The 72,089-nt window shown below is 42.5% G+C and overlaps 1 protein-coding gene across 1 annotated transcript; it reads right to left on the bottom strand.

Moving 5' to 3' along the window:
- Positions 1-11,940: 11,940 nt before the first annotated feature.
- UNC5D (unc-5 netrin receptor D) lies at positions 11,941-69,848 on the bottom strand (the record flags this gene model as incomplete). Its single annotated transcript, XM_034070456.1, has 16 exons — positions 11,941-12,145; positions 13,920-14,098; positions 15,443-15,607; positions 18,876-19,025; positions 21,806-22,033; positions 23,636-23,804; positions 26,128-26,212; positions 27,535-27,912; positions 29,696-29,881; positions 33,488-33,520; positions 37,942-38,106; positions 39,338-39,505; positions 40,304-40,484; positions 60,540-60,643; positions 63,482-63,625; positions 69,623-69,848. Coding segments are annotated over 16 exons (2,766 nt in total), but the record flags the coding sequence as incomplete, so codon positions are not given.
- Between the last annotated feature and the right edge of the window lie 2,241 nt (positions 69,849-72,089).

The raw sequence follows: 72,089 nt of genomic DNA, 5'->3' as shown, positions 1-72,089 counted from the left end.
CTCACTTTTCCAGTAACAAACCTCACTTTAAAGCAGATGCACAATGTGTTTTATAGAAATACTTGGTTTCACTACATTTATTCCATTCAAAGCTAAACTAGTTGCAAAGACTCAGTGTTCTTACTGCTTGAGTATGACTGTAGTTCTTGAAATCCCCAGTGGCAGCTGGCATAGGGATAATGGTGACTGAAGAGACTTGCTGCTGGGGTGGTAGAGGTGCTCCCAGCCCTGCTGCTTCCACTGGTGTGCTGGATAGTGTTGAATAACCAGCTGGGTCATTTCTGCTCAGTTGCTGTAATTTATTGTCTTACTGAATCCAGATTTCCTGAATGTTAATGAAAAAAATACCCATCACACCAGCTCATGCCATTCTCTTTTATGACCTTATTAAATCTTACACTTTCTTATCATGCAGTGACAATTACTGGAGTATAGGACAGAGCTGCTTCTCTGCATCAGCCATGGCATGTACGCTTTCCCCTGTCACCAGTGCTGCCTGAGTGATTTAGACCAAATGAGCAATCCTGGGAGAGATTTTTACACTCTTGACAGGATGATATAACAAGAGAAAGGCCATTACCAAATACAAAGGAATAAGCAGAAGGGAGAAGGCAGGTGAGGAATGGGGAAGTAAATCTTTACATCTGTCACTTCATAATAAAATAACCTTCATGTTAAGATTTAATGAGCTGGTTATCCCACTAAAGAGGGAGGAAAATACTGTCAGCCTGCCTGTCCCAGGCATTTTTGGTCCAAGACATACCTGGTTACAGAGGCAGGACTGGGGGGGGGGGGAATGTGTATACACACACAGCCTAATAAGGTGACTACCCAATGTATTCTCTCACCTTATTAATGTGATGTTTCTGCCTCTAAAATCAACCCAGTGCAGAAATGTCAGTGTCTGTAGGCAAAACTAAACTTAGGCTCTCTCTACGGTGGTACAGTGAGACTAAAAGACTTCAGTAAATGACTGTTTTATTTTGATATACTCCCAGAAAAGCTGTGTTACTTCTTCACATTGTAAGAATTTCTTTGCTCATGCATTGATGTCAGTAGTTACTCTTCAGTTACACTTCTCATTAATTCCATAGAAAAATGATGCTCGGAGCAGGCATGATTAAGAGCTAAGAGCCCTCCTTAACAGAGAAGTGTGCTTTACTCCTGGATAATTCAAAACAGACCACTTGTAGTATTTCTGTGATAGGAGGTACCAAACTTCTTAAAGGGCCTGCTCTAAAGCTTATTTTGAACTCTGGAGGGCATATTTTAAGAGCTAATGATTTATTCATATGTAAACCAGCCATGCTAATAATGTGTTCTGCCTATTCTAATACATAACTCAGTGTCACACTATAGAGGCAGTTGTCATATGGTCCTATCTGATAAATGCAGTCACAAAACTCTGTGTAAGACACATTGGTTTTGTCAGCTGCCTCAGCCATCTAAGAAAAACACTGCATAGTTTTTACAGTGTTTCTTAACAGTGTTGGTGAATAATATATTATTTATATACAGCAGCAGATCCAACCCCTGGGGTGCCAGGCACTGGGTAAGAAAGGTTGTCCATGCTTTGAGGAGTTAAAGTGCTAGTAGAAATTGTCTTTTATTCTCTCTTTTCCAGTAGGTTTTCCTACCTTAAGAAATGTTATTTGGCCTTTCTAGGCAAGCAGTATAATGGCATTCCATCAGGGAATTAACCATTGCACAGGTTGGCACTTTGCAGCTACCAGTGAAGCATTGCATTCAGTAAAGACATCATTCAGCAGTTCTCCAGTAAAGAAAGCAGCAGAGGAGGCAGCAGTTCAGAATGCTTGAGATGTGCCATCTGGCCCTGAGCATCGCTCCTCTCTGATCTGTCTGACGCTATGTAGTGTGCTTAGAGGCGTGGGGAGAAGTGCTGCTTCCTTCAGAGTATCATTCACTTGTTTTGAAATCAAGGCTAGGAGTCAAACAACTCATTGTAGAGTTCATGCTTCACCTTTGAGAGGACAGAGTATGCTGATCCTAACCAATGCATTGAATGAACCAATGGTTCAGCTATCCAATATGCTGAACGTTTTCAGCATGGCTTTTGGTGTCAGAGCAGGATTGTCAGTGGACAGTGGTGGGGCTGTGCAGCTTGTACAAAGCCTACCTGAGTTCCTGACTTGTGAGAGGTTCTCCCACAGTGGAAAACTAAACCAGAGTCACTCGAGGGCAGGTGGTTTCGATGCCACGCTGAGAAGTGTGGAGTTGATGGTAACAACTCCTAACCAGCACATCTTTTGAAGGTGAAGCACAGTGACAGGAGGTGACAGCTCTACTGGGTTTCAGGCAGGGGAGTGCTTCCAAGTGCATTATGGAAGTGTTTCAATTAAAATAGGTCTTAAGTAGTATTTTTCCTTCCCTCCTGGTGAAGGAAGAAACATTCCGGATGCTCCAACCACAGGCAATGCTAGAGTGTCCCATTGCTGGGTAATTGCCATGGCAGATCTTGGTAATCTCTGCAAAATGTAGCAATGCATCAGTGGTTTAGATTCCTGAGGGTTGTTTTTTACTAACAAAGCTTTCTGGAGGACTTGAGGCACTGACCGTTACTTAAAGTTGGAATCTGCTTGTGGCTGCTGTTACTTAGTAAATAAAGCTGACAGGGGAAAAAGCAAAGGAACTAAATCAGAGGAAGGGAAGATAGCCTTGAAGCTGTGGGATATATTGGAATACAGACTCCATCAAATCGAACCAGTACCTCGCAAGTAGAAGAGGAAAAAAGTATGTAGAAAAGCACAAACCTCCTCAGCAGGGGACAGATTGGGATTTATTCAGTTTAGTTTAAATTAGTCTGTGCTGTTTGTAACCAGGAGTAGTTCTCCCCAGCGCTGCCTCCTGTCACAACAGAAGGGTTAGAGGATTGGAGTAAGCAACCAAATGGCCTTAAAACAAAACAGAAACACATACAGGGAGAGAACCCATTTCTTTCTCTATCTTTTATCTACCAGCCAAAGCCTTTCTTCCTACCATGAACATGGCACCATTAACAGCTGTGGGAACACACTATACCAACCTCTCCTGGGCCCTGGGGCAAGCCAGTGTCACAAAACAAGTCAGTGCCCTGTTCAAGGGACCAGCCACCACAGTAGATGTGTGGGCAGCTCTTTATTCCTCACAGGTTCTGTGGAGACAGAACAAGACTGAAAACTAGACAGGGGTCTAGCACAGCCGCACTCTTCAGCTGAGCTGTCACACATTAAATGACCATATGCTTCTTTTACTAGAGCCATAGCTTCTTATGGAGATTTTATAATCAGAGTAACAAAGCAAATTCTTCTCAGTCATGCAAAATACCCTTGTATTTTTGTGTCATGGAGTGCATCAGTGCATTAGATGTGTGCATGCAAGGGGGAATGTAGCATGTAAAGGAGGAGGATGCTTCTGTGCTCAGTGGAGGCCATAATTCTGCTTTGAGAGCATCCAAGAACAGCTTCCACTTGCAGGGTAATTTCTCAGTGGCTGTTCAATGAATCACACTGCAGTGAACTTCTTACAATAACATATGTTATTTCTCTGCAAATATAATTAATCATGAATAATTTTATAATGAATGGCAAAGCAGTTAACATGGTAGGTCTGCTTATCATAAAGGGTGGTCATTACAGTATGTGGTGTATATCTTGGATGATAACAACTTTAATGCATGTAATAAAATGTTTAAGGGCTATCTTGGTTTATAACAGCTTGCCCTAGCATCCCCTGCAATGTATGTATTAATAAAACACTTTACACCATCTCACTTAAGGTGGATGCCATCTGCAGGGCCTCATTTTGTTGCACACGTATGTGTGTTAATGTGACAGCAGTGACTGGAGTGTAGATCAGATCTATCCAGAGAAGGGCTGTGTAATACTCAACACCCCAGTGTTGCTCTGGCTTAATCCGAGGGTTCCTGGTGTCTTCTCCCCAGACTGGTGACAGGCAGATGTGGGTGCCTCTGAGGAAGATGAGCACCAGTGATCCTGGTACCTGTGCAGGTTGTGATGTGTCAGTGATAGCAATTGGGAGCTCTCTAATTGCAGGACAGAGTGCACTATTTGCTGGCAGGGTATTTCCGTTCTTTAAGGTGGGATAATAGGATTATGATCTCATCTGTATGGGAAGGATTAAACAGGAGAATGAGTTCTTGTCTAAGTAAAGGGTATTACACATCCAAAGATTACATTTACATGGTAACAGGAACAGAACTCCAGTGATGTGGGATTCAAGGTACAGCCACTTACAGGATGTAGCAATGGAGTTACCTGCATTTTAGAGGGAATGGGCAGTGTGTATGCATCCACAGGGAGGTTCTGCAGCTGTCTTGCAAAAAACAGGCTAGATGGTGTTTTTGCAGTGCAAAGGACAAAGATGTCCTAGCCATGTGGGGCATGGACCTCTGTTCAGACAAGTAGGGCACTTCAAATACCTGAAACAACGTGTGAGAACATAATTGTCATTCTCTGGGTCATGGTTCAGACCAGTAAGAAAGCAGGCTGATATTCCTGAATGGTTTCAGTGTTGTCAGTAAAGGGTGAACTCAGTTCTGGTCCTATTCCTGTTGATTTTGCAGGTTTTCTGGAAAAAGGTGCCCTGTACACAGTTTTCCAGTGTAAACTCCCATCCAAGGCTCACTCTAAGCATCCCAAAGCACTCGTATCACAGCATCTTGTTCTATCTCATGAAATGAATGTGTCACTCATACAGTAATCGAAGATGTCAGTAAAAGACTCTTTATTCATAAATAACTGATATGCAGTAATTTACGTCTGTACATTTATCTCCAAAAGGCCATAGCCATACAGGATTGCAAACTCTACAGAAAACATCCAAACTGTCCATTATTACTTCTTCAGTACAATATAACACAGCTGTTTGGCATTACCAAATATATATATGTATATATATTTATATATGTACATGTGCTGAAAAAAGAAGCCAGTGCAGCCTTTTCCAAGGAGTCCTTCCCAAGTATTTTACTGTACAACATTCAGAATTTACATTGATAGAACAAGGCACAGAAAGTGTGGTATGAAGCCAAGGCCATGCTTTAGATTTCATGTTCTTCTCCTACTCCTTCAGCTTCATACTCAAGAAAGCATTCAAACCTCTGCTCTTTTTTCAGTTCTAAACACACTGAAACTGGGGGGAGGGAAGAACGCTCAGTCAGCTGAGCCCAAACCAGCACTGTCAGAACCCATTCCCTGCTGAAAGAAAGGAGCAGAAGAGAAGGTTGGTCTCTAAAGGAATACTTGTGGGTTTTGCCTTTAAGAAATGATTAGTATTAATTTTGTAGTTGCTTAGGTTGAGGTTTCACCTAAAGGCTGGTCAGAAGTGTTGAAGGTTGCTATAGCAATTTTGCAGTCAGCTCTAGTCATGCATACCACTGTTTGAACTCCCACCAACTGACCAGCATCACATCTTACTTCTTCCAAATCAACAAGAGGCCTACACTTGATGTTCTTGTACCAGGTATGAACTGAGATCAGTCATAGGGGGTATGGATTTAGTCAAGAGGAGGCAGCTACATCTCCCAAGTCACCATTCTATGATGTCAGTTGGCTGTTCCCAACTCTATACCAGAAGTATGTATATGCCACATCTCCAGTGAGGCATACATATCTGTGTGTGTGTTACTGATGGATTGGGGAACTGTGTGAGGTTCAGTAATGGGATCTGGGGTTTAGACTGAAAGGGGAAAGAATGCAAAAGTCTTCATGTAAAAATATTCCTCCATCCCCCTTCAACTTAACTTCAGTGCACAAATAGGGGAAAACTGAAGGAATTGCTTGGTAAGGTGTCATCACTGTAAGGTTCATATTCCAAATTTCAGTATGGGAAATACCAGGTCTTACATTTTTTAACCTGCAAAACCAAAGCTTCAGTCAGCTCAAAGTGTGGATTTGTTAGGAAACGTTCTTGTTGCCTGTAGCAGACATTGCTGTTAGATCCATGTCTTCCCCCTCCTGCTGTGTCAGGAAAAACCTTAACCAGGCTTGGTGCAGAACACCCTTCATTTTGTGCTACACATTTCCTTTTGGGATTAGACAATAATATTTATATACAGAGACCAGATAACACAGGGGTTTGACATCATCTTAAATCTGCAGAAGTACATTCTCAACCAAGGTTATCACACCAGGGGCAGACAGACTAAGTAGCTGCTGACAAAACCACGGCTCTACAGTAGGTGAGTGTCTAATCTCATTAGATTACAGTACACTACATCACAGATCAGGGACGGGTGCCTAATCACCACATCCCTTAGCTAAGTTTTCACAAGTGACTTCAGCTCTAGTTACCCTGTGACAGCAAGGCAAGGAGGCTACCCCCAAAGCCCAGCTCGCCTGGATTCCCTTGGAAAGCACAAACCAGTTAGTCAATACAACTGAACAGCTTATTTAAAAGCAGCTTTTGCAATAGCTTGAAAATTACAATACACCCCTACCCACCCAAGCCCCAGACAAGAAACACTAGTAGCATCTGTACTATTTACCTCTAATACAAAAAGTATAGTGGCAAATTCCTAGACATTTATGTTCTTCTTGGACAGAACAGTGAACATGGACACTGACAGGTTTAACTTGCGGCAGTAGAACATCAGTTCTGTTTTCTGCATTGCAGACTGTCACTATCAGATGCTCCTTCAAGTGATTGTTTAATCTTAGAGTGGTTTATTTATCTTTGTCCATGTTGGAAAGGAGATTTTTGCTACCATTGATGCTGGTATTGGTGATGAGAGAAAAGAGCGAGACTGTGTAGTACTAGGAAATGATTCATAAACTTTTGCCAGCATATTGAGTTCTAGTTGTTGCTACAGGTACAGTGTGTTCTAGAGCTAGTACTTTGAATTACTGTGTTTGCTCAGGCATCCTTTATGCTTTAAGAATATTAACTAGACAATCATTAGCTATCCAAGGAAGGATCCACGTGCCATTTCCCACGCTGCCTCTTCTGAAGCAGGAATAGTGTCAAGGGAGTGATAGTACCAAAACATAGCCCACAGACCACAGAAAACATTCTTCAGCAGGTTCAACGTGAGAAAGGTTCACAGTGAAGAATGCCCATTGCTGTGGGGAAAATGGGAGAGCTTCCCAGGAATAATGCAGATTAGGAAAGAAAGGCTGGAAGAGAAATCATCAGATGATTCCCAGTTGTTAAGGTCTTAGAAATAATTTCTTGGTTTCCACTCAGTTAATTACAACTCAAGGAAATAAAATGCAGCCCTCTGCCTTTATCTGTGTTTTATAGGCAGAAACACACTGGGGGGGGGGGGGAAGGGGGAGATAAATTCCAGTCACAAACAGAACTCTACAACAGTTCCTCACCTGTTTTAGCTTTATATGGATTAACTGTATTTTTTATAGTGGAAAATATTCCTTGGAATTGATCAGTTACTGAATGCTTTATTGTCACAAAGTGTTATCTTTCAAGTGAAACCAAAAATGGACCTTTAGGATGATGTTAGTACCATGGAATCACAGAATCATAGAAAGGTTTGAGCTGGAAAGAGCCTTAAGATCATCCAGTTCCAACCCCTTGCCATGGGCAGGGATGCCTCACACTAGGCCATGTCACCCAAGACTCTGTCCAGTGACAACATCCCTGTTGTAGTGATTTACATTGAGTAAGCTATTCCCTTCACCTGCTGAAGGCAACCCATGCACAGGCCTGTGGAGGAGGAGAGCAGCTCTTGCCAGAGCTGATGATAATCACAAAGAGGGTGCCCTATATTTTAAGAGAACTGGGTAGCTATCTGTTCTTCTGTCACAAAAAGCCCAGTAAAATTTTTGTGGGAGTCCATCTGGGTTTTATAGGTCTTACACTGGTAGATGAAGGCTGAATTTACCTGCAGAGCAGGGCTCCTTTCCTGGTGCCTTAAAAGGATCCTAATGTAAACCAGCAAGACTGTGCAAAAGCAATGTGGTGAGACTGTAAATGAGCTTTTAGGATGCTACAGTCTGGCAGAGCTGTGAAATGCCCCATTTTGGTGACAAAACTGTAAGTCATTTTTAAAATGCAACTCTTAGGCTGAATCTTGAATGACTCACACAGGAGGAGAAGTGCTGAGGAAGATGAAACCAGGTTCTAGCTACAGCAGGTTCTTTAGTGATGTGAAATCATGATGGCCATTCCCCTATGTCGCACCCAGGGAAGCGGGATGGAATCTCACTGGGTAACATAACATCATGTTTTCTTTCTCTTTATAGTTTATGAAGAGATCTTAAAAATACTTTTCCAAAAGTCATAATGTAGAATCTAGAGGATGGGAATACATTTTTAGTTCCTGGCCTCTCGCCCTTTTTCAGATGCTCCTTTACCGCTGGGTTTTAGATCATATCAACACATATTTGGATACAGATTTCCCAAAAATCTTCTTAATATAGATGTTAAAAATGTGCTTCTGGAATTCTAAGATTGCTAATAATTTATTTATGGGACTGGAATCGAAATTCTGATTTATTCTGTGAAGCATACTTAGAGCAGGCTTGTGGGGAGCTGGCAAAGGTTGCTTTCTAGTGTAACAAATAGGAAGCAAACATTTAACACCTTTTACTTGTATTGTTTAGCTCTTTGTTAAATCAACAACATCCATGTGGCAGCAGAAGCATTTACCTAAAAAGTGTTTTAATTTCTCCATCTCTAAAACTGTGCATAAAAAGAGAGAACTGGCATAACCCTCTAGAAGTGGCAAGTGCTATCAGCATCTCCAGTGCCACTCATGCCAACCAGCAGAAGGAGCACCTGGAAACAGGCAGGTCTGCTCAGATCCATCAGGTTATAACCTGGTAACAGACGGAACAGGAAGAACCTGGAGCCTGCTTTTCCACTCCCTGGTCTCCATTTCTTAACTGTCCTACTATCTAGCAATATCAGCAAGGATGTCCAGAGAAGCAGAACAGACAAGGAAGGGGTCTTTTGTCTACACTAGAGTGTGAGTGGGAATGAGGCATGAGAGAAGCCTGTGGAAGGATGCATGGTATGGACAAGGTGATGCAGCAGTGGTTACTTGGTATCCTGTTTAGATAGGACAAGGAGAACCTAGTGCAATGGTAAGGAAAGGAAGGGGTGTTTAAAGAACACAAGAGGAGGTCCTGGCACTTGTTTCTCCTGGATAGTGCTCGTGAAGGCTAAGTGTTTGAGTGGGTTCTAAAGGGATCAGCCAGGTTTTTGAAGGCCAGTATCAGTGGTTCTTAGACACAGTGGTTCACATGCAACTCCCTGCTGTGGAATTCCCTTATTACAGGGCCCATTACTTAACACTGTTTCCTGATCCCTCTTAAGGCTATCACACAGGTCTACATGGATTTTCACCTGACAGTATGGCCATTCTTGTAGGACTCCAGGTATACAGCTGGATAAGTTCCTGGTAGTGTGGTTTGGTTCCTGTTTCAAACCCCATTCCGGTGGGAGGAAGGTAAATCAGTAGTGTGGTGGCATTTCCAGTCCACTTAAAACAGTACAAGACCATCAAAACAAGAACAGGTTAGAAAGAAACCAGGAGCTCTTGATTCAGAGTCACAAAAATGGGATCAGTAACAAAGCTGCTGCTTTAGCAAAAGTGGAAACAGGAATCAAAACCTAAAGGGAAACAATAATACTCACTGAGTGATGTAGAATTGTAATCTTACCTCAGGCCCCAGACTGAAGGGTTTCTTTCCTGGCATTGTAAGCAACTTTGACATCTATTCCTTTTCAGTAGGTTAATGCAGACACTAGACTTGATAGGATTTTTGCATCTAACTGGGATTTGGTGTAGAACCCAGATCCCTTCCATCTGGAGGCCCCTTTGGATGTAACTTTGGAGGAGGTCAGCCTGGACAGCTGCTGGTTTCTCTCTCTCTTAGCTTTGCTGAGCATTAAGAGCAGCATTGGGTGTCTCTGTACATGGAGGTTTCTCAAAGCTGCCCAAGTCTGGGAAGTGAACACTCTGCATTTCCTGAGATAAAGCTTTTGGGTTGAAGCTCTGTGCTCAGCTCTTTCTGACCCCAGGTCTTGCATGTAGCTCACATTGAGGAAACAAGAGGGGATACATGGAGCTCTTTGGAATGACACGGGTATGCCTCAGCACCTGCAGGGTGGTGCTTTGCTCTTTGCTATGGTAGGGAACAGAAGCTAGTTTGAAAATTAAACAGCATCTGAGGAGAAGCTGAGCACAAATTAACTGCCCGAGAGTGCAGTTAAACCTGGAGCTGGTTTCCCAGACAACCAGAGCTCACTAAAGCTCTGCCGCTTTGCTGTGGATGCCATTCCCTATTTTTACTTAATTCCTGACATTTTGTCCAATGAAGAACAGGTTTCTGAGGAGGAGGACTGGAAGTCACTAGAAATATAATTCAAACACAGATAGAACCATGTGCTGCTGAAAACAGTGACAGCTTGCAGCCAAAGAAGCAGGTATTTTGGTCTCAGTCGCAAATATGCTTACAGCCATTATGATTTCCCACTGCAAACAGGAACTCTCATGTCAGGCTGCATGAAATACTAAAGTGCAGAAAATGTTGGGGGAAATCTTAAGTATTCATAAGTCTAACACTATTGCAGCCTGCTGAGCAGGGCAAGCAATGAGATTTGCAGTTTGAGAGCAGTGAGAACAAGCCAAGGTTTAAATCAAGATTAGCTCATCACACCTTTCATGACTAGAACCTGGGTAAGGAAACAGGTTCAGATGATTACAGATTTGCACACTAAGTACCTACTCTGTGGCCTGTCATGCTGCTCTTGGCCAAACACAGGGGGAAAAACCCAGAGTGCTTGTTTTCCATTTCCTGCACTTCCATAAAGCTCCTGAAATCCTGGTTTTGTTCCTGCTTTGTACTGATAGTGTTCCTCTCACCAAAGCTGACAGCCCACAGCCACAGCTCTTGGCTTATTTTAAAGAATACATAAGTATAAATAAAGGTTAAATTTGGCTCAGCACCAGCTCCACTTGCTCACAGTGACAGCTCTTTTTGGTTCAGTTGAAGCAATAAGTTATTCTTGTATGTAATGGATAAAAATGAGGAGAATTCTCTTAGCTTTACATTCTGGGTAAATCTGGTGGTAAATGCCATGTTTGTAACTAAACCACGTGGAACAACACAGCCAAGCTTCAGTCCTGTGAGATTTGCAGGCTGTACAGTGGAACGAAGCCCATTTTTGGCAGGAGCCTGTGGGGTTTATTGTTTCAGTCTGAAACAAAACCAAAATCAAGCTGTGCTGCCTGACTTCACTTTGACTTTTGAGTTTAGCCTCAGTACCTAAAGTAAGCAAAAAATGTGTAAACTTGCTAAAACAGGGCTGGTGATTTCCCGTGTGATTTTTGGTTCTTTAAATCCACCCCCAAAGAAACATTTTTGGACTAAATGAACATTTGCAGACCAAGAACTTGAGAAAATCTCTCTCAGGCACACACTAATTCCACAGAGGAGGGGTTTGTTCTGTTCCTTTGTTAACAGAATAAGCTCTGCAGCAGCAGTACATTCATTAAGTGATTGAATGTTTAAAAGGAATTTGATATCAGTTAAATAGTTACAAGATCCTCTAATTCCTGAACAGGAGAAGGCCAGATTTTCAGCTTTTCTGTGGCAGACACAAAGGGACAACTGATGCTATTGAATGGCATCTTAAACCCACTCTAAGTGTGGTTGAGTTGGAGCTGCAGGACAAAGGGGGCTCCAGGCCCCAAGAAGCCAAAGCTTTAAACCAGGATTAACCTCTAGTAGCTTCAAATATTCCATATTTCCACTAGGCTTTATATCAGTATTACTGTTTCCTGAAATCAGGATTTTTAATAGGGCTGCTTCTGCTCCTCCAGCTGAAAACTGCATTGGGGAACAGAGTGTCTCCATGCAGACCCTGATGTGCAGAAACCCTTATTTCCTCCCAGCCAAAGAGAATCTCTAGTGTCATAGTCAAAGCTGGCCATCAGTTCTTGGATGGAGAGAGTGACTAAAGTCCATTTTGCCTGCTGTAGTTGAAGTCGGGCTCCTCAACCTCAGTTTCTGTTATGTCTGAGATTTTGGAGTGTGTCCTTCCTATTTCTTCCAGGGCACAGGCTAGGGAGTCAAGGTCACCATCATGTTGATGTCGGGCTTCCCAGAGGTCCAGAATGACAGCAGATGGGCTGCTTTGTGTAGCAAAATAGGAGAGATTCCTAAAAAGAGGGGAGAAAAAGGTGAAACAGAGAGGGTGAGGAGCAGTATAGGGGTGATATTTGCAAAGAATTTGGTAAAACAAGTATCTTAAGCACATGACCTCCTAACTCCTTTTATTTATGGGCTTTGGACATACTGATCTGAATAAATACATTAACTACCTATTCACAAGCATAAATGTTATTATGCATTTGTATTACATTAAGATACAGATCTATAAATATGGGAGAAAACAGATAAAGCTATAGCACAGAAAAGGGAATTTGAACTTCAATGTCTGGCATTTTAAGCCAGCTCTAAGATAATTAAATATTTACTAATGACCATTTCTGTTCTGTTCTCATCAGTCAAAATGAGGAAGAAACCATTTTTTAACTCAGGCTTCCCTAATTCCCTTCTCTCTGAACATTCATCCCTATTGGAGATTGAAAGTGAACATACAGGGAATAGTGTGTGTATGTGTATTACAATTCCAAGGTTGAAGAAGTTCCTTGTAGCCACGCTAGGAATGGTTCCAGTGCACTGCCAGAACAGATTCCTGTCTACACTGAGGAGCTCAAGCCAGGCTGTTACTCTTGCCAAGTAACACCTTGCCTTCTGCAGAACTACTGATACAGCAGTGGCCTGTGTTGTGGAATAGATGGGGAAATATTATGGATTATGCTGTACAGCAGATCTGTGGGAATCTATGCAGTCAGGTGTTCATGCTCCACCATCTGGGTTGTTTCAACTGCTCAACAGCTTCCTTTTTCTACCTGTGAATTTGATTTTAGCAAAGTAGATGCTGCAAAGACCCTACAGGGGGTGTCTCCAGTGCAGAACCCACAGTTAACAGGTTATCACCACGCTGGTCTTACACAGTCAATGTGGCCTCCTGAGGAAGAGAAATCTCCTCCAGCTTCCTCTGCACTTGGTGAGTGGCAACAAGGGAGATTACAGTGCTTGGCAGTGGTAGTGAACACTGGGAAGTAAAGCAGAACTTTCTGATTCTCTCAGTGCTGCAACACTACAGATCTCTGTTTTCTTCGGTTCAGATGTGTTTGTTGAGATACCCAGGCAAAACAAGGCATCACTGAAGTTATTCTGCTTGACTGAAGTATTCCTCTGCCCTCTTGGGAACATATTTATGGTGGTTGTGACAATCACAGAATACTTGTGTGAGTGAACTGCCTCCACCAATTTAATTTAGCCAAGCGGAGAAAGCAAAATAAGTAGTAAATTAGTTTTTACAGCATCCTTCAGTTTTAATAATCATAATATTATTATTCCCAACAGTAGAACATTACTTTCTTTTTTAAATATGCCTTTTACTAAGAAAAAAAACCCAAACCAAACCCTGAAACCTGCAAAATGAGTAATTCATTTTGGAATACAAAATACAGAGATAGAAGCCAAGGCAACAGGACAGATGATTTTCCTCAGAGAACATGCACCCTCCTAAGCCCTTTAAAGCACTGCTTTCATAGTACACAGCAGGGCCAAAGTCCTTCTCTAGTTTGCACTTTACCAAGACCTCAATGAAGAGGAGGTCTGGTCCACAACAAAGAACCTGACCTTGGAAGCAAACCTCAGGTAGCGTTCAGATAAAGCAGTTCCTGGTTTCAGCAGCTTGTCGTATTCAAGAGACTGTATGAGCTAGAGCTTATCCTTGAGACTAAGGATGATAATCGCTATGTTCACATCTTTAATACCAGCAAGTAAACAAAACACCCAGAACAGCAGCAAATTATTCCCACTGCACATGTAAACCTCTTCCAAAGTGTCTTTTGTTACCTGTTAATGCTGTTCTTTTGTGCTAACATCTGCCAGTCTTTGCCTTTGGCGTTGGGTGTGTCAAACGTTGCACAGATCCGTTGCCTGATGGAATAGGGGATTTTAAATGCCTTTGGGCCCATCTGTGCAGGAAAGTTGCTGTCATCATGTGCAAAGAAGGTGATGGTTTCTCTTTCATTCTGCATGGAATGCAATAGCAGAACAGTTAGTGAGGGCATCATTTTTCTGTCCACCTTGGTCTGTAGGCAGCTCTCTAGCAAACTAGTAAGAGTAACACTAGGAGTTACACCAGAGACTCTTGCTTAGAAATAGGGAACTGAGACAGCCTAAAAGATGGACACAAATATCTCATTTGTGATTTTTAAAATACCTAAATTCTGTAAATACCTGTTTTTCCCTATTAGAAATCTCCTTGGAAGCCACGTCTGGCCCATTCTTCTCCTAGGAAGTGATAGTCTTGTTTAACAGAGTCACATTTCCATGCCTTACTCGTTGCAGTGAAATGCAGCATAAATATTGAACAACAATGATGCTATAGTCTCTTCATATAACATTTATGACACCTCCCCAAAGCCATCCATGCAGAGTAATAGTGCTGTAGATCTATCCCATGGTCTGATTGGTTTAAATTAACTATGCAGAACAGTAGTAGATTTTCATACCCTGCACATAGGAGATAAGCTACTGCTACCTGGTTAGTTCAGGGAATTGTAAAGCAAGGAGTAATTCAAGTATTCAGTTGTTATTTCTCTATTTATTTTCCAGTCAAATTCCCCTCACTCCACAAGCACTTTTTGAGATGGGTGTGAGAAAGCCTCCATCCAGCAAATCTCTGTGAGGGCAGAGCTGTAGCTCTGGGAGGAAAAAGTAATGGCAACAGCACCATTGTACCGAGATAGCTATAGAATGCTAGCAGTATTTTATGAAATAACAGTAGTGAACGTGGCTGTATTCTGAGTGTAGTCTCATACAGAATGGTGGTTGTGGGTTTCTTATCGAGTTGCTGCATTCTCTGCATAGTGCATTTGGCAATGGGCAATCCAGAAGTTTTTGTTTGGATTAATCAACAAAGAGGCTCAGTAATTTAAAAGAAGGAGCTAAAGTTTTCTTTGCTGTAGGCCACATCCTCAGCTTGAGCTTGGTGTCTTTCCCCTGTGAGCAAAGCTGCAGTCCTGCAGCCAGGCTGTACACAGCATGCGCTAATAGGGGAACAGAAAGTGGCCCAAACAGCACACAACCCATCCATTGTCCCCTCTGCAAACTCTTCAAACAAAACCTTCTGCAAGAAAACTATTGTCACCAATTTGAATATAAATGACTTTTAGAATTGTAGAATCTCTAGTGTAGAGTAGCAGTAGTAGTAGAATTGCAGAATCTCTGGTGCTTTGATTTCTAATGGAAGGATCTATATGGCTTTATATATATATTAATAGTTTTGAATGGGAGATAAACTACTCAGGGATAGAAAGGACAAAACGGGGAGGGATGAGGTCTCACAAGGCAAACAGGAGAGGATGCTTTACCTCTAGAATGGAGGTCTGGATCTGCAGGACCTGCTCGTGCCCCTTGACTTGCCGCACGCAGACCTTGCAGGCCAGCTGCGTGGTGGCCGGGCTGTAGCGCTCCAGGGAGAAGGCGCAGTGCAGAGGCTTGGGGCTGCTGCACCACACACGGGAGAACGGCACCTCCTGAGCAGACGTATCCCATGGGAATGCGGTGGGAGAGAGAAGGTGAGACCATCACAACACAGGAAAACCCCCATTCTTCTCTGTGCAGTTGTGTTTACTGACATGCTGCAGGCTCAGAGTAATCAAATGATGATTCAGATGATAAATACTGAAGGGTTACATGGACTGAAAGCTTAGATTCCATTCAGTGACACAAGACGATCAGACACTCTCATTTAAAGTGAAACTTAAGATGCAGTGCACTTACTCCTGGGCAGGGATCAGAACTCTTTCTCACTCTAATCTGTGCCTCCTTGCCATCGCTCTGTACTACAGACTCCAAATACTGCATCTTCCCATCAAGAACTGTTCCTCCTGTATAACTCATGCAGCACGGAGCAGGATAGGATGTTTTCTGTATTTATGTTCCATCCGTATTTAAAACCACCCACTTGCCTGGGTAGTCACGTGTAGCCCAGTGCACACCAGTGCTCAGTCTGGTTTACTTCTTAGTATCATCCTGTTTTATTCTGTGACTACTTTCAGTGACTCCTCTACTTCAGTCAGGGACACCTTATGGGATGGATGCCCTCATCAAATGCTAGACAGAACTGCAGGAATGAATCATCAGAGATTTCTGGCATCTCTGGTTGTTTTGGGTTCCTAAAAACATATGGAAATAGGCAGAAGTACATAGGGGCAGCTAACTTCTAGGTTATGATCACTTTGTAAATAGCAAAGTTTGCATACTGGTCTCCTCTCTTTATGCTTTCAAAACACTTCTCTTAATTTCCAAACTAACACCAGCTATAAACCCACTTTGGTTTTCTACATGCAGCCATGAAGGCATGTAAATAGTAAAAACAATTATATCAAACATGCTCTCTATTAATTCCAAAATACTGAAAAATCCTGGAGACTGATGTAAAAAGGGCAAAAAAGACTGATACTAGTATTTCATTCAACTGTATTTTAGCATTCATCCATATGATTACAGGACAGCATCAGTCAGTGAGCAATGCCAGTAACACAAGAAAGCTAAAGAGTTTCGCATTCCTTCAGTATTTAACATTGATAGTTATAACTGAGAGACCAACTAGTCACTTGTCATAATCAGCTGGTTAAATCAAGTAAACCATGCACGCAGTCCTTATCATCAGTTTACATGTGGAAGCTCACCTAAGAGCCTGCAGCTCAACACAGGCATTTCCATCCTTGCCTTCCTATAAGCAGTTTTTTCTTGACTTAGGTTGCAGTCTTTCTGTGTCCCTGAAGACAGGAGCTGTGCACTGGTGATGTGGGACACACAGCTCCACAGACCAGCCTCATCCTCCACTTCAGAGTCAAGATTACAAGGGAGGATAGAGTTGTAGCTGAGCTGCAGTTCACTGCTTCTTCAGTGTGTCTCAGGCTATCTGTAATGCTGTGCTAAGTGGTAGTGATAAGCTCTGTGGTTAGATCCTGAGTTGGTAGCAGCAGCAAGATACCAACAGTGATAAAGAAAACATTAGCAAAATATTAGAAGTGGAGCTACTGTAATTAGATTTTTCCAGAGTAATCATCTCTGCTTTCATTCAGAGTGGAAGAGTCACTGAGCTGAGAAGAACAATATGAAATATAACACAGGGCGGGCAAAGCAGGGTGGGATGAGGAATGTTTCAAGTATTCCAGAAATGCTTTCAGTTTTATTCTCCCTTTACAATTAAGTTCCTAGCAGAGAAAGGGAATGTAAATCATCTCATAGCTACAGAGAGGTGCTGGATCCTCCAAGAGACATAAACCACCGGGAGGACAGCTGCTGCCAGCTCCCAGAGGTGCCTGTTTGGCTTCTTAGCATGCTTATCACAGCATCTTCCTGCTCTAAAACTGAGCCAGGTTTTAAGGGTTCCCCCTGGTTAGTTGTGAGCAGGGTGGGAAGGGTGGCAGGCAGGATGCCAGGCACTTGGCATCTGCTCCAGCAGAATGGCCAGGACAAACAAAGGCACTTAGTATAGGCTGGAGAAATCCTGACTCCCACCTGCCATTAACTGCTTCTACCAGTTTTCCAGGAGGATTTACTCATCTGCTCAAGCCTTGCAGCAGGATCTCATTAACACAAATCTTCCCTCATTGTACTGTCTGATCATGGTTTCATTTGGTGGATCCAATAGACAGTTATGGAACAGGCTCTTTTCAGCTGTACTTGACAACCAGAACAGCCAGCTCCTACATCAAGCTTTAAAAAGAAGTGTGGTATGTAGGAGAGAAAACAAGCATACATGGGAAGAAACTCCAAATGGAAATACAGAGTTTTTTCTATATCAAAAGGCTGGAACTGAATCAGAGCTGTCAAAAGAATTGGGCCATTTCACAAAACATTTCACAGGGAGGGAAATACAAACTAGTGTAAATTGTTCTGCAGTTTCTGTTAGAAATAACTAATGCTATTTCTCACCTCTCCCAAGTCACCCAAACTCTGCTCAGTTATCACATGTAAATACCTGGCTCCAGTATCAGCCCTGCGTCAGCCCATGTGTGAGCAGAGGTTTTGCACACGCTGCTTTAACCCTCAGTGGCTGCTGATAGAACAGGCCCTGCACTGAGCACAGTCATCTGGGCATCCTCTGCCTGTCCTAGAGCAGTTCTGGAGAGCATGGTAGTACATTTCAAACCACCTTTTGCCAAGACAGTGGGTGATACAGAGCTGTCTGTCTCTGTGCTTCCGGGAAAGGGAGATGAGGCTGAGTTCTGTATTTTAACAGACTAACCCACTTTATGTGCCAGCACATCACTTGTCATTTTCAGTAACCATATACTTAGAAATTGTTACTTTGTTTTGATTTTTCCTTTCCTGTTTTCAACAGCCTCTTTCATTGATGTCGTACAGAAAAAATATGCTCTCAGTTTTAATTCTTAGCATACATGTGCCACTCTTTGAACTCACGACATTTAACTGTTTAATTTGAATGTTCCTTTCAGCCACATATTCAGTTATCTTGAAGTTAGACTGACAACGATATCAAAACCATCCTGAGTGATAAATTTAACAAGAACATAGGCCTTCCATTGGAGGTGATTGAAATGAGAGGAAGTACAAGCTTGCATGTTTGTGAAGTGAGAAACACTTAAAGCATTCTGTTGTATATGAAATCTGTGTTTGTCAGAATCTGAAGGCGACGCTTTCTTGTTGCACACTCGAGATTAAACCCACTCCTTGCAAAAGCAGAAGGGAACAACATCTTATTTGGGTTATGTCAAAATTGTTACTCCCTCTGAACTTCAAATATGAGCAGAGAAAATGGACACATACCTGACATGCAGTAAATGGTTTAATCCTCCAAAGGAACGGAGGGATGTCAAGGACAGATATCTGCAGACTGAAGGTATTCCCTTTGAAATGCAGAAGTTTGGGTTCCTCCAGTAATTGTCCTCCTTGGAGTCTTTCATCTGAAACCACTTCCTGCAATGGCAGAGGAGGAAGGCATTTTTTTCTCAGGATTAGGAACAAATACCAAGTGTAATAAAAATTCATCTTTATGAAAGGAGCCTCATTCCCCTACAGCCATGAGGTCACATGCAGGAGTTTCTCTTGGGGTAGATGATGGACATTGGCATTTCACCACTGGAGTCAGAAGGATGGTCAGGCAGTGTCAGCTCTATGTCCCTGGGTGTAAATGAAGCACCTGTGACACTGTCTTGTTGGCTGCCTCAGCATCACTACCCACTAACATCACACTTGGAGAGCAGAACCTGAGAAGGAAACTCAGGGTATTGCAGTGCATTGGTGGCAGTTGTCATGTTTAGGGGTTTCAGGCCAAAGTTAGCCAGTTTTTTATTGAAAGTTCTCATGTTTGACTGTTACTATTTTATTGAATCCCACAGGATCACTGCTACAAAGGAGATGTTTGCCAGCAGTTTGTTACCGGAGAGCTCTCTAACATCAGCATGGAAGGGGGAACAAGACTACATCAGCCCATTTCCAGGTAAAGCTCTTTCCCTCCAAAGAGGAAAATGAAATCTGTAATTAGTCCCTTTTCTGGAGTAACACAACTGTCCTTGGTGCTTTAATTAAGCTCTGGAATAAAAAACCCCTATGGGTTTTGTGTAGTATTCCTTAAACCTGACATAAGAAGCTCAGTAATGTATTTTACTCAATGGGCTAAAAGGAAGCATGAGAACCTCAGGCATGCTTGGTGAGTGGTCTACTCAGTTATAGATTAAATCAGCAGCAGTTTTGGTGGGACAGTGCTCTCAGGACTTTGGAGAGCACTAAAAAGGCCACAGCAAGTGTATGTGAGGGACAAAATGTTCACGTTCATTTCTCCTTGCTTGGATGTTTGCAGAATAACTGGACAAGACCCTGAGTGATGCTGCAGGGGCTGACTTTGAGCAGGGATTTGCCTTACAGCCCTCTAGAGGTCTGCTCCAACCTCAGCTTTTATGGACCTGTGAATTTAAAACCAAACAGACAGTAAAAAGTCACCCCTGCCTGTACTTACACCGTGTTTATTCCTATAGTGTACAGCAAGGACACCAGTGAGGGAGGGAAGCTTGCAGAAGTCTTTACAAATCAGCTAGTGAGCACTTCCAATTACCAAAATATGGTTTATCTGCATGAAGTATACAAAATCTGGCTACATCCCTGAGGTTTGGTGCAAAGGTACTATTAGAAGAGCTACTGGAATCACTGAAAACATAATGACTGCTGGAGCTTTGTGAAACTATAATAACGGGTTTCCATTATAGCCCAATTTACAGGCATTCAGTGCAGTTTAACTCCTTGTGGCTGGGTTTATAGGAAGGAAGGAATAAGGATACTAGGTTTTCATTTCCAACTGCAAAGGGAGTAGCTTATTTTATAACTATTTCTCAGAATTCCCTGAATGTGTTGGAATTCTTTTTTTAATGTCTTGTAGTTCTATAGATACTCTTCCACCTTTACTAATGCATGTGGTCCTGAACTCCATGAGCATCAGCAACAAAGGATTTGGTGCTTTCAGATTTGGAAAGCCAAGAGGTTACTAACACACTAGGAATTACATCAAGGACAACATCGTCTCTTGGAGAAGTGTTCACATAGGGACAAAGTGAAAAATCACCTGGTATTTAGACAGGCCAGCAGCATGTGCCAGACCAAACCTGGTATTCCCAACTTGGATTCTTTAGCCAAAAAAATGGGTATTTTCCACATTCACTACTTCCTTCACATTTACACCAGACAAAGTGTTGCTTGTGTTTAAGGGAAGTATAATTTAATAAATACACACTTGTCTCATTATGTACAAACACCCTCTTCTGATTTCTGTGAATGTGGAAATCTGATAATTATTCTTCTAACAAGTTTCTATAGGCTCCTCCAGCAAAACACCAGTAGCCCAAGAATTGTGTGTTACAAAGGGTATAATTACAAAGCTATTGTAAGGCTTTAACAATGCTTTCAGTGGCTTTGCTTTTATTAGAAGCACACAGACATTAGTGCTTGCTTCATTAAGATTCATGTTTCTATTCTGTATGATAGGAAGGGGAAGCAGAAATTCATCTGTCACAACTGTCTTCATTTCAGCTCCCAAAAGAAAACCATTTTGTTAAAGCTTCCGAGTTTCCTAAGGCTGCAAAAGGCAGTGAATGGCATTGTTTTATCCTGGAACACCGTCTAGAAATATCTTGCTAGTTTTTATTGCCACTCAGGGATTGTTTTGTGCTGTGTTTTGGGCTTTATTTTTAAAGGGGAAATACACAACTGTAATTGAGTTTTTGTTTAAAGATGGGAGGGAAATCTCTTTCTTCTTGCTCAAATTTTAAACAGGAGAGGAAATCCTGTACTGACTAATGAGGGTGTAAAGGTGATACTATACACCAGGTGATAAAGACTTACACTGCCCTCAGAACTCAGCTCAATGGGCCATACAGAGCCAAGGCACTGAGCCCAACCTAACCCTGTGCTTATCAGCTGTAGCTTTGTGTTACCCATGGCTATGTGGCTTCTGGAATGGGGCCAAAGTAGGGTTACCTCTACCTGGCCAACAATAAAAGGACAGTGTGTCTGTCCTGCAGCTCTTGCAGCATAAATCCACAAGTCAAACAACAGTGCAGAGAAATTAAGGGACTTACTCCAAATCATGGAGCAGTGGCATAAGAAGATAACTATTCTCATCTGTTTGAGCCCAGGGATTGTCCCCAGGAATGTTAATATTCGATGGAAGACAAATAAAACCAAGTTAGTAAAGGGAAACCATTTACCTGAAACGCACAAGGTGTGTTATCCATGCAATACACTCTCAGATTGTAATCCAGAGAATTGCAAGACAGGCAGCCAAAAACGGCGACTTTCAGCTGTCGAACGGCACAGTCAGAGATCGGTTCTCCAATAAGAGCATAAGTTCCAAAGCTGTTTAAGAGAATGTGACAGGCATAAGGATCCAACAGGCAGTAGCAAGAAGTAGTTTCCTCTTCCACAGACATCACTTCCTGCAAAATGAAATTCAGGTTTAAAAATAAAGTATGATAATAAAATCAATAGGCCTTGACAATAGGAGTCACAACATTATTTAACTCAACTGGAACATAAAGCATTTCTGAGGGCCAGTCTGCAAACTCTCTACTCATGTTAACCTCAGGGAAGGGGAGAAGGTGAGTAAATACTCCCAGCTTAGCCCTGAGTCAGCACTAGGATTTATGGCAATGCTCTGTGCAGAACTCGGTGTGTACAGTAGCTAATGACAATGCATAAGCAATTTTAGCATCTTTTCTCAAGTGCTCGTGACTTGCTGGGTAATTTTCCCCCTAATGTCAGGTTAAATTACCTGAAGTCAATAAGCAAACCCTGAGTTTGGTTTGCTTACTGGTATTTGGTATTTACTTGTTGGTATTTCTTTCAGAGCATGCATTACAGTTATGTTATTTTTATCTAAAACCTACCTATCCACTCTTCATTCTGCATTACAACATCATTAGATGAACTTCTGAGCAGTTTGCAGCCTGGTGTTCTGCTCCTTGTTAATTCCAGGGTGTTTGTAACCAACACAATGGAGCTGACTAAGTTACTGAACGCATTTAAAGTGGGAAAACCAGGCTGAACTTGAAATGGTTTAAATGGGAGCAGCAAACATCATAGTGCTTTATCCTCTTCCTTCTCTAAAGTGAGTTATGGTACCTGGGACTGTGTTAACTACTGTTTTTCCCCTCACAATGCATAGAACCAGGTAGGTCCATCAGCAGCAGTGCAATAAAATCTGAGCATCTATGGATTTGTGTCTCATTACTGAGTTCTGGGGTTCTGCTGTGTACAGTGAACACTTCACAGCTGGGAAATTCAGCCCCTTTCTGTCCTGTGTGGATTTATGTAATGGTGAACAACAGTTTGGTTCATGCTTTAGCTGACCCTTCCGGAGTATTATTGGAAGGCTGTCCTTGCAAATGATGCAAGAGGTTTAACATGTTGGAGACTGCTGCCTACTGAGCAGTTTCAGTCAGAGATGGCCAGTGGGCTTAACTGATGTAGGTGGACAGACCCAGATGATCAGATGCCCATGTCACGAATGCACAAAGCTTAATTTCCCAGTAAATCAGGACTAGAAAATACATGTTCAACTAAAAAAGCAAAATATTTCATTGCATGTCCACTAATCCTTCAGAGGTTATGAGCACAGCATGGTCACTGAATGCCCATTAAAGTGACACATACAGAGACAAGATTTTTATCCTTCTGGATTAAAAAGAAATGAGATGTATATGAAGTGTATTTGTAACGAGTTCCATAACTTTATGTCATGGTAAATTCCTGAATATAATGATCTGCTGGGTCATGGGGCTCTGTGGGAGCTGTGACCTATCAGAACAATAGACTGATTTACTGGCTCCACTATTAAGTGATCTGAGAAACCAGATAGTGTCTCCTGTCATAGGGGATAGACCCTTAAGTGTTCTGCACACCTCAGTGAAATAGCTGAAACCAGTTTAGCTGCTGCTTAACAATATGCAAAATCTCTCTCTTTTTTTAAGTTGGCTGTTTCTGTCACATAATCTGTGCCCCATTAGCACCTTTTAAGAGTGAGGGAAGTCTGAACTTACCTCCCATTTTCCTTGCTGTGTCCGTTTCTTCAGGTGAATGTTCCAGTGCTCTGAATTGACCTGTGCGCAGTGCGGTATGGTCAGGGCAAAGGGGGTGCTGACAGCCACCTCTGAGGGCCCACAAGTGACTTCTGGCCCTAGAAGAACATCCGTGCCCTCTGGCTGTAGGCTTGGGGGGGGAAGAAAGACAATAACGGCTGTCAGGCAATTTTAGTAAGGAGAAAACTGAACTGCAAAGTTTAAAGTATTTTAGTTAAAACCCTAAGTCCCTCCCTCATCTGTTACATCTAAGGATAAGAATCCAATTACTGTGCTAATTCTCATGTAGAAGCAGTAGCTGGAGATGAAACAAAACCATTAGGCCACATCTAACTCAGATTGTTGGCTGGTCACTTTAGGATTCTGCTCTTTAAAAATCACATTTCAATTTGCTTATACCAAATCCACCACTCAAATTGCTGTGTGCAAGTCAGGCCTGCTTTATGCACCAGCTGCTAGTATTACCATCTAATTCTGCCTTCAAAGCCTGTCATCAACAATATTTTCACAGTAGTGAAGATAAAACAAATTATGGTTTAAAAACACAGTCTGATGAATTTCCCCAGATTGAGCATGATCTCCCTGCTTTGCAAACACATTCCTATCCGGCAGCAAGAACAAGCTCAGTGTAACCTACAGCAGCTGGGAGGGATGGGACTGCTCTGCTGAAACCAGGTTTGTGCACATGGGCTCCCTCACAGCCATCACCACAGTTAAGTCTGGGGATTCATCTCATCCAACTATAATCACCTGTGGTTGGTCACATTAACTGCTTGTGATGTTAGAAAGATGAAATATCCCACAAAAAGCATTTCTTTTCTTTCATTCCAATGTAAATTCAACCCCATCCCACATAAATGTGTTTCTGCACCCCTTACAATAAATACCTGTGCAGAACCAGTGGCAAACTGGGTGACACTCACTTAGACATTAAACCAAGCAACTGAAGCATCTCGGCCTGTTGGTTTTGGGTTAAAAAAATCAAAGTAAATGGTGTTTCCAGGATAAAAATAAGGAGAATAACCTCAACCAAGATATGAGATACAATAATAAAATCAAACTCTAAATAAGGGAAAATCCCTACTAAAAATTAGGATATAATACCCCTGTCACATCTCAAGCTAACAACAATGTTACCCTTCAGAGCTTTGCAATAGCAACAGAGCAACAGCCAAACCCTTCCCCTGCCTGAGCACTCTGTGCCTATCGCATTAAAACCCAAGTTACCCAAACCACCCTGAATAGCAGCTTTAAGTGAATGTAGCTCTCATGTAGGCACACTTAGGTGTTGTCCTGCTCTTGAATCAATCAGATTCCAATCCTGCAAATTGACTGTGCACATCTGTCACCTCACCTTGGGATAGCATCCGCACTCTTAACTGCAATAGCAGGAGCTTAGAAGTGCACTTAGCCCTGCCACTCTTGCTAAAGATTTGAAAAGTTCTAACAAGTTCAGTGTACTATAAACTACATGTGCAAGTCTTTGTGAGCTGAAGACTGGAGTGAGAACAAGAGCCACAATGGAGCATCTTAGTGGCAGCAGCAGCCCCAGACCTGATCCCCAAGTGAGTACTCAGAGCAAAGAGTTGAAGCAGAATGCTACTTGCTTCTGCTTATGCCTAGGAATAACAAGCAGTTTTCCACAACTGCTGCATTGCTAGGGAAACACAGAACCCCATCACTTAACCCCAACCACTGCTGCCCTTTACAAACAGTATTTGATTACCTTAAAATAAACCCTTACAGCAGTTACCCTAAATCACCTCCTTACAGCTAATTTAAGAAATCATCATTTCTTAAATATCACTACAAATACAAAGACAAATGTCTCCAAATTAGAAATCCTTGAGCCAACTTTTATATATCTTTATTTTTCCCTAAGTTACAGAAAGTGCCAGGGCCACTCTGTCATCACTGACTCCCCAGTCAGCATCAGCAGCAGGGTGTGTGAGTGACCGATGATGGGCCAGGCTGAAAGGAGCTATTTAATTGCTTTTAGAGAATCCTTCCCCTTGTAGAACATATTGGACAAACATATGGGAGTTCTGGGAATTATTTAATGCCAAATGAACTGAAATTGGTTAATTAGATGAACTCTCACACTTGTTGCAAGTAGCAAGAGTCATCTCTGTGTAATAAGTGACATGGCATTAAGACTCTCATGCAGTTCTGAGCCATTTATTAGGCAAGGCAGGAAAGGGAAACATTACCAAATGCCAGCATTTAATATTCCCATTCCATGCTGGAATACTGTGGAGGTTAACTGGAGAAGCAAGGAAGTGCAGAGGAAACTATGACAAGTATCCTTTTTTTTTACCTGAATGCAGTGAATTTTAGGGAAGAATTTCATATTTGCCTTTTAGTATTTACTCTCCCAATGGATTATCATGAGCATCTGCACCAGAGACCTGATGGTGGAACAAGGGTGTGTGTGTGATTTATGTCCTTCTTACCTGGATTCCTTTTGAGTGATGGCAAGGTAGATTTCCCAGGAACTCTCCTCAGGAATTGCTCCATGTGGTATCAGCAAACTGACTCCTACAAAAGAGCAAAGCCAGAACTTACCTTTGGGAAAGGCTCTGGAGGTAAAGAGCAGTGCACAGTTGGCCTCTGATTTACAACACTAACAAAGGCCAACTGTGGGAGCAGAGGAAAGCTCCTCTGAAATAGTGGTTCTGATACAACACTGTATCAGATGAAAGGAAAATACATTATTAATATGAACTACATAGTTATTAATATTTAACTGGTTTAGAGCCTGGAATTATATAGAATCATATAGACTCTCATCCTTAAAAACTTCTTGCTCCAACAGAGCTCTTAAACAGGTGAATTCTCTTTGTTCTGTATCCCTGAGTGACACTGGATTCATAGTCTGGATGTAGCTTAAGGCTGCTCTGCTTCCTCAGGTACAGGCAAACATCTTTGTCTGCTTCACCACTTAGAAAGGGAATAATCCATGGAAACAAAAGCTACCATCAGCTGTTTCCTTAAGGCTGAAACAGCTGATGCAAGAGTATCCAACATAAGGAATTTTATTCAGCATAATATGAACATGATGATGTAGTGCAACATACTGCAGGGCCAAGATTTTTAGCATCCTTGATCTAATTCTAATTTAGTGCCGTATGTTTTCAGCTAATTTAACTTCTTCAGTCTAAAGTTCAGCCCACAAAACTCTGAAGTCACAAAACAAACTCTACTTCTTAATGCAAATTGAGCATCTCTGCTGCAATGTTTCAGTGCACAGCCCAATCCTGAATTGGAGCTGACTTTGAAGTGCCCCACTCTGGGAATCTATCTTGCTATTAGGCTAAAAGAAAGAGAAACCCAGAAAGCCAGGAGCAAATGCTAACGAAAGGCATGCTGAAGTCCTCTTGGAGAGAGGAAGCTGATCTCCAGGGATGCCTGTTTGTTATATGCTGCAGCCTTCAGTCACATAATGAAGTCTGACAATAGTAACGCAGTCAGATGTTGATGCTGTAGATTCTGCTTTGAATATGACCCCATTATATAAGATGCTGATCCAGTATCGACCTCCTTCCTGGGGAGCCCTTCTTTTGGATCAGGATCCAAGTAAGCAACAGCTTTGATTAATGTGACTTTCATGCTGAAAACATCAAGAGAGGCAGTAATTTATAACAGTTCAAATAGGCATAATGCCTCTTTACTACTCATCACTGGCTTTCTTCTGATCAGTCATCTCCTGTGTGGGCAACATGCTCTACTTCCCAAAATTTGCATTAAGAAAGCCCCTTTTTCTTTCCTTTCTTTTATCTAGTTATAAAACGCTCCATCAGGCAAAGCAAGTTTGATCTAAAATTATTCTATATGCTTTTAATGCAGAAGGATCTACCCACCTGTGTTTGGAACCACTAGACGGCCTCCCAGGTGTCCAAAAATGGCAGTTGTCTTCAGCTCACTTGTGCTTGAAATAGAAGACAGGTTCTGAATGTATGTAGCCTTGTTTCTAGCCTGTATTGTACCAAAAGCTCTATTATTTCCATGAGGGAAAGTTCCAGAATGTGCCTTTCCATGGTACTCAGGTCTCTCTGTCACCCCTAAGGACACCATGAATGAGCTCTGAACTTTGACTTTGATGTCTGACAGTGGGTTGAACAGTGAAGACTCCGTCATCAGCTCCTTGTCAATGGGGTCCTGCAGGCAGATGGGCCCGCTGTATGTTCTGCTCACTGTCAGGTCGGGCTGCATGGATGAGTTCAAAAGCAGGGAATTACCTGGGAGGAACCAGACCCAGAGTTAGCAACTGTGTCAAGGAGGTAGAGAGAAATCTCACTCAAAGACTTGCTCTTCCTTCCTGATACCCTCAGAGCTCCAAAAAATCCCATAAGCTGATGTTAAAGAATGGATGAAATGGTGCCACAGATCTAACAAGTACTCTGACCACTGTGTCTGCTGCACTTGAGGCAACTCCAGAGTGCAGGAATCCAAAAGGAATTTCCTTTTGTTTGGGATTTAGGTTTGTGTGAATGCCTGTTTGCTTTCTCTCTACCTGCAGACCCTTACTGTGAATGGTAACTTCATGTGTGAGGGAAAGTGGGTTGACAAGGAAACAGAACAAGAGTAACGTATGAAGAAACATCAGAGTTACTCATTTAGGAGCATTTTAGCTCAGAAAAACCTCTGAAAAACAGAAGGAAAGGATGGATTTGGGGTGTGAATTTTTGGCTGGTTTGGTTCTTTTTTGTTCAGGTTTTTTTGGGTGGTTCTTTGGTTTTTAGTAAGGGGGTGCAGGTTGGGTCACTAACATTAGAAGGACATTTCTCCAGAGAGCAGAATTGGCATCACACTGGTCTGTTGTCCATATGTCAGGAATGTGCTCCCTTTTCTCAGCAAATCCTGAGAACTGGCCTTTTTCCAGCTGAACTATTTAGTTTACAAATGCTCTTCTTTAAACCCCCCCAAGACAGAGCCCAAAGTACCTGACACTGAACTAATCACATCCTGGCATATGAGAAACTGCCACACTCAGGTATTTTAGAGCATCCAGAACAAATGGTTTTGAAGCATTAAGTCAAACAAACAATTCCCCAGGCTCAAACCCAGGCTTTAAAAGGAAAAAGTCACTATTTGAGACAGTCATTGGGAATTACATGACTCTAATTAAAGGCTTGGGCTTTTAAATGAGTGAGTAAACATCCTTCCAACATCCTTGTCTCCCTTTATCCAGTCTCTTGCAGTACGTGCCTGGTGGGGAGCGTCTCCCAGAAAACAAAGCAAGTGTAAAGACAACAGACCCCCCCCAAACTGTGCAACATCTTTCCTCCTTCCCAAAGAGAGGAGAGACACAGGGATGTTTCATCACCCTCCCACAGTAAGGCAGGTCTCTGTCATAGAATGTCAGCACAGAGTTAAAGAAACATATATTTGGAAGTGATGACCATGTGTATTCCTCCCCTTCCTTTCTGTCCAAAGGCAATAACATCCCAGAGAACACCTGAGAGCTGCTTTTAGTGAAAATAAGTATTTCTGCCATGTTGTGTTGTGTTGGTGGCTGTCCCGAGTTTTTCACATCAGTACATGGCTACACGTGTTTATTCCCCACAGAATATGGATGTCTGCATGTTAACAGCAGCTTATTAAATACTTAAAGTTGGGTTTCTTGAATGAACAGTAAAAACTCGTCACTTCTAATAGAGTAAAGGAAATAGAAGATCTGTAACAGAATGGCAAGGAACTGCAGACGTGATTCCTGGGGGTGTTTTGATTTGTTTGGGCTTTCTCTAAGTCACAAATGTCATTGTAAAAGCCGGTGACAGTATTTGTAAAGCACTTAAAGAGCCTGGTCATGAAAGATTATGCACTTGTCCATGTTGCCATGACAGACAGCACAGACAGTAAGAGACAGCTCTAACCACCAGATCCCGTTCCTTGTACCGCAGCTTTCAGCACAGCTGCTCAGCAACAAGCCGCCCTCCCACCGCCACTCATTGACTATGAGCTTAGTATCTCTTTGCAGTAGGAGCTCTGGAGAGAAGAGAATGAAATCACAACACTAACCTTGTCTGACTGTTTTAAAATTAAATGTCTGGAAGCCTCCTGTCAGTGCAGATGAATCAATCACATCCACGCCGTACTCACTCTGACTCCGCCTGTACAGGGTGACGCCAACCACCAGCACGGCTACAGCAATGACTGCGGCTCCCAGGCCAGAGTACAGGGCGATGTCACTGGCAGTCTCAATGTCTGGAAGGAGAAAAAGAGGTGCCAAGTCAGCAACACATAGAGAAACATTCTGCCTGGTGCTGGCTGCAGTGAGCAGAGGGGTGATCTGATGCTGGGGAGGTGAAGCTTGAGACATTGATGTGGAGATCACAGTCCTTAAAGGTTGAGTCTTTCTATCACTGAGTTTAAGGTTTGAGTTCTGGAGCTAATCCAGGAGGTCATGAATCCCTTGATAAACCTTTGTGCAGCTTTCTCCTTCCCACCCTCTTCCATGTGAGCTTTAGTACAGGAAGGAACAGTCCATCTCTCACTGCTCAGAGGGGCTGGGGAGATCCCACTTAAAGACCTTCAGTCTTTAGAACCCAAACCTTGTCTGTGCTGGCACCCATGCATTAAGCTCACAACCAAGTTTTCTAAGACTTGAAACTTACAGCAGAGAAAAAGAACTCATTGCTTTGAGTGAATCCAAATGAAACCTGCCATATTACATAACTGAATTATCCAGTCCCACTATCCGAGATCTGGGATTTGGGACCACGTACCATGAAATTAAATTACTTGGCATTACTTGTCTTAGATAGTTCCCTTAATGTCAAACTGTGGTTTAGAGGAGGAGAGAAACCTGGATTCAGCCTATACATCATCTGTTATCCTGTATGTGGTGCTTCTGCTGTCAAGTGTGAAGCACTTGGTACACAAAGTGCATTTATTTGTAACAAATGTAGAGACAAGAAGTAACCAGGAAATCCAGACTCCTCAGTATCAGTAAATAAACCACAATGGACAGAATAATAAATAGCCAAGTACTGAAATCACTTAGTATTTGGGGGAAGGCTTCTGCCAGGTATAACAGCACTGACCCACTTCCTAGCACATTACATCTGCCCCAAAGTAAAAGGTTGGAAAGAATCCCAGAGAGCTGAACATTGCAGAAAGGAAGCTGTTAGGTGGCAAGGTGATTGTATAGGACTAACAACAGGAGATGCCCATATTGCCTTACACCAGACAGGAAAAAGAAATACAGAAAGACAGGGTCCTAAAGGAGGGCTGGAAATCCCACACATCAAACCAGGCCAACCCGAGTCCCAGTCCAGTGCCAGTCACCTACTGGTTTACCTCTGGTTTATCCTCTAGAATCAGGTGCAGAAAAAAGTACAGAAACTGATTCTGTTTCTGTTTCTTCCAGTTTTCTATTCCCAACCTATTTTGTTGGTGCAAACTCTGACTTCATTTTTGTGGGTATTTAGTACAATGAATAAGCCAAGAGAAGGGATGTGATGTGGTGGGAGAAACCTGGCAGCAAGAGGGGGGGGTCTTCTCCTTCCTACAGAACCACTGAGAGCTGGTGGTTATTTCACCATAAAGCCTCTTTAAGCTCTTCATTTTGATCATTACTTTAAAGCAGAAAAGTACTGAAAATTTGAATTGCCTTTTCTGCCTTCGTGGGATACTAAATTATAAAGCCTGAAACACGCAGAAATAACCTATCAGTAAAAAATTACTGCCACCATAATGGCAACAGGTAGAAAATTGATCTCTTACCATCAGAACCAGAATATAAAACACACCTCAAGTTCTCACCTGTGAGTAAGTGCAATTTATTACTCTAAATATACATAAATAGCTTGGCTGCTTCTGTTCAATTGATTCAGATGTTGGGTAATTTAAGTTTCATACTTTTATAACTGCACACGACTGTTGTAGAGAGGTGAAAGCTGAGAGCAAGAACAGAACTTTCAACATGACAACAGTCTGACTCAAATGGAGAGAATCTTCCTTTTAGTGAATACTCTGAAGTATCCCTAAGCTTCAATTCCATAATTTTCTATAAATGATATTATTATTAAAAAATCCTACAATGATTCTGATTGAATTTTCTTATCTGTAATAAAATGTTTCATAGAAGACTTGGAAGAGCTATTCCAAATCTCAACCTTTCTCTCTTATCTAATGGCTAATTCCTTCTGCGGGAGAGCAGACATTAAAGACCAAAGGAGAGCATGGCAAACAGAGGAACAGGCTCATTTTCTGCTTTCATTTGTTCCCAGAAGGGACCCAAGTGAAAAACAAACAAACTAGAAAAGAACACATTTATAGTCAACCAATTACTGTGTAATGAAGCGCATCCTCCCGGCCAGCGGCGCAGGGACTCTGCTGGAGCTCCGCGAGTTCAGCCATTCCAGTGCCAGGATACATGGCGGTGGTAATTGTAGCCTATATTTCACTCCACCTCCTGACACTGTTACACAACATTCATTGAAAGCACATTTGATGGTAATGAAGTTTCTATTAACTATGATTAAGTTTCATAAAGCACCTGAAGATAATTTAAGATGTGCAGGAGCAGAAAATGAAACATTTGGTTTAGTACATTAGGAAACGTAATTGATTAAATTATCTCATTTACAATAAGTGCTTTCCAGGAGCTATGCAGGGCATACATCCCCTGTCTGCCATTAGACTTTGCTATGAGGGAAGGGCTTTCCAGCTTCCCACCCTGCCCTGCTTCCCTGTCCCTCATTGTGGTTCCTGTTCCCTCACATAGTCAATTGTTGAGAACAAGGAGCAAAAACCAGAGAACTGTGCAAGAGGTTATTTAGTAAAACAGGTTGTTTCTCAATGATCCTCATAATTGACTTTGATTTGCATCAGTTCATGCACTCTTAAACCAAGGTCCTGTTCAGCTGAAGAGCAACAAGCTGTTCTGTGGCTCTAACCCCACAGCTACAACCAAACCCGTTAGTTCTCCTGGTATCTTACATGAGAAAACCAATTCCACTGAAGTTACTTCTTTAATAAATCAGAAAACAAAGTGATTGGACTTACACTCTTTCAAGACTCTCTAATTAAATGGGAACTGTGCAGGTAAAACCACAGCAATTCCTAAGCTCAGTTCAAACACCTCTTACTCTCCAGGAGCTGGACACATCTCAGACAATGCAAACAACTGCATGTGTTACTTCTCAGTACAGGTGGATTATTGATTTAAGTCCTTGAATGGAATGAAGCCAGAAATGTGTTGATAAATCTGTTTTCCAGAATTCAGTGATGTTTTTTGGTGGAAATTAAACAGTCAGAAATCCTGCAAACTTTGCACAGGGTTTATGACAGAGCAAAGCAATGTTCTGAGCACAGAGGCTGACTGTGGCTTGGATGAAATCATATCCCTCAGTTCACTCCAAATGTGCTGCTCTAAACTAAAATTCCACTGCAATCAGTCTAAGACTCAGCAACAAAGAGTGCAGGAGAGAAGCCCCCAGCAGCACTTAAATGACAAGTGTCTAATTCTTTATAGGGTAATGCAGATAAAGTCCCTTCACCAGCTGATAGAGAAACACTGAAAGGGGCTGAACAAGTTCAGAGCCAGTGGTGGAACCAAGGAAGCACAAAGCCCTGTATTAATTTCTCATTTTCTAATTACAGGCCTGCAAGAGGCCAGTGTGAAGCCATGGCAGAAAGGGCACTCCGACACAAGTGACTATTTTCAGGCTAAAACTACCACCACAAAGTTGCTAAGAAGATGCTGTCAGTGTCACACAACCTTCAGCTTCATTCAGCTCCTGAGCAAACAGAATGGCAGAGAAGATGTGAAAAATCATATTTACAAGAGAAAAAAAAATAACTTACTTTGGGATTTTATTTCATGAAGAGGTTTTTTATCTGAGAGAGAAAGAGAGAGAAAGTTGCACTTAATAAATGTACATGGAGCATATGTTTTCCTCTATCGCTTCTGTGTAGCTCTAGACATGAAACATCATCTCCTTGTTTGCTCACAATATGAGTATTTTGTGTTGTCCATAGCTTTCCCTTCACTTTTTTCCCCCTTTCTTTGTTTCTAAATCTCTTCCTTTCAGGCTGTTTCTGTGCAATAATTTCTCTCTTGGTTAATCCAACTCTGTGTTAGTTTTACTGGGTGCTTTGATTTGGAATATTATGTAGCAGTAAGGAAATTCAATGCTTTGAAGCAGCTCATGTGGCAAAGAAAGTTAAGAATTGATTATTTCTTTATGTGTTTGCTAGATGGAAACATGATGGACAATGAAACAATTTATAAAATATAAACATGTACAATATATTCACATTTATGTATCTAAATATGGCAGAATCTATAATAATGGCACCTATATGTGTATATAAAGAACACACAGATGAATATACTACCACACATATGCAATTAAATTTGAGTTCTAGGGAAATTCCCTTTGACTGAGTTGTTCCCTGGCTTATGATGTTTTTGGATGAAGGATCTGGGACTGGCTTCCTCAGGGGTCAGGTATGAGCACAACCACCATTACTGCAATCCTGTGCCTCAGCGGAAACCACGTCATGGTCCAGGATGCTCAGTTGGGTGTTTTGCTGGGTGAAGATGTAAAGCACCTTCTGTTATGTTTACTGGCTCAAAACCTGATCAGTTTAATAATACTTAACCCAGAAGATTCTTGGATTTGGGCTTTGCCAAAGTTTGCTGGGTGGGGGTTTCCCTTCTTAAGGTTGTTTTTATCTTTGCTGGAAATGATGGACATAAACACTAACTGAATAGTGTCAGACTGAGCTCTGCAATAGCAACAAACAGTTTCATGCTGCTGACATCGTGCTCCCTACAGCAGAGACTGAAATGCATTTCCCAGACAGCCTGGTGGGATTGCTGGGCCCAGAAGCCTCTTGGCAATACTCAGTATCATGGTTGACTGAGAAATGGAAAACAAAATTACTGGTGATTTATGATGCATTAGTAAAAAACCATGTTTGTACTTCATGTGCTGATGGCCTACTTGTTTGTTTCGTTTGGGGGTACTGGGAAAAGAAATCAATAGGTTTTGAAGTTATAAAACATAACATTAAAGCACATAGATAAAAGTAATGCTCTGTGAAACCCTCTCTTCTATTAAGCAAAGAAAAAGCTTTCACCTCTGCAAGACAGAGAGAAATCCACCACGGAAGAGTGTACTATGGAGAATACTGGTAGGAATCAACAACGAGAGAACAAATATGCAAGAAATGAGGAAGGTATCAGGAATCGTGTGAGTGAGAGGGATTTGGACTGGGTCAGCTTCCAGTTTCCTCCCAGCCCAGCAATGTTTCCTACCCATCAAATCCCCAACTAATTCTACTTTCTCCTGCATTTAAGTTTCTGTCTATTCAACTGTTACAAGTCCTAGAAGAAATTCCCTGAAAGAAGAGCACTTTCAGCTGCTCCTCAGTTGCAGACTGGACTGTCTGGATCCATCCAGAAAATCAGATGCCAAAGCAAGGAACAGGATGTTCTGAGGATGGGAGAGCATCACCTCCGGGTGCTGCCCAGCCTCTCCTGTCAGGGACCAAGTACCTGTGAGGAGACCCCAAGTTACCTCCTCTTCATCAACTGACTCCAAGCTTGGAAATCCATGCTAGGGATTAGTGTTTTATCTGCCAGTTCAATCTGCCCTGTGCTTTCCTGGTATCGTACACTCTCGCCCTTACTTACATTGAAGTTCTTATTAACCAAAGCAATGTTTCATTTCTATTTCTGCCTCACAAAAGGAACAAAGTTAACAACTTGTGCCTGATAAATAACCTCCAGGAGATTAGTTTTCTGTAGCGCAGCTCTGCATTTCCTTCACAGTTCCCCAGGGGATGGAAAGCAGAGCAAAGGCACAGACTGGAAGATGAACAGGGGAAAAGGATTTTAAAAAACAGGGTAATTGCATCAATTCCTGTTAGCTGAGAAAGCAATTACAGCCCTAAAAATACTGTGACACAAGTAGATACATCCAGCTCGACCCATAAAGGAGGAAGAGTAGCACAATCCAAGATGAAAGAGGCTCTGAACACTTCCTGGTACCCCCACCCCGGCAGAGGAGAGGAGCTGGTGTAACACAGAGAACACACAGCCCAGAGCTGATGGCAGCTCCACTCATTACCCAACAGCAGCAGCTTTCATGTCACTGGGGCTTTAGCTCCCTCTTTTACTGCTGAGAGCTCCCTCAGTTCCAGACAAGTGCTGTTACACAAAGGATAATCCTGACAACGCGCTCAACTCCAAACTACACCAGAGTAGAAATCTTCCCCCCATCCAAATACCTGGCGATCAGTTTCTGATCCCACTATTAGGTGCAAAATTGCTGGTGTTTGCAGCAGAGACAGAATCTTGCCTTCTGTTTGTCTCTGAATTCATTTCAGAGTATTGTTGTTAGTTCAGTTTCCCCAAATCCCATCTCACCTTTGCAGGGAAAATCCAGCAGCAGCAGCAGCAGATTCCCCCCCACTGATATTCAGCATAAGCTGAGGATTTAGTTGTGTTAATTTTAAATAGCATTGCTTTGATGTCAATACATGCACCCCGAGTAGGCTTAGATTTTAAATGGCTTTTCATTTAAATCATAAAATGTGGGGTTTATTACTTATGCTACTTCTCCTTTGTAAAATGATTCTGATAGTTCATTGCAACATCAAAGTTGCATTTTACAAGCTTTGTGTTCCACAGTGACACAGGTTGATTCCATCTGTGCAAAATTTACTCCCATTTTCAAACAGGCTTTTTGGATCTTTTTACCCATAATGATCCATTTATTTAAAGGCAGCAAGTTCTTTACACACAGCATATTAAGAACATTTTAAGTCAATTAAGAGCACTTTAAGTCCCATTTGTAGAAAAGTGATTTGCAGCTGAAAGAGAAAGACTGCTATTCCAGACACTTGCTTTCAGCCATGCACCACTGACTTCTGTTTGCACATGGGGGTGCAAAGCAGTTACATGTTCTTAAAGGTGCATCTATAAAGTGATTCTAAATGCCATGGCAAAGAAGAATTGAATTCTTGTGCAGAGGCAGTGGTGAATCCTCTGTTGGTTCCATTGATTTCAACTTGTTGGGGCATTTTTCTTTTTTACTGCAGTGCCATTAGTCAAGTGAGTGGTTCATTAACAATAACCTTTGCACCAGGGGCTGTATGGACATAAAGCAGAGGGACAGACCCTGATGCAAAGAGCTTGATTTTATACAAAGTATTTGACACACAACGAAAATAGTAATTAATAATTCAGGTAATGCTTAAAAACTAAATTAGCTGCCACTTTATAACTATTCCAACAGCCCACCTATTGCATCACTTAGTGCTGTGGGCTTGTCTTTAGTACTTGCCATATTGGTGGTCTTAACAGGGTATATTACCAGAGGAGCTGAAGCAGACCAGGAGCTTGGAAGCTCTGCTTTGTTGTAATCTATTCTGTGCATAAACAGAGAGCTATCTCCAGGATTCTCAGTTTGCCTTGTTTCATAGGCATCCAATTTAATACCAGCAAAAATAAATGCTCTGCCTGCACTACCTGTGCAGTCACTGATGGGGCTGTCATGGGATGGGTTTGATTTTTATCCTCTTTTCTAAACTCTGCTTTCTGAGGAGGAAGGTACTGGCAGCTGCCTCCTTACAGCCTCAAGTAGTTTTGCTTTCAACCTCAATGTTTCTCTGCAGGATCTTTCAGAAGGAAACCTGCTTTATTTCCCACAGCCAACACTACATTGGTATCCGCCAGAAAAAGCCAGCCCCAACCCTGGGTCATATCCCCTATGATGAACTGAACTGTTTGGACAAGCTGACATCCCCCTTTGTCTTCCTGTTGAGGAACCCACCTCTCACTCAAGCTGCAGGCCATGCAGGTGTAGATCCTGAACGCCTGAACTCACCATGAAGTAGATTGGCTTTTATTTATCTTCTGTGTTAAAGGCAACAAATGGAATAAACTTCGACCTTAAACAGCTCTTGCACCAAGAGCATTCATTGTGGGGCTTTGCTGGCTCACTTGCAAGAGAAGGTAGAAGACCGAGCAGGACACTGAAATGCATTGCAGCACGTGGCTGTAATTACACACTGCAAAAAGCCTTCATCTGGATTTTCAAACTCATAACTCCCAGGTAAAGTGTGTGCTGTGTGGATGGATTTCCACTTTCACACATGCAGCCCTCTGAAACTCATCTCTTTCACAGCAGTATTTGAGCCACAAGCGCTGCGCTGACGGGTGTGTGGCACACGCTGCACTCCCTGGCTCACAGCACACGTTTCAGGCCATACCTCCCAGTCCCAGCCGAGCACCAACTGGTCCTCACCTTGAATGCAGAGCCCTTCGGTGCAGTTCTCCGACTCCTGGCTCACACCCTCGCAGTATTTGCCCCCATTGCGGGGAGGTGGTGCGATGCATTCCCGAACCCGCAGGTGCTCGCACTCCGGGCTGCACACAGACCACTCGCTCCACACCTCCCAGCTTCCATCCACTGAATGGGGAGGAAGGAGAAACAAGCATCATCACTGTGTACTGAGCTGGTGTAGTCAAGGTCCTGCCAAGAATACCTGTTTCCCATCTCAGGTCACAGCAAGTAAAGCTTAATTTTGAGGAGAAACAAACAGAGTTTGGTCAGGTGTGATGTTAAAATCCAGCATTAGGATGCACCATCCCAAGCATGGGAGCTTTTAGAACAGCACCAGTATGTAACCTTCTGCAAACACAGTCAATTAAAACTGCAGGAGGAAACATTTCCTTGGGCACCTGGCTATCAGCTTCTAAAGTTTCAGCACAAACTCCACTGAAGCCAGGCTGACATCCAGGCCGTGCGTGTTCCTACCAGAGCAGGGATGGTGACATCTACAAAAAGACCAGAGCAGACCTGGCCCTGCAGACTTCTGGCTAATGCCCTGAGCAGGAGGGGATCAATCTGTTGCTTCGCTGACTGATTTATAGCCATCTCTGACCCTGTCCGATAACAAGAAGGGTTTCCACAGTTCCTTTTCTTTTTCGTGCACGAAGCAGACCAAAGAACAGTCAGATGAACAGAGACATGTTTACTTCTTATGAAGGTTTTAAATCCCAGGTCAGCAAGTGTTGTATTTAAAAACTCATAAAAGCCAAGAGAGATTTGTCAGAGTCCAGACAAGTTATGATGTGACCACAGACTAACACTCTTACAATACACATGCACACAGTTCTACTGACTTTCTTTAGCTCTATGTGTGAAACACCAAACCCCGAATCAGACAAGGGAGGCTTTAGGTGAACAAATAAGGAAATAGAGTATCCAGGGGTCCATGCCCCATGTATGGCTCAAGCTCAGTTTCCAAAGGTTAATATAGATGGAAAGCAAACTTCTCCCAGCTAAGTTCTCAGTTTAGGTTTCTGTGTTTCCCTCTAGCATTCTTAACATCACCTCCCCTTCCCTGTACCACATCCACTAACATGATTTTCCTACTGAACCACTTGCTGTTATTATTTAGTTAACTTCAGTGTAAGTTAAAGCACTGACAAACCTGGCATATCAGGCCATACCTCTTCTGACCACTGCTCACACCTACATCAGGCTCTGAGCTGTAGTCTAAACAAGGACGCAAGTGTTTCCCATTTCCTTTCTGACCTCAATGGGCTTGTCAAAGCACAACTGGCATTTCAGACTGAAACAGCTCTTCCATGAACATTACCCAGGCTCAGTCCTTAGCGGACTGTGCATATCTCACCAGGGCAGAGAGAAGTGCAGGTGATTTTCTGTACGGACATCCCTTCACAAAAGGCACCTCCATTGAGCGGAGCAGGGTTGGTGCAGGTCCGCGAACGCTTCTGCCAGCCCCGACCACAGCGAGCATTGCAGTTGGACCACTCGGTCCAGGATGACCAGCCTCCATTAACTGCAAGACACCAACATGCGGAGGCTAAGAGACATCAACCACAACACATCTGATCAGATCGTGTCAGTCAAAGGCAGAAGTTTGTTTTTACACTCTACAGGTAAATTCCAGGCTGCAGCAGGAGCATCGCTGCCCATCAGTACACAACCACATCAAGGCCATGGTGTCAGAGAACACAAATATTTGTTCTGGAAGAGAACTGTGCTATAAGTGCAATGACTGACAGAGTCTGCAAGAGCAGACATTTCAATTCTCATAAAATATGCTTTGCTCAAATCATAAACAAGACTTCCTGACTTTAAAAAGGGCGATTCAGGAATGCTCTGCCTTCCCAATAAAAACACACATGCAGTAGTAAACATGGAGAGCACAAGAGGAAGGTAATAAAGCCCTGGTTCTGCTCTTCTATCCTTTGCTGCATAACATCTAGATTCAGTAGTTAGGGCCTAGATGCTGCAGCAGCACAGATCCAATCAAGGCAGCCCTTTATGTACCTCCCCAGGCTTGTGCTCCAGGCTTTCCTGGTACAGGCGAGGCTTATTTCTGTGGTTTAGTTTATAATTGGATCTTCTTAGTATCTAGAGCAAGGACTGCTATTATTGACATCACTTCTGGGAATCCATCACAAACAAACCCCTCATCATTCCAACCTCTCTAGGAGCAGGAGGCATCTCAGCCTTGAGCAACAGAACTGAAATTAGCCATTTGTTTCAGAACCAGCTGGATGCTAAAAATACCACGTACTCCAGCACTAGAAGCACACACATGTTCCTGTGTAACAAGGAGGTTCACACTGACCGTACACCACGACTGTGGCAGACATGCTCCTTCTCTTGGCAACGATGTTGGCAGCCATGCAGGTGTAGTTCCCCGAGTCAGACAGACGTGCCTGTCGAATGATGAGGTTGTGATCTGCTCTGGTGTCAATGTTCTCATCCAGGTTGGAATCTATGGGCTCCTCATTCTTCAGCCATTCCACCTAGAGAAGAACAGGAAGTAGGAAATGAAAAGATGGAAGCAGGAAATCTGCTAAATTGTACTAAAATGATTTCATTAATAAATATCATTGTGATCTTTATTATAACATTAACAGTGAAGCTAGGATGGGATTCCCAAAAAGGCAGACATTCACAGACTCGGAAACTATTCCTCTGTTCCTGTTGTGAAGACTCTAGAGCTTAGTAACAAAGCACATCAAATTAAATGCTGGGTCATAGCAACATAGCAAATAATGAAAGAACAGAAAATAGCAAAGAGCTTGTTCAGAGCTGGTCGGGTGTGGATTACAAGGGAACCATTACTGTTCTCCTGGGCAAAAAGGAAGGAAAGGAGAGGAAGAAGAAGGTAGGAAAAAAGGAGAGCAATTAATCACACTCTCCCTGGTGGGATAGGTAACTACATCCTTAATGTTTAATTCGAGATGTGATGATAAAAGCACTGATGTGATTCAGTTACTGTCCTGTTCAGGAGAGACTTCTGGCTTCCCTAAGAGAGAGGCAAAACAGGGAAATGTCTGGAAACCTGTAAAGCCAAATGCAGACACTTGATGCCTTGGGCCAACAACCTCATTGATCTGATTGGGAAGTATCTGCTTTGACTGCAGGAGCAGAGAGCCCTGACCAATGGAGATTCACAGCCCATGTGAAATCAGGTGATGGTTGCACTGGGTTCCTATCCCTGCACCTCAGAGGAAGCTGCTGTGTGCTGGTAACTCAGAAAGTGACTGATTTTTAGTCAAAGAATATGGAAGATAATGTCAACAGAGAAAAAACGAGAACTACTTACAACTGCTGCTCTGGATGTGCAGTGCTTTACATGTCAAACAGTTGGACAGTGACCAGCGATCACCCAACCTTTGTAATAGGGCGGGTGACATGTAGGAAGTGTTATTAATTCCACTCATTTCGAGAAACAGAAGGATGGAATCACACACAGTGAAGTTGTCACAGATTCCCAATTTCCATAAACCCCAGAGAGCATTAGGATTTGTTGTGAATAAATACCATGAACTGCTGTGTATAATGTATCTGAGGAGACTCAGGAATTATCTTCAAGGCATTTCTTGACTTGAAACATTAAATAGTTAAGGCACGGTAAGCTGCTGCCACAGAAGTGAAGCCTTAAAAATAGAACCAGAATTAACACGTTCTATTCAAAGACTAAATAAATATGAGTTATTTTGATAGCTTTTCCAGACCTGAAGGAGGTGTGACCAGGCCCTGGAGTCAGATCCCTTCCCATCTCAGTTCAGATGAATAACCGCGTTAGGAACTTGAGGAAGGACCTGGAACTTGGTGGTAATGAGCTTATGGATTTCCTAGCTCCAGGCATTCATTAGCGCTCTGCTCTGTGCAGATGGGCTGCGATTTGTACACTTCCCAGTTTATAAACAAATCTGCACAAGCTGACCAGCAAAGCCAATTACATCTTGTGCCAGACAGCAGCTTCCCCTTCCAGCAGCATCCCTCCCTCTGGGTGTGTGACCGACATGCCCACAGCTTCCCGTGTCCCAGTCAAGCCAAGAACCTACCCTGAAAGGAATGCAGATCTGTGGCACTGGTACCCTGCATGGTGACTATGGATTAAATCAAGGCATTGGTTTACACATCTGTCACCAGAGGCATTTCCTGAGTGTGAAGTACATTACACAGTGCATACAGAAAGCAGTTAAAAGGGTTTAGATCTATATGCTCTTCCTTAAGCTGAAGTTAACCAAAAATGGTAACAGAGACAGAATATCACCATCAAAGCTCACATTCAGCACTCTGGCCAGGCCTGGCTATTTCTGCATTCTTACAGAGCTCTATCATCACACTCCTTTGCTTTGCTTCTCAGATCTGAACTTTCTTTAAACTGAGATTACTTTTTAGACTGTCTCCTTCACAGAAGTTTCCAGAGTTCTGGGACCAAAGGCTTTGTGTGCCCCAGTGCACACCACACCAAACATCTCCATGTGGTTTCTAAGCGAGGAGCAGCACCTGACCCAGCCACACTTATGTGTGTGAACCAGAGGAGACCTCCCTTGGCATTGTCAGGGCACAGTCACCCTTTGTCATGAACTTCACTCGCTGCAGCTCAGGTGTCCTCATTTCCATTGCTAGAAGCACTCCAGGCAATCTCCTGGCCAACACTCATCCTCCCTGGCTGACACCTCACCTGTACTGACCACAGGTGGCCAGGCACAGCTCTGGAGCAGCCACCAGCTAAACCCAGTAACACTCAGCTCTTCCCTGAAGAGTGTCTCTTGGAACACATTACATTCCCCTTGGTCTGAGAGAGGAGGAACAATCAAGTAATCCATTCAGTCTTCACTTTCCCTCTGCAGTGAACTGTACTACTCATTATCAGAGAGGGTTCCAGCAAAGAAACCAGGAATGCAATTTAAATTATGGAACAGCAGCACAAGCATAAATCAAGTGGCAGAAATTCAATGGTCGCAGGCAGAATTAAACTCACTTTATGGGCAGTGTAATGACAAACACAGTCATGTCCAAGGAAATGACAAACACGTCTAGTACTACCAGAGTCCATTATTTCCCAAGTGCAGCTCTGGGGCAGCGAGTGGCACATCAGGCTCCAGGTCCCCGTGCCTGTTACACTCATGCTCCAGGGAGTTTCTCCTGTACCCAGTTTGCCACTGCTTCCACTGTTTGCTGAGGCTTGGTGCATGAAAAACATTTACATTAAAGTGAAGCATTTCAAAGAATGATGATCACGGTGAAGGGAGAACATTAAACAGATGGAACATAAACATGAACGCGTTGAGAGATGTGTGATCCAAAGAGGGTTTGTAAGGGAGGGCAGCACTGCCTTTTGCTTCTTATCTGGAGGCTTGATGACACTGCAAATACTCATCTCCTATTCCAGCTTCCCCCTCCCTTGAAGAAAAGGCAGATTTATTCAAACTCCTTCACTGCCTTTGCCCCAGCAGTCAGAAATGGAGAACTAATGGATGGATTTACAGGATAAACTGATAAAGGAGGCACCATGACAAAAGGTTGTGGTTACTTGCAGGGATGCAACCTTTGGAATAACTCAGCACACACACAAACACAACCAAGCAAATGAAAGGCAACAAAGAAGCAGACCATGTCTCCACACTGAAATGAGGCACCCTGTTCTGAGCTGCCACCCTGCAGGGCGTGAGGAGTAGACTCAAAACTCATCAGCATTTCACTCCTCCAGCTTTCTCATCAGCAGAGGTCACACAGTTGCTTGTAGCGCAATTAAATACGTTTCTTTGTAAGAATGAGGCTGTCTGAAGATCAGAAATGTTTCCATCTTGAGCCAGGCTTAGTTCAAACCCTGCTATAAGATGCCACAAGTTTATACAAAGAGATCTGATTTTTTTCCCCCCTCTGAAATGAAATCTGCTCAGAATTAAAATACCCCCATCAATTTCTACCAAAGGCTAATCACATAATGATGTAGACAAGAAATGCAGGGCAGGTATGGGTTAACTCAGCTGCTACAGTCTGGCTGGCAGTAGATGAATTAGCATAATCATAAATTTGTTCCAATTACAGAAAGCAATTATCAAAGCCCAGCTTACAGCATTATCAACGGGAAATCAGTTAAATACACCACAGCCCAGGCAGATTACAATGGGAGTTAGTGAACTCTGGTTTTGCTGTAAAAATAAAGCTAATCCTAAATCATCCACATTTCTGTCTGCTGTATCCAATACTGAAACAGCCCATCAGCTCCCCATGGCAGCAGCACAACTGCTGCTTGAGCTGCTGCAGGTGATGGAGTCTCACTGTGTTTTGCATGTGTAAAATAACACACATATGTCAGGCCCTTTTGTGTGTGTGTCCACACAGACACTATAGACAGACATCCTCCATCACCATCCATGGGATTCAAACACTCTGGGGACTTGTGGATACCCATGAGAACATTGATGGAGGTAGGGATGAGTTAGACTATAGGAAAGCTTGGGCAAAGGTTCCTGTGGTTCCCTTAAAGCGCTGCCCATTGTATAGCTTTTGTGGGAACAGAATGTTAGTCCCCAAAACCTCAACTGCTTTTGAGCCCAGTCATTGAGATTTAACACCCGACAGGAACACCACAACACAGAGTTCTTGTTGGCACACATGATAACTCAGTGGGTCAGAAGACAAAAGACCTCAGTACTCCTGCTTTTAGATTATACTATCCTGCCCTTTAAATACAACATCTGGCTTTCTCATGTGGTCAATAAACAGAGTACATATATATCAAAGATAATATAGTTAGAATGTCAGCTCCTCTTGAGGAGAGAATCAATTGCTCTTGCAATGCGAGATAAACGCCTCAGGATTTTGAGATGGGAAAGGTCAACACCTGACTTACAGCAACACAAATGTTTCTATAGCATGGACAATGTACAGGGTTTAAATACGCTCTCTTTCAGATGGAGAAAGCAGCAAATGCATCCTCAATAATCCTCTGAGCCCCCTCCACTGCTCATGATACCCCCAGAGAACAAGCCAAGATTTGTATCTTTTGGGCAAAACTGCTTTGTCAGTCTCAGATTCACTTAGTATTTACAACAGAGCCACTGACCTGAAGTGCTGTGTAACCCTGTGTTCTGTCAGTGCCTTGCACATCCCTCATGCCTTTGTTTGCTCTCCTTTCTTTCTTCTCACCCTTCCCCTACCTGCCTACCAAAGGTGCCCATTGCCTTACAGCTGCTGACATCAGCAAGGCTCAAAACCCTCTAGCTCCTAATAGATACTGTCCAGAAAACCTATTTAGTGTGAAGCTGTTAAAAATACCTATATAATGTTTAAGACTGTTCCTATATATGTTTAAGGTTACTGAAGTTGATTCCAATGCCACTTTTGTAGTTGCCCATGAAGGTACTAAATTAAATCAATATAAATAATACAGAAGGCATCTCTACTTGAGCTCTTAGCTCCCAAAGAACAAAACTAACACTTCTGTAGTGAAAAGAACTGGGCAGTGCCGTTATTTTCCCTGACTTTGCATTAAAAAAGAAGGAAAGAACCAGCTGAGAACTTCTAAAACTCATAAATTTCTAGCTGAAAGCTTCCCCCCCAGCCCAACTGGAGCAAGAAACCATGTTTGAAGCTGGTTTCGTTCTACAGAGTTTCTTTTCATAGAAACTGTTTGCAATGGATTCTCCTCCACACCATGATTAGCAGCAGGTATGTCAGGCTGCTGACACGCTCTCCACTGCCTCTGGAGCACGCTGAAGGAGGCTGGATCACGATGCTGATGTTTGCTTGTATGAATATTCCCCCCCCCCCATACTCCTCAGCTCAGGCCTCTGGCTGGAAACAGTTCTTTCTATACTGATTTAGGTCTCATATTCCACAATCTTTAAGAGCCTTATGAAACATGGCTTTTAGTGGGAGAGAGCAAGACACATCCCTTTCAGATGTGGCAGGAAACTCCTGTTTCTAAAACTTCAGGTGTATCTGAGCTGGAGAAACTTCCCTCACTGTTGGAGTTTGGATGAGCATGGGCAGGGCAGTGCTCTGATTACAGCCATGCATTACGATGGCAGCGTGTCTTTGTTCCACTTTGGTTTTGCTTTCTACCCTCAGACTCAAACAGAGAAGTAGGAGCAGCCTCCACCAGCATAAATCATTGTGGGAGATTAATAAAAACCAAAGGCCACTTTGCTGGATACAAACCATTCATATCTACCTTTATGATCACACAGTTATTTTATCAACCCAATCAGAACTCATTAATCTTCCCTGCTCGGAGCCTATCTCTAGCAACACACCAGAAGCAGGTCAGCTGTACCTGCTGCCTTTGTTTAAATTAATCCACTGAGGGAATACCAGGACCCGATGGTTTCATCACGCTGCTGTCACACCGTTCTGGGAAGCATATTTTCCCTTCATTAGACTGAATGTATAATCTCATTACATAAATCTGACACACTGACTCACTCATCCATCAGCCCAGGCTTTTGTTGGTTGTACTGTGGAAAGCAGCACAGGAATCTTCTCTTGGAAGAGATGCGCTCAGCTGTTGGATCACCTGAAAGCCCAGGGCTGCTTGCTGCTTATGCTCTTTTTCTCTCCTATTGTTGCACTGTACGGGGTGTGCAGCCAGTGTTATTTGCTCCATGAAGCTCCAATAGCAAGGGGAGGCAGGAGGGATGATTCGCACTCATGGAAGTCTCTATACCATGGTTCATGCTCTGAGCTACATCCAGTTCACAACAAAGTGAATCTTTTTGTGTGCTTTAAAAAGCACAGCCAAAAATTCCTATTGCTGAAAAATCCAGAAGAGAATCAAGGCTGACATGAGAGGGGGTGAGTCAAAATGCAATTCAAATATGCTTCTGAATAACTATAATGGGAAAGGTTATAGCCTATATGTACATCTCAATTTGTAACACTAAAGGTGGGCAAGGAGTTGACTCAGACATGCTATTTTAGAACAGTTATAAAGACACATTGCTAAATGTGCCATTGCTAATGGTACATTGTCTGATTGTTAAAGGTATCATCAGATCCCCCCTGCTATTTCTGGAGGAATAAGTAACTCACATTAATTGGAATGCTGGTTTTTACCTTGGTGCAAAGATTATGAATGAATCAGCATTAATAAACCCAAAGGTCATTACATGGCTTCCACGGCAGTTTTCCAGTGGGGGAGTGCACACAAAGGACTTCAATGATTGTAGAGTAAGCAGAAATCAATGATCAAGCAGAAACTCAACTCCTAATCCCTTGACTATAGCTCAGCAGCCTCAGTGAGCAGATGAGACTCATCCAGAGCTTTTCTTTTTTCCCATACAACTCAAATCTAAGTATATTTAGTAATGCACAGAACTTGTTTAACAGTACACATCACACACTACATGTTTCTCATTATTGTGAATTAGGGTGATTAGAGAGACACAAACAGTTAAAGGCCCCAGGGATGGTGCTCATGGGGTGGTTGCATTTGTTTTGCAATGCATGGGTGTTTGGAAAGTAGTTCTAATTGCAGTTGACACTGAAAAGCAACATTTTTAGGTAAGATTCCTGGGAATGTTTACAGTGCTTTGCTACCCATGGCTTCTGATAGGCAAGATCACGATTACAGGTAATTCTTAGAGACAAGAAACTCATCCCAGAAAGCTTATGGTAATTTAAAACTAAGAGTACAAATAAAGAGCATGAGGAGAAGACTGAAACATGCTGCAGATCCAGCCCTCAGGAATCGGCAACAGAAACACTAAGCCACAGGTAAGTGGTCAGAACAAGAGGCCAGCACTGAGAACCTCCAACTACCTGTTTGCTCTTAGCAGCAAAGCTTCCACATCCTTGTAAGGCTCCTTCACACAACTACTTTCATTATTTATAATTATAAACATAATGATAAGGTTTTGTAACTTCTCCTTTCATGTTCAAGCCTTCAACGTTAAGAACACTTCTGAAAATAGTACTAGAAAAATACATGGCACTGCAAAACTGTACATCAAAAAAGAAAAGCTCCAAGGCACATCTTCATAAAAAGGAATTATCTATTCAGAAGAACTCCAAAGTTATCTGTTTTGCTTCTCCTCATTTCAGCAATCTAATTCAGACGTGGTTTGCTGCAGCATTTCTATTCCGTGACCTCAGTGCCTCCTGGGGGTACTGACTTCATTCCAACAAGGCAAATCTCAGATGGAAAACAAGCATCTTTCCTGCAGGAGGAGAGCAGAGTTCACAGTTCTGCTGCCTGCATGGAGCCCAGCACTCACCTGGAGACAACAGCCAAGGGGTGTTTCCACATTTAAGGTATATGTGCAGGGACTGAGATGCTTCCAATAGCTGCAAAATGTACAGAATCAGACAAAGAGGCACCTGGAGAGGCACGAGGGGGATGAGAGCTGACAAATGTCCCTGTTCCAGATAACTGGTACAGGTATGAAAAGGATCAGGTAAAAAAAAGGAAGTGACAGATTTAACATTCACTCAGTGCAGTGGCAGAATAACAGAGAGGGGTATGATCCCACACTGCATGTCAGGAATGCAAACAGGGTAAGTGTTCCTCCTCTCTTCGGTGCTGGTCCAAATGGGAATGCAGAGGCTGTGGGGGCTTCTGGCTAAAAGAACAGCTCTCTGCCTGGAGTTCTGCATATTCATGGTGAAGTACCTGAGTTCAAACCATGCTACATACCTCTGAGCTTGATTTCCAAGAGAAACCATAAAACATGCTCACCTGGAAGTTAATTCTCTTCCCACTAAGTAATGAAGATGTATCAGGAGCAGGGTTGCTACTGGTACACTGGGTATTTCTTCTGGCCAGCAGACATCCCAGTGATGAACAACCACTCCAGTCAAGCAGACTACAGCTGAGGCATGGGAGTGAACACTCAATTTAGGTGGCAGCTGTATTCTAGAATGGGTTTTGTGCAGACCTTACCCGATCTATGACTCCCTGAAATTGCTCTCATATAATGAGATGCATTTTGTGGATGAGGCTGAGGAGATTGACAGATCTGAGGAGCTTCAACAATGGGCAGCAACACTGAACAATGGAAAACGCTCAGGGCATCCCTACAAAAAGCCTCTTAGAAACTCCTCTTGACTCAAGTACTCAAAAGGCATTGTTTTAAATGCCCACCTCACTTTGTGAACATTACACTTTAAAACAATGAGACACTCAACATCTTTAAGCGAATTATGGTGTGCAGAGGCTCAGTACCTCCTGCAGCACACCTGGTTGACCCCCTCTGCTTATTCAAGTGTGTTTTCAGAGGGATGTTTGTTTGCTCTTTAGCTGTTTGTGGTGGAAACAAGGACAAACGTTAGGAAGAAAGAAGTGCATGAACAACATGGGCTCTCCACAGCATTTTGGAGTTGCCAGTGACCAAAAAAGAACATCCAAAATACATTGAGTGCAGTGTTAGGCAGCTTAGCAACAGAATTAAACCCAAATGTGATTGTAATGAATAAACAGAAAAAACCCCAAAGCATTAACCTACCTTGTACAACCAGATACCCCAATTTCTGTAACTGGTGGTGCTGCCCTGAGATGCATACAGCTAACACAGCAAAATGTCCATCATGTATTTAAGGGACTACCAGTTCTCTGCAGAGCAATGTCCTTTTTATTCCCCACTTACACACAATAACTGTGAAATCTAAGCCTTTTTATTTCAGCATATTGAGCAATAGCATTAAAATGGTTTTTACAAGCACTGATAATCACAAGCCTTTTCTGCCTTTGAAACCTGTCCTTTGTTTGAACCTCTACAGAGTATTACTGCAGGCTCTGTAGTGTGTGTATCACAACTCCTGTTGTAATTCCTAATCCATGATCTAGGCTGAGTAAAAAAACAACCAGAGCATTGAAGATGAAATACTGTAGGAGAAAAGACAGAAAGGTAACACTGGAACAGACATTTCTCTCAAAGAAGACAGTGATGAAGGGCAAGGAGTGAATACCAGATGTGAACAAAGATGAAACAGCATATAAAATAAAATAAACTCAGTCTTGATTCTGGATTTGTGCTGTCCATGGAGCAGTCCCAGGCTTAAACAAAAAAGCTTTAATTGAGCAGGTGTTTTATATATAAGCTCTACATGTTATTAGACTATAACAGTCCTAATCCCATCAGTCCATACCAATACATCTTGTATTGTCCACAATAACTGCCCATTTCTCTCTCTTTGCTAGACCTGGAAAAAGCAGTAATGATGTAAATACCTACAAGAAACAACTATTTCCCCAGCTCCATGAATAATCAGTTGTCAGCCTGCAAGTGGTGCTGCAGTTACCAGAACCTCCACTCCCCAAGGACAGACTTAGACAATTAAGCCTATGAAAAATCTCTGTTCAAGCACACAGTGTGGCTTGACTCTGGAAATGCTTCTCCCACTCATGTGTGCAGTGACTTCCAAAGCGATATCTGTACTTCATAACTCTTTACTACCTTATGCCAAAACTGATCTTCTGTACAATTCAACACAGAGAACACTCCTATGTTAGGTATTTGTGCAACTCTGAACATCCTCAAAAGATTATGTGGGATATATACATACATATATATAAACTGTCATTAAAATGTTGCTTTTCTAGAATAAAGGACTCTTTTTACCCCTGAAATCTCAGTGTTTTAAAGGTATAATTCAGAAAGAGCAATACTACATACGTACCAATTCAGACAGGATTTTAAGACCTTACATCTGTCAGCCGGCTGCCACATGAATGACCTGAGGGTTACATCTGCCCTACTGTAAAACAGCAGTCTTCTGTAGTACCTCAGAAGACCTTATTAGTCATTGTAATACCTTTGTGTCTGACCTGGAAACCATCACAACATGGCCTGGGCTATGTCAAGTTGAATGTGTCTGGTCAGAGACATTAGCAACTACCAGAATACTTGGATTTGTTGTATGACCAATATGCTCATTAAGAGCATATTAATATATGTAATATGACAATATGCAAGATATGGAATATCTTATTAAGAGTTTGGAGCAATGCATCAGTAGCAGGCTGAAGATCCGAGTGTTAGACAAGATTCCAGCCCTCAAAGACCTCCAACCAACTATGGAGAAAGAGCGAGGGGTTCTGAAATGCCAAACCCTGCTTTCCAGCACTAACAGTGAGAGTTAAGAAACTGCATAGCTCCTTCACAGAGCAAAAGCAGCTGATTTCACTCTTCCACATGGAACATCACCTAATTTTATCACATTAAAGTTAACTGTCAGATTTCTTACAGCTTCCCATAACTTTATGATGTGAAATATGTGAATGCTGGCTGCAGCGGTTCAAAGTAAAACCGGTTTATAGGAAGGGCTTCTATGCAGATAAATAATAATTGAACAGATTGCACATACCCGAGACGTCAGTCTTGAAAGTGAGATGTCTTCAGTGAAAAATGAAACACATTTATTGTATTTGTAACTAACATACCCTAAAAGTAAAGCAAATATTGATATTCCAGGCACAAGACCCAAGATCTATAACTAACCGTATAAAATGCATGCTGTTTGCATTTAGCAATCATACTCTGTTTTCCATAACTAGAAACAAGACTCATTGAAGTCTATAATTCACCAGCCTTTTTTGTCATAGTATTTTACTACAATACCATTATCCTGCCATATTACATTTACTGTATGTGTACAAGTCCCATAAATACACAAGCCTGTGTAAAACAGGCAGCAATGACTCTCACTACTTTTGGAATACTTGCAGCTTTTGAATTTTATGTGGGTTTCATATTTGGTTGATGTGTTTGCAATGGAATATGTACTGCCCAGAAGAAAAATGACTTTACATTTCCATTAAAAGCTATAGCGGTAAATAAACCATCAGAACTCATGCAGATATTCCCTGCAACATCCACAACAGTCCATTAAAATGCCAAAATCTGTGTTGAACATTTGAAAGAGTAGCATTGGATACAGCACATTTAGAACTTGACTATATGCACGTATTAAATGATGAAGATATTGGAGAGTATTGCACAAACCTCTGCAGAGCACTCCACACAAGTTTACACTCATCAGGAACAGTTTAGCACAACAGCTGCCCTTTTAGTACCAAACAAACCCACCCATAAACCAAAGCAGGCAGGAGCAGTGGGAAGAGCTGCAGGTTGCTCCTAATGCTCGACTATGAGCAGCCTCATCTAGAGATTTAGTCTCAGAGAGCATTTATTTATAATAAAAGAGATTTAGGATGAATTTTAAGGTCAAGTTCTGCTCAGATTTGCACCTCGTGCATCACAACTGCCTTCAACTCTTGTTACTCATCAAGCGTTTCTGGTTGGGAATTGCTCCCCCTGAGCTAATCCATTCTACAGCATTATCACCCTTCTCCAAAATTAAGCCATACTAAGTTCCCATTAAACACAGGTCTCCAGAGGATGATAGAAGCTCTTCCTGATGGTGAATTTCAGAACAGAATACAGAAGCTTACTGTTCAATTAAAGAATCATTTAAAACCTGATTATCAAGTCCACTAATTTAAATGGGGGCAACATATGACAGCTTGAGACATTTAAAACCCTTTTGTCACTGATGGAGAAGTCAGAGTAATATGCCTCCACTATACCACTCCACCTGTCTAAAAAGATTAGTAGGTACAAAAGCAAGCAATTTATTTGCTCCTGTACCAAAAACAATGAATATTTTACTGTCTGAGGCCCTAATAAGATAGAACATGCAGGACAGATTATCCTAAACTTAATTAAATGAATATTGACTGAGTATTTTCCAGGTTACAGTTCAAGACCTGTCTGACAACAGTCACAGAGCACAACATCACGACTACCCAGGACCAGACAGTAAGAAGGAATTACCACCAGTGAACTACAAAGGATGCTCTCATTTATTCTGTTTGCTGAGTCTCTCATAAGCCACCAGGATCTATCAGTCGCATCGATTCCAAGTGCTTCACCTAAGCTGGTATAGAGCTGCATGAAATGACAGAATCAAGTTGTCTGCATTCTTCACTGCTTCACTCTGAGAGTAAATGATTGTGTCACTGAGAGGCAGTGACTGCAGTGCTCAGTATGTTCTTAGGAGAAAGAAAAATACCCTTTGGCAAGAGTACAGGAAAACACTAAGGCATGATTAGGGTTACCAACCTGCCAGCATTATGGATGTGAAATCTTACCAAAGTTGCTTTATATAGTCAAGGTAATAGGTATGAATGGCACTATATCATGTTAATGGCAGGGCTGTAATACATAGGAAATAGCAGTACAACATGTATTTCTCAAGGATGAGGGCTTAATACCCACTTAGAACTCTCAGCTTGCATCCCCCCTGCTTTGCACTTTGTGTATCGATTCAAAGCTGAGATTTGTAAGAAGTGGCTGGTGACAGAGCCTGCCTGGCTCGGGGCCCCAGGTGTGTTTAGCTCCTTTAGACACCTTTGTGAACCTACATGGAAAGGGTTACAGAGTCTTACATGATTCTGTAGCATCTAAAATGCCTATAAGCAGACTCTACATGGCATCGAGAGCAAAAGCCAGGCAATTTGGACCATGCAAATGCTGTTTCACATGCACAGGAGCACCAGGGAAGCCAGCTTTATGCTGAACAAAAGAAGGACCTCAAAGACTATGTGCTTTAGAGAAGAATTATTGAAATGCTGAAGGATGCAGAAGAAAGTATTACACCAGAATGGAGGGGAGACTGAAAACGCTGACATTCAGCATACACACAAAGAGCAGCAAGCTTGTGAAAGATGCCAAAAAGGAGGATCTGTTTCTTGTGTCTTCCACCATTACTCCCAAAACAGAAGTTTCCATAAACCAGAGAATGCAGACTAGAGAGAAACTACTTAAAGACTAAAAGGACAGCTGAGAAGCAAGAAAAGAATGTCAAGAAATTCCCTTGAGATGATGACCAGGAGAAAAAACAAAAGGTCTTATAAATTGTACTGTATGAAATGAAGCACCACCTCAAAACCACTGGAATTCCATGAACAGAAAGCAAAATCAATCTATAGCACTTATTGACTGAGCCACACACTGAAGCTCTGACCTCAGCATATTACTACTGGTCTCAAGGCACAAATGCCTCTTGATAAACCTTCCAGATTGGGATGAATGAAGAGGAAATGCCAGGGAACTTGAGAGGCAGGGGTGGGGAAGTGAACAGAAACCACTGGACTCTGCTAGGCACTATAGGCAACACTTTCTGCTCTTTAAAACAGGCTAAGATCTGCCTCACTTGCTCCAGAGCCAGGCTTCATGCTACATTTTCAAGGCTGAACTGTAGCCATTCATAAGCCAGACACAGGACTTAAGAGCCTGGCTGAATGCAGAGTATGTTTTACGCAAGGCTATAGGTTAAGGTTATGCTCTAAAAAGCATCTAAAACCAGTGCAATACTTGCTTGGTGTGAGATGAAGGAGCGCACCCTGAAAACTTCCGTGTCTTCTTAGGAATAACACAAAGTAATAAACTAAACTTACACACCACAAACAGAAAAGCACAAAACACACAGATAGCACCGTGCACTGGGAAAAACCTAATACATGCCAAATATGAGAAGCATTCACCTCAGTAACACAATGCACTTTGAGTAGCAGCTGACTCGTGTGGAGCTGGCTGCTCACCAGGGCAGGCATCTGCAGATGCATCTGATGTGGTTTTGGAGATGAGCTAATGGGCTACCTGCTGCTCAGGGAGCCTGGTGTGTAGCCATGCACTAGCCCAATGTGCCACAATGCCTTAATGGGCATGTAGTACCTCGGCTGCTCTGTACCAGACCCTGAATTCACTAAGCTGCAGTAAAGGTTTCCTTCTAGTAACAGATGCTTGCATGTGAAGGAAGGCTACTGCTGTTCAGGCTGGCAGATCATGCAGCTTGACGAAATGCATCATGTATTATGTCACTGTCAAATACACTGCTTTAAAAATGGCTTTATAATAAAAGCCATTCCCCCCTTCACAAATTTCTTCACACTGTTCCTCAAGCAAGCTGTACACAGTGAGCAAGGCTGGACTTGTGAAGAGATGCAGATGATCGACAGTAGTGAGGCTGAAGATGTTGCTCTGGCAAACCTAATACTCAGCTATACATTTTCTGAGAGGAGAACTCAGCCCTCCCTTTCTTCTCATTTTCACCATGCAGAAAAGAAGCAGGAATACTTCCTCTGATATCTGTCTCAGCAATACAAGCATCATACCCAGAGATCCAAGCCCACTTTACCCACCTGGCAGCCTGACGACAACAACAACCAGCAGACAAGGATTCAGCAGAGCTTGGCTGACTCCTACACTACACCACAACTGCCTCCCTTGCAAACACTCCAAGCTGAACGAGGCCTCTGTTAACACACAATTAATGAACTTATCTATGGGGAGAATCTGTTGTGGGACTCGAAGCCAGAACTGTCTCTTCCCTAGGCCAACTCTGCACCAGAGAGAAAGAAATGGCTCTGGTCCCATCAAACCTGTGCCAGCAGAGACTCTGTTATATTTAAATCAACATTTGCCACAGTAGGGGATTATCAGATGCTCTATTTAAATGCTGGATTTTCTTTTTTATTTTGATGTTTAACTCATAAAAACGGCATTTATTTGGGTTGGGTGCTGATGTCTGCAAGCACAGCTGCTCACCAGCTCTGTTTTGCTTGCCATGTTGAATGCATAAGAAGAGGATTTAAAAGCCCTTTCCAGTCTGCTTAGTGTCAGCATTTGGGTTTTCTTGCTCTCCTGCTGCTGTGACAAATGCACCCTGAATGTCCCATACCCTCAGCAACCTCCCAAAGCAGAGATGTGTGGGATTTTCTCATGTTCCCTTCTTCATAGAGGGGAAACTGGAGACAGGAAACCTGCTAACAAAGGCTGCAGAAGCTGAAACACAGCGTGTGCTATAGAGTGACTGAAGACAGCAGGCCTGGACCTGCCCATAACCTGAAAGGCAGCAGGTCCTAGGAGCTCAGGAGATGGTTTGTGCTATTACCACGTTCAGGGATAGGTGCCTATCCTGCCCGTACACAATTCAGAATGGCTTCATGACTTGCTAAGGCTGTCAGAACTATTTGAAAGGGTAAAACCAACAGGGTAAACCTCAGCCACTCAATTTTCTACCGCTGTTGCCACATGAGGTTTTATTATTGGTAAAATCAGGCACATTCAATACTATTTCATGCACACAAAATGGACACTGGCGCCATAAAGAGTGTAATCAAATTCTTAGAAGAGAGAATGCAGATTGAGAGAGATGCTCCTTTCCATGCCTTTTACTTAGGACCCAGCTGACACAAGCAACTGAAATTTGCTGCTAAATGAATCAAGACAGTACAGTGCATTTCACAGCAGCATTAAAATCAGTGCTTGCCTCAGCAGGATTTGGTGCTCCTGAATCATGCTTGTATAACATTAAAGCTGAGTTAGAATACTGCTGTTCTTTATTTGTTATCCTCCTTGATCGTTTGCTTTCACTAATGTGTTATTCAGTTTAAAGACTATTTACTAAAGCTGAACAGTATAAGCACACAGAGCACTGACCATGTCACATGAGCTATCACTATCAGTAAATTAATACAAGCCAAGTATTGAGCCATATACAGTTCAGATGCATTTAAACTACAGCTCCAAACCTTTAATCTATGTTCTCCTAACTTCTTTATATACATATTGTGTGCAGAAATTAATGAGTATATCAAACAGTCTGGTGATGAGATACGGAAGCCTTACTCATCCTGGGAACAGATGGTGGGAACAGAAACTGCTCCCAACAAAACTAAACTTGATCAGGAGGAATTCTCTCTAGAGAGCCTCTCTGTGAGGTTTGCTCTCGGTTGCTGTGTGATCTGTGTTATTCCACCCCAAAAATGAATTACAAAAGCAAAGGACGGGTACCCAGAGGCCTCAGTGCTGACTGAGGACAGCTCAGGAGTTCCCAGATGTGGACCCCTGATGCTGCTACTTGGTTAAACACTTTTCCTGCACAAAAGCACAGTAAGGGGTTGCCACTTATGGCACATAATGGCATAAATATGCCTGGGAATTGGTGATTTATTCAGCAACAAGCACCTCTGCCTACCAAGAACTGCCCAGATCCACTCACCCAGCTTTAAACCAGGAATCCAGCAGTGGCTGGAATCACCGAGGTGAAAACACGTGAGGAAAGACTGGAAGTGTGAAAAGGAACAGGGGGAAAGACAGACAATCTCTCCTGTAATTCCAAGGGAACTATGGGATCAGCTCTCAGTAACAAATATCCCTGCTTTTCACTTCTTCTAGGACTAATGGCAGGATTTTTCACATTAAACTATGGGGCAGATCAAGAACATTTAATGCTTCTATCCTTAGATTTAAGAAATCTTCAGCACCTTTAAGCTGCAGAAAAACAATTCGAGAGATGAAGATTTATATTCCTGATAATGGGGCAGACTCACATAAATAACTGAGCTCAATTTAAGTTTCATTCCAATTCTAAAGTGTCTGCCTCTTATTGAGCTGCAATGGCAAGATCAGAGCTTTGTATCAGTCATTCATGGCCTTTGTCAGAAATAAATCACTAGCTTAACTAGTGGCTATGGGGAGCAGAGGAAATGCGTTCCTGTTCCCAAACTTCTGCACTTGATGGAATAATCTGAATCTTCCCCTGGGATTCAGGCAGATATTGGCATGGTAACATGAAAGGGGCTGGAGTCACCTATCCATTTTGGTTTTCATTTGCATTTCCAGGTCCATGCAGAGTATGGATTAAACAAACCCCAACAATGCCACAATTAGCATCTATTTTGCATCTAATAAAACAGGAGACAAATTTCTTTGTCTGCAGTTATTTCCAGCTTTATGTTTTCATCTCGGGCTTCATCCAAACTCTAATGAAATAAATTCCTGGATCAGAACCCCAGATCTGTTGCCAGCACTGGGTTTTGAAGCCTTCTACTCTTCTCAGTACCCACATAACAATTACTGAGCAAGACTTGCTGGCCAGCTCAGTTATTTCTCATCCACATTTAACAGGGCAGGTTGACTTTACCTTGAAAACACTTGCAAGAGTTTACAACCTTAAGCTTATTGCCGCAGAGCAGAGCTATTACTTCATGAATCTGGTACCCAGTTTCTAAAGACACTGCATTATTTCCAGTAGACTGTTTACCTGAGCACAGAATTAGCCTTGATTCTGAGCCTTTATGTGAAATTTTATTGTCCAAAGCAAGTATGACCTGTTAAGATTTAGAGGCTGTATTAGCAGCAATAACAATTTTACAATCAACATCAGTAAATCTGGGTTTATTGGGAATGCTACAGTCTTCTAACTGTAGAAAGCAATTAAAATGTCTGCTTTTCACTGGATATAATACCTAACTTTCATACAAGACACACAACCTGTTTAATTGTTGAGTGTAAAGCAGTGTAGTTCAAATCATTCTAAAATTCTCAGTAAAATTCAGTAATGACTGAGAATCACCTTTTTTTTCCCCTAAAGTGGCTGAATTCCAATAAAAATGACATTTTTGGCTATTAAACTGTACAGAAATTGGAAAACAGTCAAATGTGTGCGCTCCAGTTCAGCAAAACATATGTGCTGGGTAGAACTGTACCTATCATCATTGCTTGCTTTTGATCTTAAAGAAAACACATTGATTCTCTATAGTTTTTAAATTGAAAACTCACCTTTAAATGCTGTGGTTTTGGAATCAGTAACAAAATCAAACTGACATACAGGCCTATGAGAGCAGTTAGAGCAGGAAAACGTCCTACCATCTCCTGAAGGAGGTACTAGGATCCTCATCACTTTAAAGGACACCCCTTCAGTGAACAGAGTGTAAAGAGAGCTACAAGGAGTACTTGAGCCTACGAAGTTTTGAGAGTGTATTAGGCAACTGAAGAGAGAAGAAAGTGGTGGGTGAAAGAAGAAGGGAACAAAGAGGCAGATGATCAGGATTTGAAGGCACTGGACAAGGCAGAATTCCTCCAGGGAAACCAGGCTGATGCACAGCACCGGGACCACAGGTCAGGTTATTTCCACAGCTAAGATTCTGCAGTCAAATGGATGCTTCATTTCACTTTGTAACTGCTTGTTTTCAGCCTTTCTCCTACAACTCTGCACTTGATTTGGGGTATTTTATGAAGAAATAGTTATTTTACTATAGTTTTGTGGAAGAAGAGGAACCAGGGTTAAAGGAATAAACAAAATGGAAATCTTTACCCCAGAGAGAGCACATTTATGTGAGACAGGATCCACTGGCACTCTGGAGGGATGTGCACTCACACAACCTGGTTTAGCTCACGCTGTCTGAGAGGAAGAGGTCACTGAGGTTTGCCCACTGGTGGCTTTGGGGGAATCTCTGCAGGCAGCGGTTTCCAACCCTTCTGCAGAGCATGGGCAATGAATGCCACACAAAGGATGTTTTGGCACTTACACCTTTGGAGTTTGCTTTGTCTATAGAATAGATGTGTTTACAATATATATTCCAATGATTTTGACAATTCTCTGCAATGCAGTATCTGTTTTTCTAACACCATTAAAATGAGTAAAAATAAGACACAGCTGAGGAGAATGTGGTATCAGACATTGGAATGACAGAGTAAAGCTCATCAGATGCCTGTATACAAATTCATCTATTCACCGTTCTTATTTCTAACCCATTTGCCTTTTGACCTTTGCCACTTCTACCTGATTTTCACTATCTTTTGTACATCAGCTTGCTGCATTTCTCCTCTGTTTTGTTTTCATCTAATCAACATGCTTCTCCTTAACTAAAAGGATGCCTGTTCTTTGGAGTTTATTTTTCTTGCTTCTTTTGTTGCTTCAGTTGCAACACACCACAGCAACAGTGGAGATAAAGGGCAAAACCCACTTCTGAGTGATCCTATTTCTCATCCTCATCAAAAGAAGCCAGTGAGCATGCTGCAGTGTGTGATCAGCAGCACAGCACAGTGTTACTGGGGCTGCTCACAGCTCTGACCCTGCGGCTGCAGCCTCACTGTGCTCACCGCAGCTCACCCAGGGACCCAAGAGATTTAAACACTGCCTTGGGTGCTGCCAGGGCAGCACTGGCTCAGGTCCCACCACCAGTCAGCTCTTTGACAGGTAAGAACAAGGTGATGCTGTGCTCACTTCAACATCGTCTTTTTTCTTTTCATGCCTCCCTAGCAGATTTTTAAGCACAAGCCACTTAAAACATCTTCCTCCAAGAATAGTTGGGCTATTATCATTTTAAGGCATCCCCATTACTTTCCTGCTAAGGTGCAATTCTCTCGACAAAAAGCATGTTCAAAGCTAAGAAAAAAAGAAAGCTCCAATTATTATTTGTGGCAGATTTTCTGTCTCCAGCAACAATTTATCATAATATTTTTAGGGTGGGTGAGATTTTTTTGATGTTTTATTTTTCAGTAACAAAAGTAAACTTTGATAAAATAAGTAACAATGTGTTTTCAGTCTGTACCTCACACTTGAAAACTACCAAACCCAGGGCTTCTTTTTTCCAGCAGCATTCCTGAATTCTGATTAAAAGCCATTCCTTTTTAAATCTTATATAATAAAAACCATTGCTATTTAAAGCAGTCTGTGAGAGAACACGGTAACCAACAGCAGACCTTGAAAGCCACAAGGTTCTGCCTTTCTCCTCCCTTCTCCCCCGCAGCACCAAGGCTCACCTCAGCTGCAGGGACTCCCTCGGGTGGGCGGCAGTGGAGGACGATCATCCCTTCGATGGGAACCTCCTTCCCTTGGGGATCTTGCTCGAAGTTCTTCCGTAAATCTGCAGGTTCAATGCAATGAATCATTACACAAAAGCCATTCCTTCCCCAAGGAAAACTGCTTTGCCATGTTCCTATAACGCAATGGGTAACTGAGGGCTACTCATTCTTCCCTAGATGCAAAGCAAAGAGATCCCATCACCTTTGACTGTGTTTCCATTTCTCCACCTTCAGTGTGACTGCAGAGACAGTCTGTTTGAGAACCCACAAACTCCATGGTCACAGTTAGGCACTGTCTCCCGAACCATTGCCTTTCCAAAACAGGGGAATGAAATGCAAGAACCACAACATGCCATTGCTGGGGCGCTGTTAGAACCAACCCAATGAATTCAAGATAAGAATTTCCCTAGTGCACTCTACTTGAGATGAGTGCCAGGGTATTTCATCAACTGTCCTCAACCAGATGATTTGTTTAGCTCGCCTACATACTGCAAGCTGTGGGAAAGGAAGGGAAGGACAGAGCAATTCCACCCGTTCCAAACTGGCTGATTACAGGATTGCTTCATTTCAGACACCACGGCCCAGCCAGTAATTCAGGATAAGAAACAGGGTGTACTGTCTCAGAGTCACACTGATGTGGTCACAGCACTTCGAGGGCAAACCAGAACGAAGCAAACCCGCCCCCAATGACACCAGCCTAACCCAGCCATGCCCATGAATATGTGGAGTTAACTTGGTGTGAGAGGAAAACAAAACAGAAGGGATGTGACTTAGTACAGGTGCTTTGAGGGTTAGGATGCTTCCAGTAGACATACTCTTTTTCTTCAAACAGTGTCTCAGATTCCACAGGGTGGATTTACTGATTTAATTTTCTCCATTGCTTACACTTCATGAAATACACCCCCTTAAATGCAGAGGCTCTGAGTCAGTTACACTTTAATATATTCTCCAAAATACATTAAAACTTATTTTAGCAAGCCGGTCACTAGAGGAAGATGCACGCAGTTCATCTATAATCCTCTTTATGATTCTTTCTTAATGTTGATTTCCTTCCCCCACAGATAACCACTATCTCTTCCAGTACTCTTTAAAAAGTCATTCATTAACAGCTAGGATGCAGTTGAGCCTACAAATGCCTTTATTAGCATGAAAAATGGAGTAGGATCCATCTCCTCATTTTCTCTGCATTCCACGCTATCATAAAGAAATACTTACCTGCTTTTTCAGAGAAATATAAAGTGCTTTAATGCTTGGGTCTTGACTCACAATACAGAATTTCTAGGCTTTAGTGAGAAAAAAGGAAAGAAAGAAAGAAGTTGACCCCACCACACTACACACTGCAATGACACGTGCTGTCAGTGCTATGGTTCTGTACACTACCACAGCCTGCACCTACACATTCCTGTCTCTAGTCCTTCACAGGTTATTTCTCAAGGGAGAAACTTATTCCCCAAATCACATAGCTGGGTTGTTCACTGCAGACAGGATCATACAGGTCTGGGAAAGAGTGAACCCTGGAATATCATGGGGGTTGATGATGGATACCAGTTGGTAGCTATTCATATTCCCTGTCTGGAGTCCTAACAGGTCCCATCAGCTCCACACTCCAGAAGTGCTGCTCTTTCCATTTCAAAACCATGACTTCAAGGGCAAGTGGCACAAAAAAGGCCAGTGCAGGAGCACAGCTCTCAGACAAAGGTACAAGCACAACCAGGCAGCATCCTGGGATGCCTGCCAAGGGTCATGGGGTGTCTGCAGTTATGGGAGGCTGCTGGGGATGGGGTTTATAGAAGAACTGGTACCATGGTGATGGGTTTAAAAGTCCCAACATGCAGTTCCACCCACTTCTGCCCATTCTGATTTCCACTCATATCACCATGTGATGGGTTTGGGAAATCACAGTGCAGAGAAAAGTCAATAAAAATTTAATTCAGATTAATAGTCCTTTGCAGCTTAGCAATACAGGGGCCCTATAAACCTCGTTCAGTGTTATGACAGTTACTGCAGTAAAATAAGAAGCTGAAGTTACATATATTTACACATTCAAACTAAAGCAGCCAACAAAAAGACCTGGGATCTGTAAAAACCAAGGAGTTGTTACATTGTCCTACTTCTTATCTCAAATGCTTATTTTAAGGTATCCTGTTAAAAAAGCATCATTTTAGAAAGATTTATCACGAATCTGATCAAGTTACCATTCAGAGTTTCTTGCTTGAACCTCCCCATCCTGTTCCTCTTCCCCCTCATCTTGCACACAGCATCTCTCCCAGCCCTTTGCAGGTTATTGCCATCATTCCCTGGGACTGGTACTTTAAAGGCCTGAACTGCTGATTAAAGGACAAGAGTTCACAGCAGACCAGGGGAAAGTAAACTCAATTCTCTGCTTGCAGCACTGCTGTAGAAGGATGGTTTCAGGCTCGCATCTACCAACCAATGATGTGCTTTGAAACTGAAATCCAGATACAAAATACAACACTGCAGAAGATGCTAATGTATTCTTGCCCTTTCTTGTTTTAAAGGAAGTGTAGAATACAGACACTGTTATGTCTTTTTTCATCTTTCTTTGACCTCTGTGATCAAGTCTGAGTAAAAGGGCACTTCCCAGGGGATGTTCTGTTGGCTTTAACCTTTTTTATCACGCAGCATTGCTGTGACACTGTGCCCATAATCTCTGAAACAGATTTGCTGAGTGTAAACGCAGTCTGATCAATCCACATTAAAATAAAAGAGAGGCCTGAAAAGCCCCATGATGCCTTCTGTGTTAGTCCTACAGCATCTCACAAGGGAGGGCTGGCAAACCAGCAGCACTTTACTGTATCCATTTACATGGAACCCTAGAAGAACAGTGTTGTGTCCATGCCTTACAAAACCTGGAATAGCAGAACATTTCCTCTACTCACAGGCTATGCGGACAGATGCCTTCCTGCTCTTTGAGGTCCCCAGGTGGCTCCATGCAACACACTGACACCAGTAATCTTCGGGGCCATGAAAATCTTCCACCTGCTGTCTCGTCACATTGATGAACACCTCCCGAACCTTCAATCCTAAAGGGAAAGATAGAGGCAATTAGTTGCTAACAGCCTCTTGCTTGGGCATAAAGCTAAGGTTAGCCAAACCTTTTCTTTTAATTACACAACTCCATTTTTAATCAAGGCAAAGCTTTAATTACTTTAACAATAACATACTGCCACTAATTGAATTCTAAAAGCTGAGTAGGCCATAATGCATTGAGTTACAAGAACTACCCACCCACTGTGGTCTTTGCAACCCCTCCCTCAGAAACCTTGTCTCAGGCTTTTTTCACCCAGAATGTGTATCTGGACTTAGATACTATCATATAAAACTGAATTATCTTCCAAACTAACATCCATGTGCCCTTGTAAACCTTTCTGAAGTACCCTGGCAGACCCCCATTGAGTCAGAACTATGCATGTATGACAGGAACTAATCTAACATCCCACTGAATTCCAGCCTGTTCCAGCCACTACTACCACAGCTCCATCCAGCAGCCATTTCCTCATGCAGGGGAGAAAAGCTGTGTCACTGCAGCACACAGAAAGCTAAGCTCAAGCCATTGCACCCTGAAAGGAGGAGAAAATAAAGGGAGGTGAATGCACTTCACAGCTCACAAATGGAGACGTTCCTCCACTTGGGATGTTTGCCATAGCTGCATATCTGCAGGATAACCTTGGGGAGAGGAAGTATAACCCAAATACGGGTTGAAAGGCATTAGAAATAAGCTGAAAGTGCTAGTCAGGAAAATGTTGATTTGAGACTAGAAAACATTCATGCCTTCTAGTTTCATCTTTCTCCTCCTGTGTTGTCCCAGGGAAGTATCTTGGGATACTTTCCCCTTCACTGAAAGTGAATGAAAACTCAATGTTGAAACATTTCACACCTGTGGAGTTTATGTAGCAGCAAGAAGCTCCCTAAACCTGAACTCCATAAAAGTTGGCTTCCGCTTCATCTCAGTTGGGTGCTTCCCTCCTGGAAGGCACTGGGAAGTCACCGTGTTCCTTTGGTGCACAGGAGAGTTGAGGCCACTGGGGATGCTCATGAAGAGGGATGGGGAAGGTCAGACAGGCTTTAGATACTAGAAAGCAACACAAAAGCTTTGCTACTCTTCCAGCAATAGGCAAAGGGGGGTTTCCTTCTTTCCATTTAGCCTGTTTGGCTTCCCATTTCACCACGGTACTTAAAGACACGTCCAAACCTGCAACACAGTCCTAAGCTGTCTCAATAATCAGTTTAGTCACTCAAATATTTACTCACTCTGTAATAAGCAAACAGAGGTTTCCAGGTTGCTTTTATTTGCATTGTGTTCTTTCAAATAGGATGATGCAGTTTCCAACAGAACTGTTTACAAAACATCTCTTCACTTTCAGACACGGTGAAAACAAACCCTTCTGAAACAAACACAGCCCGTGGAACTCAGAGCTCTGCATCTAACTCCTCTCCTGCTGACAGACTGCATGATGAAAATGCACCATCCCAATTTAGACATCCAAGCTGCTCTGGCAGTGAGGAATCCCTGGATTCTCAGCAATAAACCATTTGCAGAGTCATCTTTGTAGGTTAAAGATAAGAGCAGCTATGGTTAAGTTCCATTTGTGAGCATCTGAGTCCTGGCGACATGACACAGCAGGTTTTGACTGCCTGAAGATTCAGCATCCCTCCACGCTGCATGACAGACACACACTTTCCTGTTACTTACCCTTGGCAAATCAAGCTGCACGGTCCCAGAATGATCTCAATCAAAGCCACAAAGCATCAAAGCTCCAAAGCCAACAAGCTTGTCACCCATCTACTTAAAGACTTCTTCAAGAAGGGTGTAAAATGATTAAGTCCTTTCTGAGGTGGCCTGTTCCCTAGTCAGGAATCACTCAGCACTCAACTAACAGGCACTCCTGTGCATGGTGCCTGTGCTGCCTGCAAACAGCACTGCTCTGCATGCTGCTGGGAAGGTACAACCCTTTGCTGCACCTCTTCAGCATCTCCAGCTGTCCTTCCATCCCATGATCAGCTCCTTCCCACCTTGACCACTAAGTAGTATCTTCATAGGGAGAGAATCCTCCCCATCACCAGCCATCAGTCACCCCCTGGACGTGTGTTCTGAACTCTCACCATTTCTCAGCTACTCAGGAATTTCTGGAAGCAGCAAACAGAAACAAAGGAACAGGAGCTGCACATTGTACAGCTTACTGAGGCAGCCATGCTGACAACAACAGTCTGCACTGATACCAAACAAGAAGCCATTTCTGGGCTCATTGGTAGTGTAAAATTCCAAGCAGGTGTCAGTGAACAGAGGCATTTACAGCTGCAGATTTATTAAGGTAGAACATTCTCCAGCCCAGCTATTCCTTTCACTGATGCTTGATTTAATTAATCTATATATCAGCCTCTCTTTTCTGAAGCAACATTAAATGGAGTTTGAATCAGGCAAACAACCAGCACGTGAGACTGAGAAGGTGATGGCTCAGCATTTCAAGAATGGGCCAGGGAGGAATTTGGGTCCTTTTAAAGATCTCCCAGTTTGCCAATAGACAAAATAAATGCAGCCAAAATGGCAGAATCAGAGTATTGCTGAGGTTGGGAGGCACCTCTGGTGAACACCTTGTCTCTGGGGGAAGTTATGTTTTATTTATGGAGAAAGTACCCCTATTTTCATTGTTTCAGAAACAACCACACAAAGCAAACCTCTTGGGAGGAGCAGTGCATAGTCTGCATTTACCAGCACTGTATTTCACCAACAAATACACTGAGTGACCCTCTGCAGCTCAAGGAATGCCAGAAAAATGGTTCCTAGGAAATGACACAGAAAAAGCCATGCAAAGAAACCCAGGCACGTAATAAACACGAGCAACGTTTTACCTGGGACTTGTGTAACTCTAATAAGCACTGCAAGAGCAACCCTTTAAATTATTGTGCAAATTATAACCATCATCTTTTGTTACACAGCACAGCCTTCCAGAATACAAAATTATGGTACTGATATGCTAATCAGCTTTCTGCACTGTTGGATGGTTTAGCTGCAGATAGACTAATGCTGGCAGCAGATGAATAATTGCTCTCCATGTACTAAACATAACAGAGCTGCACAGAACTTCAGCATTTGTCAGCGTTATTTGTTTAAATGAGAACAACACTGACAGCAGTTATTGCTGCAATCCTTTTATTTATCAGACAAGAAAACTCTAGTTACTCTTAGTAGGCCTGATCTTCTGGTGAAAGCCAAAGTTGAAGTATTTATAAACTAATTCAGAGGTGCATGCTGCAACCTTCAGGCAAGGAAAATAAAGCAGAAGGGAATTAATCTAATTGTAATGATTTTGTTTTTATCACAGTAGCATCTACTAGCTCAGGTTTTATGGGGTAGAGGATGTGGAGCAAAGCTCCTGTTCTGCCATGCTTATGGAACAAGCAGAAAAGGCAGGCTACAGATTACTGCCTTTTCTACAACTCAGGAAATAAGGCAGGAGAGGATAAAATAACTTGGTCTCTAATGGAGCGACTGTGGGTGGTAGTGCAGTGATGGGAACCCATACCCACTGCAATGGCAGTGTGCGCCTGCACAAACAGCAGCAACTCCACAAGAGTAGAGACTTCAGTGGAAACTCCTCAAGCCAAGGCTTCCACGCTCAAGCAGCCAGTGCACATCACAGCCCATTGCTACAGCAGTTCCAAAGCAACAGAAATCCTTTCTCTCCTGCTGCTCCTCCTCTACAAACGAACACTGACTCCTGCGGTACTCAAAGATTTTTGTTTCTATCCCATAAAGACAGAATCGTGCGGAATTGGATTCCATGTTCATCACAACGACAAAATATGCCCATTGTCTACCAACAGCTGTCCCTCCTGTCCTTTTCCATGTTCACAATACAGCACGGTAGGTAAAATCCATCAGGACAGTGTGCCCGCAAGCGCCACTGCCAACTTCGTCTTGCATATGCCTGGCTAAGAGCTTGCTGGCAGGAATTTATAGAGATGCTAAGACACATTTCTTGCATTCTGCGTTAAATTTCCTCTTGTTTGGGTTTCTTGTTGCTATTTTTCACCACTTTTCTATACATCATCTCAGAATTTTAATCACATAACAAATAGTGGAAGGATGTAAAAGGACAGCCCCGTTTGCCTGTACTGTACCCTCTCTTAGCGAGCACACCAGAATCATCCCCTTTAACCACAGGCACCATTCTTGGCACAGCTTCCAGTGCAGTTTTCCACAGATGGAGCTCTCGCAGCACACAGAACACAGTGCACACTTGGTAACAGACATGTTTATGCCCCAGATTTGACTCCAGAAATGAGGGCGCTGCCAATACGCACATTCATTCTAAATAAAACCCAGTAGTCTGCTGTTTACTGAAGGCAAAGGAAGAGTTCCAAAATACCTTCTGGATCATGGTGAGAGACTATCCATGCCTGTCCTTCAACTTTACACTGTCAACAGGCCTTTACTTCAGTTCTGATGTCCTAAGGACCATTATGGTGGTTTGTGGGATGCTCATCACTGCACTGTCTGTCCCACACTCGTGTTTAGAGAACAACACTTTTAGGGTTAGCTCTGTTCCTGGGCAAAATTCAAACCCGCAACACTTATATGCCAAATCCCATCTGCACAGCCCATGCCTCCAGGTCTCAAACATCAATGTTACCTAAAAACCCCACCTAATGCTACTTTATCTTTTTCTTGTTATTAATCCAGGGCTTCCGAAACACAACTGCAACATTCACAAGACAGACACAAGATTTTCATTAACCACATGGAAGGACAACTTTTAGGGAGAACATTTCTTGCACACTGACTCAGCAATGCCTTTAGAAGTAAAGGTTGTGCCTATTAAATTAATTTCATAAAGGTAATTGTAAAAATTAAAACTCATCCAGGTTAGCATTTACCAAAAGCCTCTAGTACAATACTCCTTCAGAATGCATCACTTAAAAAGGATGCCAAACTGTGCTTTAGGAAATGTAACTTTGTTTTAAATGGCACTTTTTTCCCCTAGAAAGGAATTGCTTGTGTTGAGAGAGAGGATGTTATGCATACACTGCTATTTCCAAGACATGGGAGTTGCTTAGCAATCTGGGAATTTAGAAAGAGGAGAAAAGCAGTAACAAAGCAGAATTGTGAAATGACTAGAGGGTGCAGCATTAAATTGGTTTGCAATACTTATCAAGATGCTTCTAAATGAGAAAAGATATAGGGTGTGCTGGGAGCACGATAGAATCTGTTGATCATTTTCAACCTTCTCCCTCCTCTTTCTCTTTTAGATGCTCACTGTTACACAGTGGATTTTCCTACTTACCTACCAAACACCCATCCCTGCCTGGGTGTGAAGGCACAATTCAGCCACCACACTGGCAGTTTTTCAGGGTTCATCCTGACAGGAACTGCATAAAGGCATATGTGTCCCTGTTTCTTGTTTCCACTACAAATTACACCACTGAAATACAGAGGACTGCTATGCCCACCAGAACTGCTGGTTCCTTCCAGACAGCTCACTGACAGACCTGGTGGTATGTGTCCAGTTTGTTACATCTCTGTGTAATGCCTCCTACATCTACAGTCATTTTAATTCCCTCTGTTTTCCCTATTCATGTTATGCCTCTTCTGCCAGGATTTGTATTCCCCTTCTCTGCCTGTCAGCTCTGTCCTTTTTTTACCTTCTCCCATCCACTGGTTTCCCTTTTGCCTTTTGGGAAACTGCCTCTCCTACTCCGCAGAGCTGTGTCTATGTGGTACACACAACACCAAGCTAACCAAAAGCTGTTGTTGCAGCAGCCCAACAACAAGCTAATGCTAACAGACTGTACCCTCCCACCAGGGCATCCTCCCTGTGCTCAGAGCAGCACAGCCTCAGCATTCGTCCTTTGAATTAGAGCTGGTTCCCCTCCGTTTAGCTCAGCACAAACCCACAGCTATCTGCTACAGCACAGGACTCGGTATCTCTGGATGGGATCTCCCGTTCTTTGCCCTACTTTGCACACTGTGAATAGATGCTGCATCCAGATACATCTCCCGAAGGACACACTGCCCTTACCTGTAGTCTCATCCATGCTTTCCTCAGACACGTGCTCATTTTGATGGACCCATTCACCATTGCACTTGAAGAAAATCTGCATAGCTGGCATAGCTTTACAGCGTAAGACAATGGGGTTGCTTTTTATAATGTAGGCATCATCTGGTTCTTCCATAAAATGAGGCAGTGTTCCAGGAGCAGATGGGATAGACTCTGGAAGGGCTTCACTGTTATCATTGCCTGAAAGGGAAGGAAAGGAAAATACACATTTTTATGTTGTTGCACCCTTTGTATCCCCTCATTTCATTGATTAAAAACCATTTTGGATTTGATTTAAAACTAATTTTACTGGAAAAGCACCTGTGGAACTCAAGAGCTGCCAGAATCGTGCCTTGAAGCAATGACAAACACAAATATCAAACCATTTGAGTATAAGAACTGTCAAGAAAATTGACAGAAAAGCATCAGAAAACTGCATCATCACTATTGACAACTTTAGAGCTGGGGCACTGAGGCACAGAAAGCTTAAATGAGTCACCTAACATCATACAGAGAGTCTGTGGAAGAAGTAGAAGCTAAACCTTATTCTCCTGATTGACAGCCCAGTGCCTTAACTACTGAATCTTCCTTTCTTTCCCTGAAATTAATTTCCTTTAGACAGTTGCTGCAGATTTAACAGGGATCAGAGTGTTAACCACAGCGAAGTACATTGATATGAACAGCATTACTGTAGCACTCCAATATGGGAATAAGCAAACTGTGATTTCATACGCACTTAGAGGAAATTTTCCATATGCTTTTAGGCTGTTCTCATTTACTGCAGCCCCTTTAAGGCAACATAAAAGTGGAAAAGTGGTTTCTGTAGGACCAGAAACTGCGAGACTGTGAGCTTTACAGCTCAGATCACAAACACTGGGATCCAAGGGCATTTGCTCAGCAATGTATAAGCCTAGGTGGCTTATTTTCTGAGTTCCTGTGCTCAAAAGCACTGGAATGCAGGCTGTTCCTTTACTAGGGCTCTTCTAATTGAGTGAAAAACTAGTTGTTGCTGTCAAAACCAGGAAATTCCCATTGATTTTTAGCAACACTGGGATTTATTTTCAGTGGTTTTGTCAGTTTTGTGAGAAAATTCAGAGAACAGCAACAAAACTAAGTCAGAAGGGATCAATTTATGGAAGCAGATTATAAAGTACTGAATACAGACAGTGTAGCCAAACGATAACCAAGGAAGACACAGTCTACATGCAGATGAAGGGAACACAGTACCAGAGAAAGAGGAATAGCTGAGGGCAATAGAGATGTGATTTAACCTAAACCAATGAAATTAAGTTAGATGAAAGGCAAGTTATGGCCATATGAAGTATGTCTCAAATCCTTCTCAGGTCTAGTAGATGATGGAACAATGAGAACGTACTTTAAAAACAGGTATCTCTCAGCACAGTGTATCTGTGCGTGCAAATATACACTGAATATGTGCTGAGAGATCACTGTGATTTTCCAATGACTTCAGTGGTTTAAACTACATTCATAGTGTGCTTTATAAAATATTATCCTCATTTTTGGCGTTTCACTACTGAACATTTATGCCAATTTCCATCTTGTCAATCTTCAGTAATACGAGGTCCCTGCAGGCTTTATTAAATCCATGCTTTGTAGGAAATAACAAAAATGTCATTAGAAGATTTTGGAGACGCTTGGAAATCCCATGCTCCCATCGATGCTTTGAGGTAGCAACATGCCTGTGTTGAGGAAGAATAGCTGGAGAACTTAGAAAGCCCCATTGTTATCCCACTAAATGCACTATTTAGGGCGAGACACAAAGGATGAAATCCCAGCCCCACTGAAATTAAGGGCACAATTCTCCTCCCAAGTGGCATCTGGATTTAATGATACAGCTTTACATTCTTGTTAAGGGGTTCTGATGAGCACCTGAGAACACTGATCCTGCACCTCCTCAGGGATTGCTGTGCTTTTGTCCAACAGCCACGCTGAGGGAAGCATGAGCTGTTTGATGCTGTCACAAGCAGGGGATGTTGGTGATGGGGAGTTGCTCGCTCCTAAAGAAAACACTCCACATAAAAGCATAAGTCAAGGGGTATCTTAATGCATTTTTCTTTCATCTATCATCTTTTTTGTACCCTTTGTAACTAAGTAATGCCAACTGTCTTCCATGTGTACATTCAGTTTTACAGGAAGGCCAGAATACATAACTTGCTTACACAACTGTTCCCATAATGAAATTTGAGTCATTATTCAGTCAGAAAAGCAACTTAGTGAGATTTGGCTATGTTCTTTTAATCAGATGACCCTGTCTCATATGCAACAACGTGGGGTTTTTGGAAGTCACTCAGATATTGATGGAAATAAGAGATTTTGTTGCCCACACCAAATCCTTTAATGCCTTTGTTATTTCCTCTAGTACGCTAGGATTTACTAAAGCCTACAGGGACACAGTTTTCAGCAAAGATTGACAATACAGGGACAGCAA

Source organism: Melopsittacus undulatus, chromosome 18 (assembly GCF_012275295.1).
Source record: "Melopsittacus undulatus isolate bMelUnd1 chromosome 18, bMelUnd1.mat.Z, whole genome shotgun sequence".
Taxonomy (NCBI): domain Eukaryota; kingdom Metazoa; phylum Chordata; class Aves; order Psittaciformes; family Psittaculidae; genus Melopsittacus; species Melopsittacus undulatus.
Note: the sequence above shows the minus strand (reverse complement) of the source record. Positions and strands in the feature narration are given on the sequence as shown.